Raw genomic sequence first — 72,089 nt, forward strand, 5'->3', positions numbered from 1 at the left:
ATCCCAGATTATAAGTTTTGTTTCTCTAAACAATTCTGCTTGTAATGATTACTTGCTAAATCCACAAATTGAATTTTCCAATACATCCAACGGAATGGAAAATGTTGAATGAACAGTACGACCTCCTACCAATAACAATGATGCAATTCCAGACGAAGCCACAGTAATAACAATATGTCCAAGGCTGCGACATTTTAATGCAATCGCATTGTACAAAAACGTTTTCCCTGTTCCAGCACCTCCTTTCAAAAAGAAAATAGTTCCTTTATTTTCAAAGACTGAGGAAGTGATTGCATCATAAGCTGTTCGTTGATCATTGTTGAGGCGATCAATAATAATTTCTGCATCTGCCTGTTGTGCCTCATTATGCAGTTGTTGATGTTTGAATATCAACCTGTTACCAACTACTGCACTTTAATTTGTAGAAGGTTGTGGCATTGGCGGGAAGTCAATTAAAATTTTTCCTGATTCTTGGAGCATTTGATTCAAAAGATATAGACCATAGTCTTCAATTTGAGCCTCAGTTGGTTCAGAAATGGCAAACAATGTTCGAATCTTATGTGCAAGATCATCACATATATGCATTGAAAATTGATTCCATAACACATATGGTTGCAGTGGAGAGCACTGAGTAAGAATAAGAGTAAGCAATCTCCTTAATTGATAACCAGTTTTCATAACTGCTGCCTCTTTAAGGCATTGTATCCATTCTTCATCATCTTCTAAAAGTCCTCTAGCAACACATGCTAATTTAAACGTATCATGCAAAACATTGTTGACCGTGCGTAAACATTGAAATGATTTTGGTCCTTTGACAACAGTTAATAGCAAATGCAAATAAAATCTCTCACCACAATTAGGGCTAGCAAAGTACATTCTACCAATTGCATAGCTCTGCTGCCTTGGTTTCCATCTCTTTTCTGAATTAAGCCAAACAAAATGTTGTGGAAATTCTTGGTAAGTGAATGGACATTCATCTTCCATAGAAGCGTAACATGCAAAAAAAACCAGTAAGAGTTGACATTTGTTGGCCAGCTCTAGAAACAATTGCTTCTAATGATTTATCAGGATTAAAAAGAACGCGGTGCATTCCAGGTAAATGAAGTGCTAAGCGTACAACTGTTGGTATCTCTGCATGCAATGGATAACCAAATATTCGCCAAGCAGCTTCTGGAGGTCCAATATACCTCGCATCAAGATATTGTTGGATCTCATTTATCAATCCCAACACCATCGTTGTACGATCATAACCCTTATAAATGTACTTGTGTATACACTTGACACATCGCATTCCGGCACAAACTTCCACATTTATGTGACAGTTGAAACGTTTAGAAAGATATGCATTGTATGGTACGATGTCTCTGTTATCAACTTCTTTCCCCCTCACAATATGAGCTTGACCATTATTGCGACGACGATAGATAGGATATTCATCTTGATCCATAGTAGTTGTTTCTGCGAACGCTCGAGGGTATCTCTTAGTGCATTTACCATTTTCCATACATGGTGCTTGTGGATTTCGAGCACCACATGGTCCATGTACCATACAACACTTGATAGTTTCAAAAAGCGTAGGTTCATCTTTTGGATCTGGAAATTCTGCACAAACCAATTTGTCTACTTGAGCACATGTCCGAATTTTGTCTGGACCCTTAAGAAATAGAAGCGCATGCATATGAGGAAGGCCTCACTTTTGGAATTCAATTGTAAAACATGCGCAACTTTATTACCAAACACTCGGTTTGTTTCTATCTCCTTCATCAAGCACTTTCTCTTTAACTCAAAAACACGGGCAATTAAATTAGGACGATCAATAGGCTTTTGGTGCGGTAATAATGCCGAAGTAATTTCTGGCCAATTAGGATTTGCAGTCATGGTGAGAAAAATGTCTGGATGTTGGTTGTATCGTGTGATAGCCATTGAGTCTTGAAAGATTTCAAACATGTGCCTAGGACCTCCAGGAAATGAAGATGGCAAAATAAACCTTTAACCAATTTGATTGGGTTGAAGGTCATTTGGATCAATATCTGTCAAATCTTGGTAAAGTTCAGCACGGATCTTCCCTTGATTAAGCTTGTAGTAAGTCAACCTATTTTGTTCAGTTGCAGCCCAAGCATCAACCAAAAACTCTTGGAACAATTTTCCAACTCTCAAAATTATTGAATACTCTGTGGGTCATTCAAACAAACGATAATTATAAAAATCCATTTGAGTAAGCCGATCAGTTGAAGGCCGATCACATTCAACATCCCACAGTTTCATCTCAGGTTCCCACCCAAGCTCACCATGTGCAAATAATAAAACATAATGTAATGGCAAATATGTTGGGTAACATTCATTGATTTGCATTAGCTCATTATTTCCATGTAGATGTAAGATAACATCTCTCATTCCACTAACCTTGGTTCCATCACCTGGTATTACAACTGCAATCTCATCTATAGTTGGTAGGTTATACCGTCGTCGATCTGTCGATGAACTATAGTGGAGATGAGCAGGCAAATTTCGTCCTATCAAGGCTAATTGATTCAAAATTGCATGAGCCTGGCGAAATTTATCAACGAATGCATTAACCTGTAATAAACTATCTTGAATAGTTTTTAGAACATCTCTTCTTAATTGAGGATTTCTACGATTGTGAACTTCTAAAGCTGAACTAGGGTCATAAATGTACAATTGCGCATAAGCTGCATCTTGCCCTGATTGTGGTAGTAGTGATCCTGTTCGATGTCGCAATTCCCCATGGATAGTGAATGATGTAGGGCCTCTTTCAGTAAGTACTCTTGGATCTAATGTAGCACCAAGACTTGTAAAAGTATTGGTTGCATTGTACACTCGAGTATAACGTCGAAACGATTTTGATTTATCATCATTCCTATCATATAATGCTTAAAGAAGTGAAGGGGGTGTAATAAGCAGAGGAAGCTTAACCTTCCCTTTTGAACAACATGTTCCGAATAGAGGACGGTTTGGAGATGATTTTACTAATTTTTCATCCATCTAATGTAATACTGAACAGAAAGGGCATAATACATCCATCTTGCCAAGAGAATGACAACATGAATTTATATGTGCTCGAGTACCAACCATTGGACTCATAGGCATATCCTCTAATTCCTCATTAGTACATAGATCCTCTTGAAGGGAAGGAGTTGTAAGAGTAGGCCTACAAATATTGGTAGGTTGTAAATTAAAATAGAATGGTAATAGTAAGAGTATATATTTGAAGAATTAAACACAGTCTTTTACCAATTCCTTTGTGGAGCTAAAGATGTGCTTGGTATTGAGAACGAACATGTGGAAGGATGTGCAACCATTGTTCGTTTTCGCGCCGACTGAGTATCCTCAGTTGCCTTTGTTCCTAGTTCCAAGCAAGCACGACTACGACGACACGGTATTAAAGAAGTTTGTCTCGGTTGAATACATTCTCTTAATTTTTCCCGTTCTCATCGTGCACGTTGGGCCAATGTAGCTTTTGATATAACATTGTTATTGTGTGCCTAAAATGTGAACATTATATCATTGATACCTAAAATACAAATATTATCGTATACTATTTTATTTCTTTTTCTTCCTGCCTTGTAATAGTTTTAAGAATATTTTTATATTTTTACATTTCTTCCTTTTCCATTTTGCTTCATTTTCCCTCTTCATGCCATGTGATATAACAATTTGTTTTTTAATAATTGTTTTCTCTTTCTTCTTGCCTCATGATGATTTTAAGAAAATTAAAAATATTTTCTATGCCTATGTTCCTCTGTTCCTTTGCTTAGATGTTATAAAGTTTTTCTTGGAGTTGATAAATGTTACAATTATTTTTAGGAAATGTAAAAAAGAGCTAAAAATACTTTGTTTGAGTGTACAGAAAACAAAGAGCACACAAAAAAAATTGACAACACAGTTTACATTTTTAAAAATATACATGATCAATGTTCACTTAAACAATATGATTTGCTTTGTTTTACTCGATAAATATTTTTTTAAAGATGTTGAATATATACCATTGGACATGTGTTTTCCTTTCCTTTGTCAAAAGAAGTTGCCTTTTCTTTTCCTTTACACATTGCCTTGCCCTTTTCCTTTTCCTTTGCCTACCAAAACAAATAAAATTTATTCAGAATACGAAAAAGAACATGTATTTATAGAATTTATTAAGATTACGAAAAAAGAATATGTTGAACTTGATATTTATACTTACCTTAGAATTGCGGATAATATTAAGATTGCACTCATCACGAATAACAACACCGATATTCCTAGTCTCATGGAGGAATGGGCTTGCATGGGTAGGCCTACAAATATTTGTTGTGTACAAAATAAAATTTATAAAATAAAATCTTAACAATAAGAATATGTATTTGTAGAAATAAATATAATGTTTTATCAATTCCTTTGTGAAGCTAAAGATGTGCTTGGCGAAGTAAGATGTGTAAACATTACTCCTTTCTGAGCCGGTGGAGTATTAGTTGTACTTGGTGGAATCAATTCTCTTGATCTCTCTTGTTCACGTCGTGAATGTTGTCCCAATTGATATGAAAAGCTTGCCTTATCATTTCTTTCGCATTCTCGCCATGCACGTTGAGCCAATGCAGCTTTCGATATAACATTATTGTTATGTGCCTAAAACATGAAGATTAATTTCATAAGATGCCTAAAATATGAATATTATCATCTATTGTTTTATACTTTTCTCTTCATTTTTCATTTCTATTAATTTACTTTATCTTAATTCCCTTTCCTTCTAATATTTTGTAAAAAAATTGAAAACTTTTTCATTCTGTATCCCTCCTCCCCTCATTCCTTTTTTGTTCTATTCCTTTTTTCTTCTCTTGTAGATGTTAATGTCAATAGCAAAAAGCCAAAAAGAATAATAATAATTTAAAACAAATATAATGTTTTTGTACAAATGCTATTTTAGCATGCTTCAAAAAAAACATTTCACAAATTTATATGAAACTGTTTACTATAAGAACAGTATACGTCACTGTGCAAGTAGTATGTCAATTTTACATTTAAAAAAATAAAAATAAATAATCAAGGTTCATGGTCCAAAATAAATATTTCAAAAAAAGAACTTTAAATGGAAATGTTGAAGAGCCATACTACTGAACATGTATTTTCCTTTCCCTGCTCGAAATGGTGGTCTTTTCGTTTTTCTTCAACAATGCCTTGGCAATTTCCTTTTCTTTTGCCTACAAAAAATAAAGAAAATTTTTAAAGAATAAAGAAAATATATATATGTAGAAAGTTTTTAAAATATATATAAATAAGAATATACCGTGTATACGGTGTTTTGAATAAAAAAAATCTATATAATTAAATTGGGCCTACCTCTCGAACACGGATGACATTAAGGTCACGCTCATCACGGATAACAACATTAACATTTCTTTCTTGAAGAAATTGGACCTAAAAATACAAAAGAATTAGAGGTAAAAAAAAATAAAAAAATTATACATGTAAGAAAATGAGTAAAAGGAGCCAGTATTACAGTTCGACGTAGGTCTCCATCCATCTGTAAATTATAAGAAAAGAGCATTTTGTTATAAGGAATTAGATAAAAAATTATGAAAAGAAAAGAAAATTGAATTTTGCTTATAAGAAAAATGTTTTTTTTTTCAAATAAATAAAAAAGAAAACAACTTACGTGACCAAAAATAGTAATGTTGTCCATAATCAGCGGTTGAAGGTCAATGGTGTCTCAACCTGAAAGTGCCTGATTATGTAAATTTGACAAAGATAACTATATGAAGGCAAAATGAGGTTTAATAATTGCCATAAAGAAAAATTAGTCGCTACAAAATTAACAACCTCCTAACATATTATAGTTAACAACCTAGTTTAAGAAGTTCGTTTGTGCATGAATATTACAGATGGAGAAATTGACCTACTATAGGATAGAAGAAAAATTATAATTTTTTTTATGTTTTCAATATACATTAAAAAGGATAGAAGAAAAATTAAATACTCTCATAGAAATCTTCATAATTTTTCTCTATTGGCCAAAATGTAGAACTATTGCAATACATGATTTTGTGGTTGATTCTATATAGTAACTTTGCACTGACAAAGGTTAATTCTTATGGATTGTATTGCCCATTTTTCCTACTAACAACTAAGTAAATTATAAAAAAATATAAATTATACTAATGAATAAAATTTTAGCAAAACTTAATTACAGAAATTTAATTACTAAATTTGCATTTTAAAATGTGAAAACAAAAAAAGTAAAAAAACTACAATAAAAATTTATAAAAGGGCTCACCACACTGTAACTGGAAAATTACAAATACCTTTTGTATTATCTATATAATTGCAAATGCCTTTTTCAAAAAAGTATACTACACAGTATCTTATTTACTCCAAGGAGTAATACTCTTATAAAATTATTAAAACAAATTTTTAAAATAAGTTTAAGTTTTTTTAGAAGTCTTTTTTTTGTTTGAAAAATTCCAAAAATAAAATTTGACTCTTTTTAAAGAGAGAGAAGCCTAAACATTTTAAAATAGCAGTTGTAGACGTCCCCGAACGCCCCGGGAGGGATGAGTCCCCCGTTCCGTTCGATATTGGGCTCACTACAGTTCGGACTCTCAAATTGTCACGCTTCTAAGTCTGAACCAAAGAGTCCAAATCCGGCAAATCGTTTTGAGAAAACAGATTTTTGAAAGAAGTGCCAAACATGGACTGCTTTGCCAGATACAGAGTCGCCACCTAAATATTCTATTTTGGGGAAATTTAGGAAACCCTGACTCGTTTGCCTAAGGCCACGTGTCCGTCATTACCAAAGTTGCCTCGGCTCGGGAACTTGGGTACGATTGGGGAAGGTCACTTCGTGAGCACCCCCGCTCGCCCGATCAAAGATCGGCCTCTACTAACCATGATATCTAGTTTTGAAAACTTTATGCGTTCTTATTCTGGTTATTAGCCTAGATTACTATGTGATGCGCACAGCATACAAGTATAGACTGGGTCGCCTGAATTGGAACAAAACATTTCATGTTCGTTTGTTTGAAAATGGTTTGATGGTGCTACCCGCAAGTAGGCTAAAACGTGGATTTGCCACCCTTAAGTGGGCTTAGAAAACATGATTTTGCCACTATCTAGTGGGCTTAAAACACACATTTGATGAATTGTTCCAATCCAAATGTAACAACCCTCACCTTACTCTTGCCATACTTGCATACATTCTTGCATGGTCTTGCTGCTTATGTTAATTTAAAGGTTTTGTCTTGGCTTGATTTGCTTAAGTTGCTTGCACGATTTTGTTCCTTGCTTAGTGCGTGTGCGTAGCCGAGATCATCTTGAGCTTAGTCCGCCTTTGACCCTTGTACTTAGAACCATCTTGAGGTCTTGTTCAACCCCATCTTCACCTCGGGCATTCTTTGCCGAGATGTTCCGCACTTGAACCTTGTCCGCAGGCAGGTATGGCCTAGGCCGAGATGTGGCGCACCCCGGCCAAGGTGTGGCACAGCTTAGTCAAGTGTCGTCCTCCCTAGCCGATATTTTTCTATCCTGTTGCTGGATCCTTGTTTAGAGCCGATGTCATCTCTTTGCCGATGTGTCTTGCCCGAGCTTGCTGCATACGATTTGTCAGAGACTTGTCTTGTCTATCAATCACCTTTTTGGAGCTGAACCAACCCGATAATGCCACGTGTCCGAACTGTTTGTTAAGGCAGCCGACAGACCTTGAAACAAATCATTTCTTGTCTCAAATCTTTGTTTTAGAGAGAGAAGCTCTAGAAAGGAGGAAGAAGAGTTCTTGAGTGAGAGTTGTCTTCCAAGCTTGATCTTTGTGGCTTGAACCGTTAGATCCGAGTTTTGAGGTTAGAATCTTGATCTCCTTTGATTGTTCTTACTGAATACCTAGCTGCATTGCATGATCGGTTTTGTTTTGCATGTCATGCATCGTTTTGAAGTTGGTTTTAGAAAGAGAAAATGGTTTTTCATGTGTTCTTGAACAAAGTCTCATTTTGATCATAGAGTTTGGAACGAAAACCATGTTTTTGTGTTTGTTCTTGCATGACCTTCTTGAATGGGTACTTAGGTCCATATTTTGAACTCTTGGCATGAAAACTCAGATTTTTGTAACAAGTTGTGAACTTGCATCCATCTTTCAAATGATCATGTTCTTCATATTCTTCAAAGGAAAACCCAGGTCTTTCCTGACTTTGTTTAACGGGACCTCGGCTTAGCCCTGGACGGTACCCAGTGTGTTTTCGAGAAAACGGGAGCAGTGGTTAAGCTCCCAGCTTGTTTTGTTTTGTCTTTGACTTAGATCTGGCATGAATGCCGAGATCATTTGCATGTGTATAGAGCTTACTTTGAGAATGTGACTTGCCATGTGATTGTAGGTCCTTGATATTTGCTTTGAGTCTACACCTGAAGAACTAGGTGAGTGGTATTATTGATAAAGCTATGTTATACTTGTTTGATAAATCTTGTTGCCTTGTTTGACAAAGTATTTTTTTAGCATGAATAAATAGCTCTTGTTTTGATGTGCCAAGTATACTCCTTGTTTTGATGCCATCTTTGGAAAGGATACGGTCCTTGTTAAATCGGGCTACGGGCCTAATTAACACAAGTCCCTTGTGCTGGAGGACTCTAAACTTTCGCAGTACTAAGTATAAAAGGACACGGTCCTTGTTAAATCGGGCTACGAGCCTAATTAACACAAGTCCCTTGTACTGGAGGACTCTAAACTTTCGCGGTACTAAGTGCACAAGTCCCTTGTATTGGAGGACTCTAAACTTTCGCAATACTCTTAACCAAACGATTACGAATCGTACAGCTTTTGATATTTGATGATGAATACGGTTCATCCCTTGTTTTGCCGATGTTATGATACTCGACTGATGAATACGGTTCATCCCTTGTTTCGCCAATGTTTTGATATTTGATGATGAATACGGTTCATCCCTTGTTTTGCCGATGTTATGATACTCGACTGATGAATACGGTTCATCCCTTGTTTCGCCAATGTTTTGATATTTGATGATGAATACGGTTCATCCCTTGTTTTGCCGATGTTATGATACTCGACTGATGAATACGGTTCATCCCTTGTTTCGCCAATGTTTTGATATTTGATGATGAATACGGTTCATCCCTTGTTTTGCCGATGTTATGATACTTGACTGATGAATACGGTTCATCCCTTGTTTCGCCAATGTTTGATATTTGATGATGAATACGGTTCATCCCTTGTTCCGCCGATGTTATGATACTTGACTGATGAATACGGTTCATCCCTTGTTTCGCCAATGTTTTGATATTTGATGATGAATACGGTTCATCCCTTGTTTCGCCGATGTTATGATACTTGTATGATGGATACGGTTCATCCCTTGTTTCGCCTATGTCAGTAAACACCTTTGGGTACTTGTAATATTTGATCGATGAATACGGTTCATCCCTTGCCTTGCTAAGTTTGATGTGTTTCGTTTTGAAGGACTCCGGCTATATTCATGCAAAACCTTTATCTTTAGCACCATTCACTGAGTTTTGTACTCACCCCTCTATATATATGTAGGTGATGAGCAGGACGGCGGCGACGCCTAGATCGTTTGGATGCTTGTTTTGGATTCGTGCTTTGTCGGCTTTACTTTTGTATTTACGTCGGCGATGCCCTGTTTTGCATGTCGGCAAATCTTGAAAATCATGCTTCTTGACTTGTATTAGCTGCATTTTGTATAGGTCGGCTCGAGAAGCCTTTTGATCAAGATGTAACATGTATCTTTTTACCTTGTTGTATTTAAGTTGTAAAGTTAATTGGAATGTTTGGCATTGCTTTGACCTACGCACAGCTCTTATGGACCACTTGCATTTGATTTATTGCTTCCGCATTTGTGAGCCCCCTATATTCATACTCTGATTGTGTTAAGTTTTGAAAAGTTGGCCTTCGGTAATGACGGATTACTGGCCATCACGGCACCAAACTACTAGGGGCGGTTTGGGGTCGTGACAGAATGGTATCAGAGCACAAGTTCCTCGGTATACGCTGTTCACACACTTTGAGTCCTAAAGAGCATAGGATTTCCCTTGGAAAGATGTTAGAGTTGCATCATGGTATTTGTTATTTGAACGAAATGTGCATTGTCTTGATGTGTTTATTTGTTGCTTGCCTATGTGGTTATTTGCTTAATTGTTTTAAAGTCATACCTTGCATACTCATAGCATCATGAGGAGAGGTAGACCACCGCTTGGCCGAGATCAGCCCGAAGACAGAATGGATAGATTGGAAAGGTTAGTTGAAGGTTTGGCCCGCGAGCTGAGGCAAACCAGACAGCAGTTTGCTAGTGCTACGACGACTCAGGCCGAGCAGACCAACGGCCGAAATGTAGCTCCACCTCCACCCCCTCCAGTGCCGCAGGTTCCCCCGCAACCAGCCTTGTATGGGGATGGGACGATAGCTTTGATTAGGGAATTCAAGAAAATGAGACCACCAAGGTTCTCCGGGGGTATAGAGCCGATGAAGGCTGAAGCATGGGTGTTGGAAATGGAAAAGTTATTCGAGATCTTCCCTAGCACCGACGCACAGAAAGTGACGTTGGCAGCATTCACATTGGATGAGGACGCCCGCAGGTGGTGGATGACGGTTAGAGGGAGCAATCCAGATTTGACTTGGACCCGATTCTTAGAGTTGTTTTACAAGAAACATTTTCCCCTAAGTGTTCGAAACCGCAAGGCTACCGAGTTTCATACTCTGACGCAAGGCAACAAAACAGTGGCAGAATATGACCGCGCTTTTACTGAATTAGTAAGGTTTGTACCTCACATGACCAACGATGAATATATGAAGGCCAGGAAGTTTGAGTGTGGGTTTCGTGGACCGATTCAAGACCGGGTGAGTTTACTCGATATGCCGACTTATGCCGAAGTATTGGATAAAGCCATTCACGCCGAAGCTAATTTGAACCGATACCAGAGCTCGGGAGAAAACCAGCGAAAGAGGCAGAACTATGACAATCGCCGAGGACAGCTGAACACCAAGAAGAGAACGAACATGGACAGTACTGGTAACCTAAGGCAGGAAGGGAGTGTTAAACCGACGTGTTCGGATTGTGGGAAACAGCATTTCGGGATCTGCCGACGAACGTCTGGAGCCTGTTATGAATGTGGCGAGATGGGCCATTATGGGAGGGATTGCCCCAAAACAAAGACTGATAACAAGAAGAAAAGTGAGAATACCTCGGGTTCCGTTCAGAAGGGAAATGCTGGGAAAGGACAGATGAGACAGGGCAGAGTGTTTGCATTAGTACCAGGAGACACTCAGAATGCTGAGGCAGTGGTGTCAGGTATTTTACTAATTTGCTCCCAAGATGCCTATGTATTGATTGATTCGGGTTCTACTCATTCGTTTATATCTGCTAAGTTTGCCGAGAAAATTAATAGAGAACTAGAGCCCCTTGATTATGTGTTATCTGTGTCTACTCCGTCTGGGAGATCTATGATTGTTGCATCCATTTACAGAGCATGTGTTGTTGTGATTGAGAATGTTGAATTGCTAGTAGATTTAATGCCTCTAGACCTAGCTCATTTTGATATTATACTGGGAATGGACTGGTTAGTTGCGAACGATGCATCTATTAATTGCGTTTCAAAAAGTGTCACACTGAGACCCCCAAACCTAGCCGAGGTTACTTTCCAGGGTAAAGGGGTAGTGCCCCCACCATACTTGATTTCGTCCATTAAGGCCTGTAAGTTAATTCAGAAAGGGTGTCGAGGTTACTTGTGTAGTATACTGAGTGATCAGAATGGAAATGTTAACTTAGCCGACATCCCGATTGTTAGTGATTTCCCTGACGTCTTTCCGGATGAATTGCCTGGCCACTTGATCGATAGAGAAATAGAGTTTACGGTCGATATTATATCGGGAACGCAGCCGATCTCCAAACCACCTTATAGAATGGCCCCCGCTGAACTTAGAGAATTGAAACTGCAATTGCAAGAGTTGTTAGATAAGGGATTTATTAGGCCGAGCACTTCACCATGGGGAGCACCTGTTTTATTTGTTAGGAAGAAGGATGGCACACTCCGTCTTTGTATTGATTATAGAGAACTCAATAAAGTCACCATTAAGAACAAGTACCCGTTACCTAGAATTGATGATTTGCTTGATCAGTTACAAGGAGCACGAGTCTTTTCTAAGATCGACCTTCGGTCTGGTTACCATCAGCTTAAAGTTAAAGCCGAAGATGTTGAGAAGACTGCTTTTCGAACAAGATATGGCCACTACGAGTTTTTAGTAATGCCTTTTGGAGTGACCAATGCCCCTGCTGCATTTATGGATTTAATGAACCGAATCTTCAAACCATATTTAGATGAATTTGTAGTTGTTTTCATTGATGATATATTGATCTATTCCAAGAGTAATGTTGAACATGAAAACCATTTGAGACTTGCCTTACAGATTTTGAGAGAACGGAAATTGTATGCGAAGTTTAACAAGTGTGAGTTTTGGCTTTCTACCATCTCATTTTTGGGTCATGTGATTAATGAAGAAGGTATTGCAGTAGATCCTAGCAAAGTTGAAGCCGTAGTAAATTGGCCGAGGCCGACTAATGTGTCCGAGATTCGTAGTTTTCTGGGTTTGGCAGGTTATTACAGAAAGTTTGTGAAAGATTTCTCCAGGATTGCAATTCCATTGACGCAACTGACTAAGAAGGGAACACTGTATGAATGGACTAAAGATCGGGAGTCAGCCTTCCAGGAACTGAAGATGAGGTTAATTACAGCACCAGTACTAGTACTACCATCAGGTAACGAAGAGTTTCACGTCTATAGTGATGCATCACATAAGGGTTTGGGTTGTGTATTAATGCAAAAGGGTAAAGTTATAGCTTATGCATCTCGTCAGTTGAAACCTCATGAGAAAAACTATCCTACCCATGACTTAGAATTGGCGGCCGTAGTATTTGCTTTAAAGATTTGGCGTCACTATTTGTATGGAGCTACTTGTCAGGTTTTTACAGATCATAAGAGTTTAAAGTATCTATTCACTCAGAAAGAATTGAATGTGAGACAGAGACGGTGGCTTGAGTTGTTGAAAGACTACGATATGCAGATTCAATATCACCCCGGGAAAGCCAACAGTGTAGCCGACGCTTTGAGCAGGAAGTCAGATGGAAATTTGGCGTGTTTAACCGTGATGTCAGCAGAGCCGACTATCGTTAATGAAGTAAAGACAAGACAGATGGAGGATAACTTCCTCAAGAAAATAGCCGAGGAGATTCACACGAAGCCGAGACCAGGGTACACCATCGAAGACAGAGTACTCAGGTTTGAGGGAAGATTATGCGTGGCCGGCATTCCAGAGCTGAAGAAAAAGATTTTGCAGGAAGCTCATGGTTCCAAGTTTGCTGTCCATCCAGGGAACACCAAAATGTATCAAGATGTGAAGCAGACCTTCTGGTGGCCAAATATGAAGAGAGAAATAGCCGAATTCGTGTCCCAGTGTTTACATTGTCAGCAAGTGAAAGCCGAACATCAAAGACCAGCAGGACTTCTTCAACCTTTGCCGATTCCTGAGTGGAAATGGGAGCACATCTCCATGGATTTTGTGATCGGGTTGCCGAAGACACCAAAGGGTATGGATTCAATTTGGGTTGTTGTGGATAGGTTAACTAAGTCAGCACACTTTCTACCCGTTAAGACTACCTTCAACGCCAATCAACTTGCCTTGCTATATGTGAACGAGATTGTCAGACTTCATGGAGTGCCGATGTCAATTGTTTCAGACCGAGATCCTAAATTTGTTTCTAGATTTTGGCAGAGTCTACAGAGGGCTTTTGGAGCCGAGCTGAGATTTAGTACAGCCTTTCATCCCCAGACAGATGGGCAGACTGAGAGGACAATTCAGACGCTTGAAGATATGCTTAGACTTTGTGTATTGGAACTCCAAGGAAGTTGGGGAACACATCTACCCTTAGTGGAATTCGCTTACAATAACAGTTATCAAGCTAGCATTGGCATGGCGCCGTATGAAGCCTTGTACGGAAGGAAATGTAGATCGCCGACATGTTGGACCGAAGTCGGAGACAGAGCCCTGCTTGGTCCCGAATTGATTCAAATGACAACAGAGAAGATTAAACTTATCCAACAGAGGATTAGGGCTGCCCAAAGCCGACAAAAGAGCTACGCCGACCAGAGAAGGAATGAGTTAGAGTTCGAAGTTGGGAATCACGTATTCCTGAAAATCTCACCGATGAAAGGAGTTTCCAGATTTGGAAGGAAAGGTAAGTTAGCACCTCGCTATATTGGGCCATTTGAAATTCTTGAGAGAATTAATCCTGTTGCCTACAGACTTGCTTTGCCGCCAGATTTGAGCCAAGTCCACAATGTGTTTCATGTTTCGATGTTGAGGAAGTACATCCGAGATCCACTACATGTAATTGATCATTCCGAGATCACAGTTAATGAAGATTTGGGCTACGAGGAGAAGCCAATGAGGATTGTTGACCGACAAGTGAGGCAATTGAGGAACAGATCGATACCAATGGTAAAGGTCGAATGGAAGGAACATTATGGCACAGAAGCCACGTGGGAAAAGGAAGAGGATGTGAGAATCCGCTATCCAGAGCTGTTCATAGAGCAAGGTAATCTAAGTTTGGGGACCAAACTTCTTTAAGGGGGGTAGGATGTAACAACCCTCACCTTACGCTTGCCATACTTGCATACATTCTTGCATGGTCTTGCTGCTTATGTTAATTTAAAGGTTTTGTCTTGGCTTGATTTGCTTAAGTTGCTTGCACGATTTTGTTCCTTGCTTAGTGCGTGTGCGTAGCCGAGATCATATTGAGCTTAGTCCGCCTTTGACCCTTGTACTTAGAACCATCTTGAGGTCTTGTTCAACCCCATCTTCACCTCGGGCATTCTTTGCCGAGATGTTCCGCACTTGAACCTTGTCCGCAGGCAGGTATGGCCTAGGCCGAGATGTGGCGCACCCCGGCCAAGGTGTGGCACAGCTTAGTCAAGTGTCGTCCTCCCTAGCCGATGTTTTTCTATCCTGTTGCTGGATCCTTGTTTAGAGCCGATGTCATCTCTTTGCCGATGTGTCTTGCCCGAGCTTGCTGCATACGATTTGTCAGAGACTTGTCTTGTCTATCAATCACCTTTTTGGAGCTGAACCAACCCGATAATGCCACGTGTCCGAACTGTTTGTTAAGGCAGCCGACAGACCTTGAAACAAATCATTTCTTGTCTCAAATCTTTGTTTTAGAGAGAGAAGCTCTAGAAAGGAGGAAGAAGAGTTCTTGAGTGAGAGTTGTCTTCCAAGCTTGATCTTTGTGGCTTGAACCGTTAGATCCGAGTTTTGAGGTTAGAATCTTGATCTCCTTTGATTGTTCTTACTGAATACCTAGCTGCATTGCATGATCGGTTTTGTTTTGCATGTCATGCATCGTTTTGAAGTTGGTTTTAGAAAGAGAAAATGGTTTTTCATGTGTTCTTGAACAAAGTCTCATTTTGATCATAGAGTTTGGAACGAAAACCATGTTTTTGTGTTTGTTCTTGCATGACCTTCTTGAATGGGTACTTAGGTCCATATTTTGAACTCTTGGCATGAAAACTCAGATTTTTGTAACAAGTTGTGAACTTGCATCCATCTTTCAAATGATCATGTTCTTCATATTCTTCAAAGGAAAACCCAGGTCTTTCCTGACTTTGTTTAACGGGACCTCGGCTTAGCCCTGGACGGTACCCAGTGTGTTTTCGAGAAAACGGGAGCAGTGGTTAAGCTCCCAGCTTGTTTTGTTTTGTCTTTGACTTAGATCTGGCATGAATGCCGAGATCATTTGCATGTGTATAGAGCTTACTTTGAGAATGTGACTTGCCATGTGATTGTAGGTCCTTGATATTTGCTTTGAGTCTACACCTGAAGAACTAGGTGAGTGGTATTATTGATAAAGCTATGTTATACTTGTTTGATAAATCTTGTTGCCTTGTTTGACAAAGTATTTTGTTAGCATGAATAAATAGCTCTTGTTTTGATGTGCCAAGTATACTCCTTGTTTTGATGCCATCTTTGGAAAGGATACGGTCCTTGTTAAATCGGGCTACGGGCCTAATTAACACAAGCCCCTTGTGCTGGAGGACTCTAAACTTTCGCAGTACTAAGTATAAAAGGACACGGTCCTTGTTAAATCGGGCTACGGGCCTAAGTAACACAAGTCCCTTGTACTGGAGGACTCTAAACTTTCGCGGTACTAAGTGCACAAGTCCCTTGTATTGGAGGACTCTAAACTTTCGCAATACTCTTGACCAAACGATTACGGATCGTACAGCTTTTGATATTTGATGATGAATACGGTTCATCCCTTGTTTTGCCGATGTTATGATACTCGACTGATGAATACGGTTCATCCCTTGTTTCGCCAATGTTTTGATATTTGATGATGAATACGGTTCATCCCTTGTTTTGCCGATGTTATGATACTCGACTGATGAATACGGTTCATCCCTTGTTTCGCCAATGTTTTGATATTTGATGATGAATACGGTTCATCCCTTGTTTTGCCGATGTTATGATACTCGACTGATGAATACGGTTCATCCCTTGTTTCGCCAATGTTTTGATATTTGATGATGAATACGGTTCATCCCTTGTTTTGCCGATGTTATGATACTCGACTGATGAATACGGTTCATCCCTTGTTTCGCCAATGTTTTGATATTTGATGATGAATACGGTTCATCCCTTGTTCCGCCGATGTTATGATACTTGACTGATGAATACGGTTCATCCCTTGTTTCGCCAATGTTTTGATATTTGATGATGAATACGGTTCATCCCTTGTTTCGCCGATGTTATGATACTTGTATGATGGATACGGTTCATCCCTTGTTTCGCCTATGTCAGTAAACACCTTTGGGTACTTGTAATATTTGATCGATGAATACGGTTCATCCCTTGCCTTGCTAAGTTTGATGTGTTTCGTTTTGAAGGACTCCGGCTATATTCATGCAAAACCTTTATCTTTAGCACCATTCACTGAGTTTTGTACTCAACCCTCTATATATATGTAGGTGATGAGCAGGACGGCGGCGACGCCTAGATCGTTTGGATGCTTGTTTTGGATTCGTGCTTTGTCGGCTTTACTTTTGTATTTACGTCGGCGATGCCCTGTTTTGCATGTCGGCAAATCTTGAAAATCATGCTTCTTGACTTGTATTAGCTGCATTTTGTATAGGTCGGCTCGAGAAGCCTTTTGATCAAGATGTAACATGTATCTTTTTACCTTGTTGTATTTAAGTTGTAAAGTTAATTGGAATGTTTGGCATTGCTTTGAACTACGCACAGCTCTTATGGACCACTTGCATTTGATTTATTGCTTCCGCATTTGTGAGCCCCCTATATTCATACTCTGATTGTGTTAAGTTTTGAAAAGTTGGCCTTCGGTAATGACGGATTACTGGCCATCACGGCACCAAACTACTAGGGGCGGTTTGGGGTCGTGACACCAAATAACCCAACCTTCACCCACAGGCATTCCGGCAGTTATATCATATAAGCACATAGCCTCATGGTAAGCATGCTATTCATGGCAGTCACTCACACGCATGCAAGGATGCTAAAGCATAAAACTTACCGAGTACTCCAAGCCAAAACAGAAGCTAGGTTAGAAATCCATGCATGATCCTAACTATACAGAAATGCCTAATGCAACACATGCAAAAATGCAACTATAGAAGGCTCGGCTATTCTAAACATGGCATATGAAATGCTACAGCTAGCATGTATTCAACTTGGAATTGAAAATTCAATGCAGTTAGTATGATGCGCCGAGCCCGGTGCATGCAAGGCAGATGAATGAATGCAAACATGCTATCATACTGTATACTAATTGAAACATGCCCTAATCTAACCATCATAAGCGGGTAAATAAAAGGGAGAAAGACGTGGGGTTGGAAGACATACATCACACACATGCACACTTATTACAATTGTGCCCTCGCTCGGAGGGTCCGAATAAAATAATATACAGTCCCAAATAAATAGTACAGTCCAAATAATTACAAAATCCTAATTAATTAACAAATTAAACTAGGTAAGCTGTAAACTAGCATGCAAGCTAGGGACTGCTTCGATGCTGCTTCGAATGATGAATGATGCATGTCCGGGTTGCTTTGTGCAGAAATCCACTGCGATGCCCCAATTAGCCTCTGTTTGCCATTTTTCTTGGAATGCGTGCCAAGCTCCGGAAGGCTGCTGACTCTTGATTTGCTGTAACAGAGAGCAAGAAAGGGGCATGGCAAAGTATTTTCACATATGTATGCATGACTACCCTTTAGGGAGTGTAGTCTTCGATCCTCGTGCCACCAATCACGTATCTCGATGCATGATGGCCGGAGAGTCGAATTGCACGACTCAATATGAAATGAATGCACATATAAACACAACAAGACCTAAACTCCATCATGGATAATCCAGAGTGTCGGTGACTGGGAATTGAGACACGTTCCATCACTTGAAGTACGAAACGTCCCTCGTTTCCCGTGCTCGGGCTAACTCCTATCCCAAACACAATGCGATATGCATGACATGCATGAATGCAACTAATATACAACCTAGCATGCACAATGCTATGAGATGGCATACATGATGCACGAGGTAACATGTCATACACAATGCTCTAACATACAACCTAGCATACGCAATGCTATGAAATGAAATGGCATACACAATGCACAATGGACTTACACCAACATGAGTGGACCTCAGCCACACTCACATAGGAGGCCAATGCTATGAAAATGAGACACTCGAAATGCGTGCACACATGCACGCAAACCGAGGACCGACCCTAAGGCGCAAATGCCACTCTAACAAGACATGGCAAGGCATGGAATATGACATATAAGCATGCAAGTTTCAGCACTGAAATGCGATGCAAAGTGATCCCGAAACATGGAAACATGGCTTCCGATGCATGGAATGGGACCTGAAACATGAATTTAGGCACATGGAATGACCTATGGCTATGCAAAGTATGCATTATTTGAACATGAAGTGTGAAGACAGAATCAAGACAGTCCCAAAACAAGCATATTTACAGTTTTAAGCAAGGCCAAACAATGGACACAAATAGGACTAAACTAACATGCAAAAATGGCCCCGTAAGAGAGGTAATGAAGCAAGTAGCAGCTTCTGGCCCTAAATGGCCAAGAGCCCTTCAGTAAAGTTTAAGAGGGGCTCAAAATGAAGCACTTTACAGTTTAAAACAAGCCACGGATCTAAACACAAACAGGCCTAAAACATTGTGCAAGAAATGGGCCAAAAAGGAGACAAAGAAGCAAGTGATGGTTGCTGGCCTCAAACAGAGGAGGGCCCTTCAACAAATTTGAAGAGAGGCCAAAAACATGGTATTTTACAGTTAGTGACCAAACCTAAAACAGTGCACATGCAAGCTTAAAATACTATGCAAAATAAGGCCTAAAAAGAGGTTTAAACACAAAGAGTAAAAAGGGAGCTTCAAACAGAAAAAGTCCCTTGATCAAACATGAAGAGGAGATCAAAATAAGGCTATTTACAGTTTGGACCAGAGCCCAAAAATGCAAGCACAAGGGGCTAACAAAACATGCAAAAATAAGGTCAAAAGAGGGATAAAGAGGCAAGTGACAAAAGGAAGCCTCAAACAATGAAGAGCCCTTCAACAATGTTGAAGAAGGGCTCAAAATAAGCCACTTTACAGTTTATAACCAAGCTCAAAACAGTTTAAAAATAGGCCTAAAATACTATGCAAGAAATAGGCATACAAGAGAGGTAAAGAAGCAAGTGTAAAAAGGAAGCCTCAAACAGGGAGAGGCCCTTAAAAAACATGAAAAGGAGCTCAAAATAATGCTATTTTCAGTTAGGGTCGGAGCCCAAATATGCAAGCAAGAGGAGCTAATATATTGAGCAAAAATAGGCAAGAAAGAGGGAGAAGGAGACTTACCCTTGTAGCCTATGTCTTCAACAACTCTTGGACCAAGTTTGGGAGCCCTTGACCTCTGGAAATGGCCTTGAAGCTGCTGGAATGGATTGTGGATTGGTTGGCTTGGAGATGGTGTAGAAATGGTGTAGAAATGATGTAGGACTTGAGGGGTTTTGAGGGTTGGAGTGTAGAGAGAGAGAGATATAATGCAAGAGCCTTAAGGAAAAACTTTCTAACCTCTGAAATGCAGCTGGAGCTTCTGGTTTTGTAGACAAAGGAGTGGAAAAATGGGGGGGGGGGGAAATGGGGGGGAAAAACAATTCAAATTTCCCCCCAAAAGGTTGACCCTCGGGCATAGGACCTAGGAGAAAACAAATTGCACATCTAGAACACACTTGGGGAGGGGGTCATGGCCGGCCAGCTCAAAAGGGAAAAAAAGTTCATCCAACTAGGTAAGTGGCCGGCCTGCTACATTTTCTGGCCGGCCTGCTACTTTTCAGAACAAAAAAAAGGTTCTACCGAAAAGAAAGGTGGCCGGCCGGTGATTGGGAAGTCCAATGGTGGCCATTCAAGTGTCCAAATTGAAGCCCCGGAAGTTATCTTTCCAATGGCGCAAAATTTGAATTAAAATTCCTCTTGTGGAAAAAGTTATGTTAGTTTCCGTGAAGCCGCGCAGATTCGGTCCTACCCGGATCCATGCCAAACTTCTCCCAACCTTGTTTTCTTCTCTCCTCTCCTCTTTTCTTCAACTCCAAACCCCTAAACAAGGTGATTTGAAATATTTTTCAAAAGAGTTCATCTCTCCTTCATTCATTTCCACTTTGTCCTCGCTCAGTTTACCGAAAAGCGCGACATTTAACAAAATGCGAGCGTCGGGACATCATAGAAACTTTATTTAAAAAACGTTTTTGAAAGAGAGGGTTTCAAGGTCTAAAATCTTTTGATCAAGATTGTTTTGTTCCAAAAAAGGGGTATGAAGTTGAGATTTGACTCTCTCTCCTTGCCGAAGAAATTGAACCTTTGCCCTGCACATCTTTCAAAACCATCAGTCGCGTCCAAGTCTTAAAGGCGGTCAAAAATGGGGTGTCTACAGTAGTTCAATAAAAAACCAAATTAAAAACAATTCACTAAAAGCAAAAAAAAAAAAAAGGTTATCAAATAAAAAGGGTTAACTTTTTAATGTTCCCTTTTCCTTTCAATCAACAAATTCCCTTCAAATCCTAAATCCAAATACAGCCTAAGAGAGATGGAAAAAAAAAAAAAAAAAAGACCTATCATATTACAAAATTAAATTGTAACAAAAACTTTGTAAAAATTTGGAAAAAAAAAAAAAAAGAATCGTTATTCAGACCCAGAAGTTAGACTTATTTTATAGGTCCAGTGACATGTTAAGAAGAGGACTGGTTGATAATTAAATAATATCTAATTATCAACCAATCATCTTTTTAACACATCATTGGGTCTATAAAATAGGTATAAAAAATGAACTTGTATATCATTATTAAAAAAAAAAAGACATAAGTATTCACATAATTCATCAGACATTCCAAAAAAAAAAAGTATTCCCTAGAAATTGAACAGCTATATACCAGATACATAACTATACACACTATATTAGACTTCTTTCTAAACCAAACATTAAAAGCTTAATGTGTAATCTAATTATTGAAAATTCGAAAACCAAACATGAAAATTCTAGGGCATTAAAGAAATCTAAGAGAGTTCATTCGTTAATCCAGAACATTCATTAACCCACTGCAATTCGAAAAAGAAAGCAAGGAACTAATAAAGAATTGCAAGGGAGAGACTTCCTAACGTGAGTATCTGCTTGAGAAGCAAAATTACAGGAATCAGAGATAGAAGGATAAGAAGAAAAACATAATTAGTAAGAGCACTCCTCAACACTAAAAATGTACACGAATATATTTTCATATTTGACGAATAAGAATAATGATCGTTAATGATTAATGAAAACCTCAACCCATTTGATTAAGATGAAATAAAAATGATTGTTGACACGAAATATAACTGTAAGAAGGCAGAATGAGGTTTAATAATTGCCATAAAAAACAATTAATTGACACAGAATTACCTACTTTAAAAAGTGTTTTTTTTAAAAAAAAAATTCCAAAATTAATATTTAAAAAGCTAAATTTTTAGAGAGAGAGAGAAGCGTAAACATTTTAAAATAGCAGTTCAATTAAAAAATTCAAATTAAAAACAGTTCACTAAAAGCAAAAAAAAAAAGGGTCATCAAATAAAAAAGAGTTAACTTTTTAATGTTTCATTTTCCTTTCAATCAACAAATTCCCTTCAAATCCTAAATCCAAATACAACCTAAGCGAGATGGAAAAAAAGAAAAAAGAAAAAGAAAGACCTATCATATTACAAAATTAAACTGTAACAAAATCTTTGTAATAAAAAATAAATAAATAAATAATAGTTATTCAGGTCCAAAAGTTAGACCTACTTTAATGAATCAAGAATCAACCAAAAGTTATTCAGGCCCAAAAGTTAGACCTATTTTAATAAATAAAGAATAGTTATTCAGGCCCAGTGATATGTCAAGAATCAATCAATCATCTTCTTGACACATCACTGGGTCTATAAAGTGGGTATAAAAAATGAACTTGTATATCATTATTAAACAAAAAAAGAGACATAAGCATTCACATAATTCATCATACATTTCAACTATTTAAAAAAAAAAACATAAGTATTCTCTAGAAATTTAACAGTTATATACCACGATACATAACTATACACACTATATTAGACTTCTTTCTAAACCAAACATTATTTTCATCGCGCCTTCAGGCACGGGCATACCCTAGTACACACTATATTAGACTTCTTTCTAAACCAAACATTAAAAGCTTAATGCTTAATCTAATTATTGAAAATTCCAAGACCAGACATGAAAATTCGAAAGTATTAAAGAAACCTGAGAGAGTTCATTCATTAATTCAGAACATTCATTAACCCACTGCAATTCGAAAAAGAAAGCGAGGAACTAATAAAGAATTGCAAGGGAGAGACTTCCTAACCTGAGTATCTACTTGAGAAACAAAATTAAGGAAATCTAAGATAGAAGGATAAAAAGAAAAACACAATTAGTAAGAGCACTCCTTAACACAAAAAGTGTACATGAATCTATTTTCATGTTTGACGAATAAGAATATGACCATTGATGATTAATGAGAACCTCAACCCATTTGATTAAGATGAAATAAAAATAATTGCTGACATGAAATATAATTGTTAGAATGCAGAATGAGGTTTAGTAATTGCCATAAAGAAAAATTAATCGACACTGAATTAACAACCTCATAACATATTTTAGTTAACAACCTATTTTAAGAAGTTCATCATTGCATGAATATCACAGATGGGGAAATTGAACTACTACAGGATAGAAGATAAATTATAATTTTTTAATGTCTTTAATATACATTAAAAAGCATAGAAGAAAAATTAAATATTGTCACAGAAATCTTCATAATTTTTCTCTATTGGCCAAAATGTAGAACTATTGCAATAAATGATTTTGTAGTTGATTCTATATAGTAATTTTGCATTGACAACAGTTAAATTCTTATGGATTGTATTACCCACTTTTCGTACTAACAACTAATATATACTACACAAAAAAAGGCAAAATAAAATTTTAACAAAACTTCAATATAGAAATTTAATTACAAATTTTGCATTTTAAAATGTGAAAAAAGAAGAAGAGTAAAAGGCTACAATAAAAATTTATAAAAAGTCTCACCACACTGTAACTGGATAAGTATAAATATATTTTGCCTTATCTATACAATTACAAATGCCTTTTTCAATACTCATAAAAATTATACTACACAGTAGCTTATTTACTCCAATGAGTTACACGACACAGTAGCTTATTTAATCACAAATATATTTACTTCACCCATTTTTCCATATTGTCCATTCAAAAGTTATATTTATTTATTTTTAATTATATGTTTTATAAGCAGTGAAATAGTGAAGAAAGTTAAAACTTTCAATTTCCTTTTCCTTGTTTTTCTTAGATACCAAACAACAATGCATAAGATTCAAACTTCCTTTTCCTCTCTCTCTTTCAACAATCAACAACCAAACTAAGAGAGAGAGAGAGAGAGAGAGAGAGAGAGAATCCAAAAAAAAATAAAGTGGGCATGAAAAATGATCTTGTATGTCATTATTAAAAAAAGAAGAAGTAAGTATTCACATAATTCATCATACATTCCTATTATTTAAATAAAAAAAAAGACACATAAGTATTCTCTGGAAATTGAACAGCTATATACCAAGATACATAACTATACACACTATATTAGATTTTTTTTTTTTTAAACCAAACATTAAAAGCTTAATGTTTAATATAATTATTGGAAATTCCAAGACCAAACACGAAAATTCCAAAGCATTAAAGAAATCTGAGAGAGTTCATTAATTAACCTACTACAATTCAAGAAAGAAAGTATGGAACTAATAAAGAATTGCAAGGGAAAGACCTCCCAACCTAAGTATCTGCTTGAGAATCAAAACTAAAGAAATATGAGACAAAAGGGTAAAAAAAAAAAAAAAACAATTAGTAAGAGCACTCCTCAACACTAAAAATGTATACAAATCTATTTTTATGTTTGATGAGTAAGAATATGACCATTGATGATTAATGAGAACCTCAACCCATTTGATTAAGATGAAATAAAAATGATTGTTGACATGAAATATAACTGTAAGAAAGCTGAATGAGATTTAGTAATTGTCATAAAGAAAAATTAATTGACACAGAATGAACAACCTTATAACATATTTTAGTTAACAACCTACTTTAAGAAGTTCGTATGTGCATGAATATCACAGATGGAGAAATTGAACTACTACAGGATTGAAGGCAAATTATAATTTTTTTATGTCTTCAATATACATTAAAAATGATAGAAGAAAATTTGAATACTATCATAGAAATCTTCATCATTTTTCTCTATTGGCCAAAATATAGAACTATTGCAATACATGATTTTGCAGTTAATTCTATATAGTAATTTTGCATTGACAACAGTTAAATTCTTATGGATTGTATTGCCCACTTTTTGTACTAACAACTAATGTATACCACACCAAAAACAAAAAAAAAAAGTAAATTATAAAAAAATATAAATTATACTACTTATGAATAAAATTTTAGCAAAACTTCAATATAGAAATTTAATTACTAATTTTGCATTTTAAAATGTGAAAAAAAATAAGTAAAAAACTACAATAAAAATTTATAAAAAGTTACAAAAATATCTTTTGTCTTATCTATATAATTACAAATGCCTTTTTCAATACTCATAAAAATTATGCTACACAGTAGCTTATTTACTCCCATGAGTACTACACAGTAGCTTATTTAATCAAAAATATCTTTCATTAACCAATTTTTCCATACTTTCCATTCAAAAGTTCTATTTATTTATTTATTTATTTTTAATTATATGTTTTATAAGCAATGAAACGGTGAAGAAAGTTAAAACTTTCAATTTCCTTTTCCTTTTCCTTCCTTTTTCTCACATACCAAACAACAATGCATAAGATTCAAACTTCATTTTCCTCTTTCTCTCAACAATCAACTGCCAAACTTAAGAGAGAGAGAGAGAGAGAGAGAGAGAGAGAGAGAGAGAGAGAGTCTAAAAAAACAGATATCGAAGTACTAACCAGAGCGTCAAGAAACAATCTGCAAGTAAGAACAAAACACAATAAAAAATCAAACAAAAAATTGAAAAGAGCAAAAATAAAAAAATCACAAAAATAAAAAATTCTGACAACCCATATTTGGTGAGTAAAAATATGACTATTGATAATTAAATAAAGTCTCAACCCCTTTAACTAAGATGAAATAAAAATGATTCTTAATTTGAAATCCATTTTTCCTTAACCCCCATTTGATAGAGAGAGAAAAGTGGGCGTTGAAACCCAATCGATTATTAAACAAAAAAACACAATACAGAATTTCATTTTGTATTTTGAGACATTTGATAAAAATTGTAAAATGTTCAACATTTTTGTTTTTGCTATTAAAGCTCATCCTCAACAGCAGCATTTAATAGATTATAGGAATTATTATCACCAAAAACAGGGTGCAAAATAAAATGGGCTTTGGATAATGCAACAAAATAAAACAGGGTGCAAACAGCCCTATAATCCATCATATTTTTAACCCATTTCAATATTTACAAAAATAGAAAGACACCCTATAATGTTTCAATTTCAGTGTGGTCCGAATATAATTGTCATTGGTAGGGTTTAATGAGATTTTTTGTAACGCCCTCAAAATAATAACATTAACGCATTAATATAGACATGCATCGATATACAAAGCTTCACATTCTTCTATTCATCAAAGTACTTCATTACAAAAGTATTACATGTTAACAACAAAACCAAATGCCCTACGGGCTTACAACTTTCCAAGTTAACACTTGGTTACAAAAGAGAGTACTAACTCAATTACATATTAAGCCCTTGGCTTGAATCTACATGTAATACATCAAAAGAAATAAGACAACAAAAGTGTGTCCGCCTTTAGCCTCCCAAGCTAAGTCCTTGGAGGTGGCATGCTACCTGTACCTGAAAATGATATTCCCATATAGGGTGAGCCACAGCCCAGTAGAAATACACTAAACCAAATATGAACCATGACTAAAAGATTAGTAGTTGATAGATGGCCAACACTGATACTTTCTCTTATCACACTTTACGGTTTCATGACATACAAGTCCATATTACAATTTATTTTCCAATTCCTTTAAATTCTCAATTTACAACCATGGCTCAGAACCTGGCCAAACAACTCACATGAGGCAATAACTCATATCAAGCACTTTCCCATTTCGAAATAGATAAGCATACTAGCTATATCACACATCAACAGATAAGCATACAAGCTATATCATCACTTCCACAGATATGCATAAAAGCACTATCACACTTCCAATGACAAGCATATGAGCTCTGTCAACACATTATTAGACAAGCATATGAGCTCTATCTATGGAGTCCATCCCCTATCTCCTCCCAACAACATCCGGTTTAGAGATCCATCCCCTATCTTCCCCTAAACCGTGGAGTACATCCCCTATCTCCTCCAACACAACACAATGCATATAAACAATAATTATACACATCATCACACAATACATAAATTTAATGTATTCTTTCAACCGTCATGCTCAATGACCCATTCCAGTGATTAGTTTCAGTTTGCCTAATCATCATGCATTGTCTACAACAATCAAGACTATCCTCCACCGATAGCCCAAAGCAGTTATTTCTATACAGAAAATAAATGCAACAATGGATATATAATCAACATTTCAACTAGGTGAGCGATAAATAATCCAACTACACCCTTTCATCCCATACCTTTCCAAGTCAATTCCTCATTTCTCATAATCAATTGTGCAAATTAATTAACCAATGTAATTAGGGCATTTTCCATAATTAACATTCAACCCTTAGGTTCCATTTTCATTAATGTTTTAACATTAATTTCACTTTTCCATGCCAAACATGCATCTAGGTTTTTATATTGCTAAAACCCCAACTTTTGTAAAAATTACACCAAGGCCCCCAAACTTTCACAAAATCACCAAACCAAACCCAACATCTCAAAATACTAAAATTTAAAGACAAAGCTCGTAAAGAGGAGTAGGATATCCCTACCTCGAAGTTAGAGCTCGGATGGAGAAGAGACCAAAACCAAAGTGCTCCAAAGATCAAGATTCTCGGATCAAAATGACGCCCTCGACAATCAACACAACTTTTACAAAGACCGAAGAGAAGGAGGACACTCTAACTAGATCAAACCCTAGAGAGAAGGGAGTTTCTAGAGAGAGAGGCTCTCAAAAAAAATGGTTTTAGAAAAAGTAGGAGAGAGAAAGAAAAGCAAAAAGTGATTTAAAATCACCCAACGGATAACTCATATACGTATAACCCGCTCGAGCGGAGAACACAACGCTCGAGCGTCAAGAACAAAAATCTGAACACGCTCGAGCGCAATAAGTCCCGCTCGAGCGCCAAGACACAAGAATAAAGCACTTCTGCTCGAGCGCGAAAACCAGTTCGCTCGAGTGTAGATTTCCACCTCTCAGAACTTATACCCAAAAAGTACTACCCGCTCGAGCGCCACCAAACCCGCTCGAGCTCCACCGCTCGAGCGTAAACAAACCCGCTCGAGCGTAAAAATCACATCTGCAGAAGTTTTTCAGGAACACGAAATACTGGAGGTGTGCAATCCCCGCTTGAGCGCAAGAAGACCCGCTCGAGCGAATCGCCTAAAAACTGGACAACAAGGAATTGAAACTAAGGCCTAACCAACCTGTAACAACCCTGCTCAAAACATCCTAAAACTCAATCAAGGGGAATTAAAGGACATCAACAAGATAGATACCACTACTAACTTCACGGAACCGAGTCCAGAACACAACAGAACAGTAAAGGGACAACCGGGATCGCTATATTTTTGCTTCAAAATTTTCTTTTAAAGAGAGTCTCAACCCATAAGATGAAATAAAAATGATTCTGCACATGAAATCCATTTTTCCTTAACCCCCATTTGATAGAGAGAAGTGGGTGTTGACACCCAATTGATTATTAAAGAAAAAAAACACAATACAGAATTTTATTTTGTATTTTGAGACATTTGAGACATTTGATAAAATTTTAAAAATTCTGACAAACTGTCATTTTTTCAACTCATATTTGGTGAGTAAAAATATGACTATTGATAATTATGACAATTGATAATTGTAGAGAGTCTCAACCCATTTAACTAAGATGAAATAAAAATGATTCTTAATTTGAAATCCATTTTTACTTAACCCCCATTTGATAGAGAGAGAGAAGTGGGTGTTGAAACCCATTGATTGTTACAGAAAAAAACACAATACAGAATTTCAATATTTCGGTTCCCTAGACCCCTTTGTATACTATGGCCCATGTGGCTGTTTAATATTGCAATCCCTAGGACTCCAAAGCATTCTGGTAATTTTGAATTTTATTGGACAAACATTCATTTATTTTAATCTAATTCTTGACCTCAAATAAGTCTAAAAGTCACTAAACCATACTAATAATATTTCTATAATTTATATGAAAGAAGTTCTCTTCTTTCTAAAACATTTTGAAGTATTTAAATAGAACGCAAGAGTGTGAGTCTTTGTGTAGTGTACTCACCTTCATCGTGATATAGTATACTCACCTTCAAAAATAAAAAGACGTTCAAGTCTCACCCCTTACTTATCTAATTTTTATTTTTTCTAAATAGAAAAATGAGGGACATGTGGCATAAATAGAAGGCTTGGATACCAAGTCCTGCCTTCACTTAGTATAGATAAATTCACCTTTCATACCACAAAAAACCAAAATACATAATTTTTATAAATCATCTAATTAGACATCATCACAATAATTTTAAATTTTTCTTTAAAAAAAATTTAAAAAAAAACACCACTTGGACATCCACTATATCATTTGTAGTGGATTGCAATGTTAAACTGCCAATTTTAGACATTTGAGAAAAAAACACAATACAAAATAGGTGGAAACAATCAATAACATAGTTCATGAAGGAACCATGTAATATGTGGAAACCATATAATGCATGCAAGGACCTAAGAAACAATAATTAACATTTGATTATCTATAAATTTGGCAATTCACATACTCTCAGATGAGTCTCAGATATTTGCTTTGAAGAGAGCCAAAGTTAGTGGCTGAAGAGAACCAAGTTTGTGTTTGCACCATAGTTCATGAAGGAACCGTGTAATATGTGGAAACCATATAATCTGATAGAAAAGGAAAACAGCCCTATAATGTTAATGTTAATGTTAATGTTAAAGGAAAACAGCCCTATAATGTAATATATGAAAACAACCATATAATCTGATAGAAAAGGAAAACAGCCCTAGACAATGAATTAAGAAAAGGAAAACAGCCCTATAATGCAAACAGAATGCTAATGTTAATGTTTCAATCCCAAAATAGAAACCCATGTGATCAGCACCCATTTACTCATAGAAATCTTATTCAATACTTTTCTGAAACCCACCAATATGAAACCCACCAATATGAACCTAAAATCGAAACTGAAATATAAACCCATTTCAAAATACAAAACCAAAATACAATTTTATAGAAATCAAAACCAAAAATCAAAATAGAAAACCCATCATAATCATAGGTTAGTTGATAAAACCCATCAATGAAATAGAAATATATAAACCTATCATACAAAATTTTCAACCCATCATATATAATCGAAACATGGGAAAATGGAACCGAAATAGAAACTCATATAAAATTTTGGAGATTGAAAGAGCAGAGAAGAAAAATTGCTGGAGCAGTCCGAATGAACAATTCGAAATAGAAAATCCATCAATGAAAATCCATTTCGAAATCAAAATCCATTTCTAAGAACCCATCAATGAAATCAAAATCCATCAATATTTACAGAAATAGAAACCCATTTCATAGGTTAGAAGAGTGAAAGAGCAGAGAAGAAAAATGGAGATTGCTAAGAAGAGAGAGAGAGCTTTTGCTGGAGATTGCTAAAACCAGTGAGAAAAATGGAGAGTTGAATCTAAAACAAACAAATCAGAAGAGAGCTTTTGCTTCAGTACTTTGGGAAAGAGAGACAAAGTGAAGAGACACATCTTGGAGGGAAAAAGCCAAAACAAACAAATCAAAATTTTTTGCTTTAGAATTTTGATAATATAATCTCAACCCTCAGAATTTTTTGCAGAGACAGAGTAAGTAAATTTTTTGCTTCAGAATTGTTTTTTTTTTTTTTGCTTCAGAAAAAAACAAACTGAAGGTAAAAAAAATTTGAGCCATTGTTTAGCAGAAGAGAGAAGATGGGATGATAAAAAAAAAAAAACAGAGGAGAGAAGAGTGCCTTACCTGGTGATGGTGGAGAAGACAGCTTTCGATTGAGCTGTGTTCTTCCTTCTTCAAAGCTTTGTGGAGAGGAGAGCTTTCTTCAGAGCTTTCGATTGATACATATGATGCAAAGAGTGCCTTACCTGGTAAGTGTAGTGGGTTGGTGAGAGTTGATAGGTAAACAAATCTGAGCCATTGAATTTTAGTCATTGATGAATCTAGATCATTGAAACTCTTTTCAATCTCAGCCATTGTTTTTAAATTGAACAAATCTAAACCATTAAAGATAGTTTGTGAGAGAGATATTTTTACAAATAAATCTGAGCCATTGCTTTCCAAATTAGATAGATCTGAACCATTAATTTGAGAGACATTTTCAAATGAACCCTTCCATTGTTATATAGATTTTCAAAAACCGTTCTGTCTTATTATATAAATTTTTTTATTTTTTAATTAATCTTTTACCAATTGATTTTTTTTTTATAGTTTTTTTGAAGGAAAAAAAAAATTGTCATGGCCCTATTTAGGAAGAGGGTTGGAAGCTAAAATAGTTAATAAAGACAATAAGTTAAAATAGCAAATAAGACAAACTATCACATTCAAACGATACCAATTGAAAATACCATATAAATGAAAAATGGGAAAAGCAATTGCAAAATTAGTGAAGTGCAAGTGAGTTAATTCTAAAAGGTTATGCTCTATGCCCTAACTTGCTATCCAATAAGATGATGAAAATGAAAACTAGATGTTGATGTAGGTGTCCTCATTCTCACACCTCCAAAATCCATAATTCTCATCCTAAGGTGTCCTAATAAATGATAACAAAAAACTCTTCCAAAATAGAAAAATCAGAGAAATATAAGTAGATCCTAAAGAATCATACTCGTTGATATTTCATATTTTGTCTAGTTCCTCATATGACTTACATGGCCTTATTTCTTGGGAATGGAACTGTTAGGTTCGACGAGATTCACTCTCAACATATTGAGATGATCAGAATCGTTTATTATTTTGTAAGATTTATTGAGTAGATTATTTATACAATAAATCAAATTGATTGGACATAATAGCCACATATCTAATCACATCTTCAAAAATTAAAAGGTTTATTCACAAGATCACATTTATTATTTACTTTTTTAAAGATGTTTTTATTATGTGGCATTCGATATTCAATCAATCTATTTTTTCTACATGAATAATTTGTTTGACATGTCCTGCATTTTGAACAGTTCAGATCATCTTAATGGGTCCATTCAAACCCAAACAAAGTTCACACTAGAGGGCGCAACATGCATTCATTCAGTTGTTTCTCAATCATAGATAATGAATAATGATATACAAACAAAATATTTATACAAAATTTTGATAAAACATGATGGGGTTGTTTCTATGCGTTCCATTTCAAACCAAAACCCCACCATTATGACTCGTAATTTCTCAAATGTCACTGACACATCATTTTCACATCATTTTGGATGAGTATTTTGTACAAAATTTTGTTTGTAAATTATTTTCCATAGATAACATAATGTGGGTTTTTGGGAAGTGGGTTTTTATGTAGGTTTTTTTAGTTGTAGGATATTATTAGAAAAAAAAAAAAAAATTTGTGTTTGGGAAGATAGTTGGGTTTTTTTGTGGTTGGATGTGATGTTTGTGAGAGAAAAAGTGAAATGATTATGGGGTTTGATGTGATATTTTGTTTGGATTTGTTTTTTTTGTTTTTGGTTTTGTAGAACTTTTGTCTTGTAGTGAAAAAAAACAAAAACAAAAAAAACCTAAAAACTAAGTTCCCAAACACACTCAATAGATCCTGAAACTATAGCATATTCCTCAATTGGTAATCACAAACTCAATTTGAGGGCTTTCTTATAAATGCACATATTGTTTGTTCGTTTGTTTGTTTATTTGTTTTTTTTTTTTTTTGAAGGGTCACATGAAAACAAAAACAATTAGTGGATGCAATTGAATTTGGATAACGTGGCTCAATCCTCCAATTCCATGCACGCTATGTAAGCAACTCTAGCTCTCAACCTCTCTCCTTTTAATTATATTTCTTAAAAAATCTTAAGGGACAAACCTATATAATATAATTTGATAATATTAATGACAAACACTACTATATCTACAATAAGGTTTTTGGTTTTTCAAACTTGAGGGTGGGGGGAGGTTTGATGCATGGACACAAGATTTTTACTTTAGGGGCAGCAAATGATAATAAGGGGACGTGTATTAAATTTCTCAAAAAATCTTACAGACAAGACAAGCCTACGTAATTTGATAATATTAATGATGCATACTACTATAATAAAGTTACTTATTTATCAAGACTAAATGCAATAACAAGCCTAGTTTTTTAAGGAGTTACTATGGGATGCTCATTGAAAAGCTTGAGCTTGATCTATTTTTTGCAGTTGTAGGAGGGGTCCTAATTACATAATTGTCATAACAAAATGTGTTTTTTGTGCAGTTGAGAGACCTAGAGATGGAGAAAAGGGACCCAAGAACAGTCGTGGAGATTATACTGGGAGGTGGAGCCGGTATTCATCTTTTCCCTCTCACTAAAAGCAGTGCCAAGCCTACTGTAGGTCTTCTTTTTCAATCTCCCAACAACCTTTCCCCCCACTAACCCCAGCTGCATTCACAAAGGTCATTGTGCTTCATCTATATTCGTGCTTATTGCCTACTCATTATATCTCCTATTCTCTACTTTTAGGTCCCTATTGGAGGATCATACCATTTGATTGATGTGCCAATGAGCAATTGCATTAATAGGGGAATCAACAAAGTCTACATTCTCACTCAGTTCAATTCCGCATCGCTCAATAGGCATTTGACACACGCCTACTACAACCTTGGAGCTGGTGTCACTTTTGGAGATGGCTATGTCGAGGTATGTTATTTCTAGTCAACGTCACAATTTTATATAGAACATGTTGTATGATGATCTTTTGTAAGTTGATATGTGATTGATTGGTTAAATTGAAAATTGTTCTATTCTGTGACATGTGACAGGCTCTGGCAGCGACTCAAACTCCGGGTAAGGAGGGTAAAAGGTGATTCCAAGGTACAACTGACGCAGTGAGGCAGTTTCATTGGCTTTTTGAGGTACAGAGTAACACTTCTAGCTGCACTGGCTAAGTGTTTCTATTCCAGTTTCAATTGGAATATGATTTCCATCATGTAGGATGAAAGAAGCAAAGACATTGAAGATGTGGTCATTTTATCTGGAGATCACTTGTATAGAATGGACTATATGGACTTTGTTCAAGTAAGCCACTAAATTTTATTTTTCCTATACCAAGCTTTGTGATTTGACATTGTTCGTGCATTCAAACACTTATTTCTGACACGAAGACTTGAATTCTTCATTTCAGAATCATCGTCAAAGCGGTGTTGATATCAGTCTTTCTTGTCTGCTTATGGATTACAGGTTGGTTATTGTTTTCTCACAACTTGGCTTCCCAAGTGGTTTCAACTCTATAATTATATATTGACTCAATAAACATGATCCTGAGGCCTTTGAGGTTCAAAATGTTCTTCTTGGTTTTCATTTTAGCCGTGTTTCAGATTTTGGTTTGATGAAGATAGACAGCAAAGAAAAGGTCATGTCATTCAGCGAAAAGCCCAAAGGAGATGATTTGAAGGCAATGGTAATACTTGAATTTATGATAACTTCACAATATCAAATGATAATTCAAAGTTTTGTAGTATATACCCACTCAGCCTAAGGTTTTTGTTTGCTTTAGGCAGTAGATACAACAGTTTTGGAACTCTCGAGAGAAGAGGCCGAAAAGAAACCATACATTGCTTCCATGGGAGTGTATGTCTTCAAGAAGGAGATATTTCTAAACCTTTTAAGGAACCAAACAATTGAAGTTATCTCATGACACTACACTATTATGTCGCTACTATAAGATCTGCAAGGGTCAGATATATGCAAAACAATTTTAAAATATAAAAATAGAATGAAGAGAAAATAAAATTATACTAGCTTGGTTATGTTATCAATGAAATTAAAGCAAGCAATGTCAAAATTAAGGAAGTACTAAGAATTATGCATTCTTGTTGAGTCAGGTGGCGATTCCCGACTGCAAATGACTTCGGGCCAGAGATAATCCCTGCCTTAGCCAAAGAGTTCCTTATAAAGGTCAGCATCAAATCTTTTCTAACCGTTCTCTTTATGTAGACATTTTACATAGAATTTTTTTTTGTTTCCCCTGAAAATAATTAATCATTCTCTACAATTATGACATATAGTTTTTTATTTCTCGTGTATATGCATATTGGGCAACGAGCTAAACCATGTCTGGCATAGTGTTGCAGGCATATTTATTTAACGACTACTGGGAAGACATTGGCACAATTAGATCCTTTTTTGAAGCAAACCTTGCTCTTACTGCACATGTAAGTATCAGAAAACCCATATTTTACTTCGCATTGTTTGGTAGCAGGGAAAGAAAGTCCATGGAATCTAGTCTGTTTGATAAGTTCATTCAAAAGGCTAGTCTCTCTAGTATTTGTTTTATGACAGTTAATACTGACATTCTATCAGTAAACAAAAATGCTTTCAAAAAAAAAAAAAAAAAGTTCTATCATTTCCTTCTGCCTTTTCAGCCCCCGAGATTTAGTTTCTATGAAGCCAATGTATACATCAAGAAGAAATTTACCACCAGCAATGATTGACAATATCAAGGTTGGTAAATCTCAATGTTTTCAAGTTTAATTCTAGTATGCTCCCAGAACTTCAATTCTCATGGCAAAAGTTAAAATAGATCATATCTTTGTGCATAACAATAATGTTGGTTACATTCTGTTTGTCATTTGAGCAACCTATTGGCATTAGATTTTCTTTCAGGTCATCAAATCCCCTTAGTTCGCTCTCTTGCTGTTAATTTTTGCAGGCTGCTTATGGATTTGAAATGAAAGGATTGGACACTAATCGTTAAAAAAGCTAGCTCACATTTAGATTTGATAATTTAGATATATGATTCAAATTTGATTTTGAGCACTTTATCCTGATGAATTTGAAATAACAATGTAAAAGTAGTTATTTCAAATTCTTCATTCAAACGTCTCTAGGACAAACCATAAACTCAGACGTTTTGGGCAATATTTCTTGGTGATGCACCTAGACTCACCTGAAACACGTGGTTGGGAGGTGATTAAGTGTATCTAGAGTTTACTCTATAGGGATGAATTCGTTAGCAAAAAAATAAAAATATTTCAAATCCTTTATACTAAGGATTCTAATTGTACAAAAATCCTAAGAAGTTACTATTTGTTAACTCTAGTTTTCTCTTTAGTTTCTCAAGATAGCCATAATAGCCGACTCTCCTATACTTTTATAAAATTTAACCTCAAATCCCTTCTTTTGAAATCCATGTATACAAAACGGAGCCTTAATTACAATTCAAATAGAGTATGGCTTCATAAATTTAAGAACAATATATGGGCACTGTGGGGACATAATTTTTGAATACCGACACGTGGCAAGGTGACGCCGACGTATCAGCCGAGGTGCCCCGTGTCAGGGTCATGACGCCGAGGTGATCTCGAGTAAGTCGAGGTTATCTCCGAAGATATCAGAATCCGAGATAATCGGATAAAAGATAAGGGACAAAAGTCCTAGAATAAAGAGGAGACTTAGCCAAAATAAGGATAAAGCTCTTAGGGAGTTTATCTTTATCTCTGAAGGAGTCCAAAGTAAGTACTAAACAGGAATCCATAGAAGTCAGGCTTCTACTGGGATTAGGATTGAGGTAACTATAAAAGAGAGGCACCCCCGTGGGTCTAAGGTACGCAATTTTGTGCTTTGAGCATTGAGTTTAGCATTCTTGATTATCTTTGAGAGATATTGAGTACTGACTTGATCGTCGGAGTACCCCCGGGTGGTGAACCACCCTCGGAGTCTTCTCTTTCTGTTGCAGGTCAGCCAGGTGCCATCTATTCTGCCGGTGCTCTCCAGCTGGTTACTAAGCGGGCAGTGTGGTCAAAAAATCACCCACATAATTTGGCGCCTTCTGTGGGAACGAAAGTAGAATAGATGGCCAGTAACGGACAGAAGGAAAAGATTGGGGATGACACTCCTACTGGGAGTGGGAGACCTATTGACCTTGATGGCGAAGGAGAAAGGTCGAACGCAGAAACTCATGAAGAAAATCACGGAGCGAAAGACGTCGGCCAGACTAGCGACGCACCAAAGAAACCTGATCATAGTAGGTACTACAACGAAGACGACCTCTAGGTTTGGAAGGATAGGTGCCTATGGAGGGACGAAGAGGTAAAAGAGATGGCAAACAAATTGACAGACCTGCAGTCAGTCGTCAATTTCATAATGCAAAATAACGTCATGCAGCCACCATACTCGCTGCACGACACGTTGATTCCAGCGGCCAATACCCAGAAGGGAGGACAGAAAATAATCCCCGTAGCCCCTTAGCACAACGGAGATGAAAGATACTCTCACCGACCTTCTAGGGAGGATGGATGAAGAGAATCAAGAAGAGAAGGATCACGAAGGACGCATCGCACAAAGAAGGCAGACCCCAAAGGACATCGGCATGTTCAGGGGCAGGCACTGTGCTTCGACACAACTCATGGAGAAGGATCAAAAAGGGCTCACCACGAGGCCGAGAGTAGTATACCAAAAAGACTAAAGTCGAAAGATAGCCGAGCTCCTGGGCGGAGCAAAAAAGACTTAAGAGATTACCTCAAAAGGAAGCAACAGAATGCCTACGCCGAGGTAACCTCCCCAGATAAGCCGAGGACACCATTCTCGGTGGAATTAGACAGGTTTGAGGCGCCGAAGAGATTCAGTATGCCGAGGTTTCAAATATACAATGGTAAGTCAGACCCCAACTTCCACGTTGGACTCTATTTGAACTCAATGGCATTGTATTGTGGGAACGAGCCGTTGCTCTACAAAGTGTTCCCCTCATCCTTTGGGGAGATTGCATCAGATTGGTTCCACAAAACTACCAAAGGGAAGCGTGAAGACTTGGGAAGGCCTAGCCGAGATGTTTGTGGCCAGGTTTGTGACAAACAAGCTGCAGCCACTAAGGGTGGACGCATTGATGGTTCTGAAGATCAGCAAGGATGAAGGCCTTAGGGCCTATGCAAAAAGATACTATGAGGTATTCAATCGAATACCCGAATGTAATCAAGAGGTGGCAGCCGTATCTTTCAAGAACGGCTTGAAAGACAACTGTCCACTACGAAAGTCTTTGGCAAAGACATTGCCAAAAAGTATGGAGGAGCTTATGGCGAGAATCGAGAAGTACGCCAGAGCCGAAGAAGACACGTCGGGAACCAAGGAGATAAAACAAGAGAAAGGACAAGGCTCGCCGAAGCGAGGCTGAGGTAACAATGGAACGAATAGGCAAGAGGCAGAACTGAGGGCCACACAAGCAGTAACAACTGTGTTCTGAATCCCAATTCCCAAAGTCCTGGATGAAATTCGGAACCAACTCTATTTCAAAACGCCAGAAAGGACTCTAGGAGAGTTCATGAGAAGAAACATTGGCAGGCATTGTGCCTACCATAATGAAGATGGGCATACAACTTAGGGTTGTAGAGCCCTGAAAACATATTTGGAAGATCTGGTGAGATAAGGACATCTGAGGGACCTTGTCGATGAGACCAGGACAAGGGAAGAACGGGCAAGATTGCCTCAGGCACCAACAGCCCCACCTCTCCCAGCACAACAGCCGCAGGCAGGAGGACCTCGGATAATCAACGTAATCCACTCGAAGGTCAACGAAAATGAAATCCAAGGAGAGACCCAGAAAGTAAAGCACCTGCAACATGTCTACCAAGTTGTGGAGAAAAGACATTGGGCAGAAGAATGCCAAGGACCAATGATAACCTTTACTGAAGCTGACCTAGAGATGGTCCAGCATCCGCATAATGATGCCTTGGTAGTATCCCTCCAGGTTGGGGAGTGCCAAGTGAAACGCATCCTGATTGATCAAGGCAGCTCCTGCGACATCATGTACGTCCGATGTTACAAAGAGCTCGGCCTTCACCCAGATGATATGGAACAATCCAATGGCCCAATTGTTGGGTTCAATGGAACGCCGACATGGCCTCTGGGAACAGTAAGTTTAGAGGTACAGGCAGGCACCAGGAAGATCAAGACAGAATTCACTATCATCGACACACCCTCTCCTTACAACATCATCTTGGGAAGACCATGGTTGCATGCAATGGGGGCAGTTCCCTCAACATTGCATCAACTATTGCGATTCTCAACAGAGCATGGGATAGAGGAAGTCAGAGGCAATCAGCTGCAGGCGAAGAATTGCTCCATGGCAGCAATGAAATCTACCTGCAGCATACGAGAACCAGAGAAGGCAGAAATTGAAGATGAGGACATGGAAGTCCTAGAAGACGTCGGCAAGGAGCCAGCCGAGAAGAGCGAAAAGGCACTGAAGAAAATCCTTGTCCAGGATGGGAATGAAGAACGCTTCTTTCTTCTCGGCTTGGGCTTAGCCGAAGAAGAGGAAAAAGAGTTGAAAACCTTTTTGAGAACAAATATTGAGGTGTTCGCTTGGACACCTTACGAAATGCCTGGCATTGATCCCGAGGTCACTTGCCACAAACTGAATGTTGACAGGTCGGCCGAACCTGTAATTCAGCGAGCCAGAAGACCGACGTTGATGCACGTCGAAGCTGTAGAGGAAGAAGTAGACAGACTTCTGGAGGCCAGGGCCATTAGAGAAGTACACTACTCGACATGGCTATCCAATACAGTGGTGGTAAAAAAGAAGAACAGTAAATGGAGGGTCTGCGTGGACTTCACCAGCCTCAACAAAGCCTGTCCCAAAGACATCTTTCCTCTACCAAAGATTGACCAGCTAGTAGATGGCACTTCATGGCATGGAAGAATGAGCTTCCTAGATGCCTACAGGGGGTACCACCAGATAGCCATGTACCCCCCAGACGAAGAGAAGACAACGTTCATCACCCTAAAAGGCCTGTACTGTTACAGAGTAATGCCTTTCGGGTTAAAAAGCGCAGGAGCAACTTACCAAAGGCTGGTAACCAAAATGTTCAAACACTTGATTGGCCGAACAGTAGAAGTCTACATCGACGACATGGTCGTTAAGACCAAGGAGCCTGAGGGTCATCTTGCCGATCTAAAAACAGTCTTTGAAATCCTTAAAACATATCGGCTCTGACTCAACGCATCGAAGTGTGCATTTGGAGTTGGATCTGGTAAGGTTTTAGGATACCTGGTGACTAGAAAGGGCATTGAGGTCAGCCCAGATCAAATCAAGGCCATCCTAGAGTTGAAGAGCCCGACGTCGGCAAAACAGGTGCAGATGTTAACTGGAAGGGCCGCAGCCCTAAATAGATTCATCAGCAGAAGCTCAGATAAGTGCAGACCTTTCTTCAACTTGGTGAAGAAAGCCACAGACTTCTTATGGAAAGAAGAATGCGAAGCCGCTTTGGCCGACCTGAAGAAGTACTTGACCATAGCCCCAGTTCTTTCAAATCCAGAACCAGGGGAGGAACTGTTTCTGTACTTAGCCATTTCAGAACATGCAATAAGTGCAGTACTAATCCGAGAAGAAAAAGGGGTGCAAAGGGCTGTTTACTACGTAAGCAAAACCCTAGCCGATGCAGAAACGAGGTATCTACCCTTAGAGAAATTGACACTAGCTTTAGTGATGGCTTCAAAGAAATTGAACCATTACTTCCAGGCCCATAAAATTGTGGTGCTAACAGAGCACCCCTTGAAGTCCTTCTACAACAAGGAGACCTGACAGGAAGAATAGCCAGATGGGCAGTCACCCTAGGCCAGTATGACTTGGAGTACAGGCCAAGGACATCAATCAAAGGCCAGGTTCTGGCAGACTTCGTGGCCGAGTTCACACCAGAATCCATCGAACATCGGGCACCGTTGAGCTAGGATGAGCGATATCCAACCAAGCAAGGAAAAGCCCAGGCAAAGGCAAAAGCAAAAGAACAAAAGAAAGAAGAAAAAACTCAGACCCTACAGCATTTACATCGGCGACTCCTTTCGACTGTTCGTTGATGGAAGTTCAAACCGACAAGCAGCGGGGGCATGAGTAGTATTGATATCCCCAGATGGGCAGGTACTAGAACATTCAATTCGTTTGGGGTTCAAGGCCTCAAACAATGAAGCAGAGTATGAAGCACTCATTGCAGGACTGAAGTTGGCAGCAACAGTGCAAGCAGATGAGGTAATAGTTTTTTGTGATTCACAACTAATAGTTAACCAGACAACAGGCGAGTTTGCAGCCCGAGATGAACGAATGTCGGCCTACGCAAAGGAAGTTATCAAGCTGTCAGTCTTGTTTCAGAACTGCCGACTACTTCAAGTAAGCCGAGATGATAACAGTCACGCCGATGCGTTGGCCAACCTAGCTAGTACAGTACAACTTGGAAAAGCAAGGACAATAATGATTGATTACCTGTCGGGCCCGAGCATTGAACCAGTAACCACAGAGCATGAAGCAATGTGCGTAGACATGGGACCAAGCTGGATGGACGCAATTGTTGCGTTCCTAAAGGAAGGAAAGCTACCAGATGACCGCAAGGAGGCACACAAGATCAGATTGATGTCAGCAAGATTTAGTCTGACAGCAGAAGGACATCTCTACAAAAGGTCCTTCACTGGACCCCTTTTAAGGTGCGTACACCCTTTGCAGGTTGAAGATTTTCTATATGAAATCCACGAAGGAATTTGTGGAAGCCATACTGGGGGCAGATCACTAGTTCACAGGGCCACTACCCAGGGGTATTGGTGGCCTTACATGCAAAAAGATGCAGAAGCCTACGTGAAGAAATGTGAACAATGCCAAAGGTTTGCACCCTTGATACACCAGCCAGCTGCTGACCTGAACCCTGTATCCAGTCCTTGGCCATTTGCCTAATGGGGCATGGATCTCGTTGGACAATTTTTCCAAGCAACTGGACAAAGAAAGTACTTGCTGGTAGCAACAGAATACTTCACAAAATGGATAGAAACAGAACCTCTTGCCAAGATTCAAGATGTGGATGTCAAGAACTTCATATGGAGAAACATCATCACCAGATTTGGAATTCTGAGAGCCATTGTTGCAGACAATGGAACTCAATTTGACAACAAGCTAATCAAGAACTTCTGTGCAAAGTTCAAGATCAAGAACTACTTTTCAACCCCAAGCTTTCCACAAAGCAATGGACAAGTGGAAGCATCCAACAAAGTAATTTTGGAAGGAATAAAGAAGAGGCTGCAGGCAGCAAAAGGCAAGTGGGTAGACGAATTGCCCAATGTACTCTGGGCATATCGGACTACGCCGAGAAGATCAACAGGAGAATCCCCCTTCGCCATGGCTTATGGCACAGAAGCAGTCATCCCGCTGGAGATCGACATCCCAGGAATCAAAACCCAGGGAGTAGAAAATAGGACTAATGATGTACTCTAAGCCCGAGATCTGGATCTTTTAGAAGAAAGAAGAGAGAAAGCTGCAATCCAGCATGCAGCATACCAGCAGCAACTTGCAAAAACTTATAACAAGAAAGTCAATCCAAGAGAGTTTCAAGTCGGCGACCTAATCCTGAGGAAAGTCGTCGGAAATAAGAAGGATCCCATAGAGGGCAAATGTCACGCCCCCAAACCGCCCCTAGTAGTTTGGTGCCGTGATGGCCAGTAATCCGAGATTACCGAAGGCCGACTTACAAAATCACACACAATCAGAGTATAAAATATGGGGCTTACAAGTGCGGAAGTAATATATATACATATACAGAATCTAAATAGTCCATGAGAGCCGTGCTTAAGTCCAATGAAATGACATACATTTTTACAAGGTCTTACAACTTAGATACAATAAGGAAATGAGATACAAAATACATCTTGACCAAAAGGCTTCTCAAGCCGACATATACAAGTACACATGAAATATAGACTAAGAAGCATAATCTTTAAGATGGTGCAAAATGCTAATCCAAAACACGTCGGCAATGCACCCAAAAACACATCGGCTACACGTCTAGGCCTCATTGCCTTCTTGCTCATCACCTACATATATATAGAGAGGGTGAGCTTGGATACTCAGTGAATGATATTAGAAATAAAGGTTTTGCATGATTGATATCCAAGATTTCTTTCAAAACAATACATAGCATACTTTACAATCAAGGGGGAAATCAAGTTCATTGCCGGCCTTTCAAGTTCTTTGGATGTTATTACATCTACTTAATACAAGGGGGTGATGACAATTCCAAGACAAGAGTGCAGTTGCATTATAGTCCCCTGCAGCTAAGGACTTTCAAGACAAGAGTGCAGTTGCATTATAGTCCCCTGCAGCTAAGGACTTTCAAGACAAGAGTGCAGTTGCATTATAGTCCCCTGCAACTAAGGACTTTCAAGACAAGAGTGCAGTTGCATTATAGTCCCCTGCAACTAAGGACTTTCAAGACAAGAGTGCAGTTGCATTATAGTCCCCTGCAACTAAGGACTTTCAAGACAAGAGTGCAATTGCATTATAGTCCCCTGCAACTAAGGACTTTCAAGAAATGTCATCAAAACAAGATAGTGTTTAATATACAAGTAGGGATAGTCATTCATGCTAGAACAAGTACTTTTCAAAACAAGGCAAGACGAGATTTATGAAAGCAAGTGTAACATAGCTTTATTAAAAATACCACTCACATAGTTTCTTCAAACGTCGGGGTCGAGACAAGCCCAAGTCCTACAAACACATGGCAAAGCCTATTGAATGCACCTTCAACAGTTTCGTATGTACACAATTGATTTCGGAAAACATGCTGGGCACCAACCAGGTCTAGGCCGAGGTTCCACACCTCCTCGCCGAGGTGTGTTCCCGAGGGCCACATGCAAGGAAAAGAGGTCGGGAAACTCTGGGTTTCCCTCTGCTGATGAACATGAAGAACATGAGTGTGAAAACATGAAAAATATGGATGTTCAATCATAATCTATCATCACAAATCTGGGATTTTCGTGCTATGAGTTTGAAAACATGGACCTGGGTACCCGTACTTGGAATTCTTGCGGAAATAAACACAAAAACATGATTCTTTATGCAAGCTTTCGGATCAAAACAAGACTTTCTTGAAGAACACATGGATGTCATTTTCTCTTTCTAAAATCGAACTTCAAAACGATGCATGGCTTACAAATCATGTCCGATCATGCAATGCAATAACATGAACATAGAGAACATCATGAGTGGATCAAGAATCTAACCTTAGAACACAGATCTAACGGTTCGATCTCTAGGAATCAAGTTTGAAGATCTACTTCCTCACTCTAAAACTCCTTCTTCCTCCTAGAGTTTCTCTCTCTACAAGGCAAGGTTATGATACCAAATGATAGTTTTCTTTACCCGGTTCTGGGGTTAACCCTCTGCTGAGACACATGGCGGCGACTGGTTGGGTTTTCCCTGAAAAGGTGGCTGACAGACCAGACAAAGCATGGTGGAAGGGTGTTCAACAAGTAAAGCGGTATGGGCTCTCTGACGAGGCAATGACATCGGCTAATAACAAGGCGTATTTAACAAGCTACATGGAATGGCACTCCGGCAATGGGTGACATCGGCTAACAAAAGGACTTCGGCAACTAAGGTGACAATGACCCCGGCTAGGAAGGACAACACTAGACTAAGCTGTGCCACATCTTGGCCTAGATGCGCCACACCTCGGCCTAGGTCGTACCACTCCAGGACGAGATCGCTTGGGTGCAAGGTAACATCTAGGCTAATGTGTCAAGGCGAGAACGGAGGTCAACAAGGGGTTCCAAGATACTACTACTAGACTAAGGATGACCTCGGCTTGGAATAACATCGGCTAGCATAACTCATGCAAGGCGTGACCTAAGTTTCACATCAAGGAAGGAACAAGACAAGCATACTACACTTAGACAAATCACAAGGCTTCAAAACAAGGCATGGATCACATCCGCTCAAGCGAAACAAGTCACAAACATACACATGCAAGCTTAACAAGTCATAATCATACCGATGCTCATGAACATGATGAGGACATAAAATGTGGGTTCCTACAGTCTACCCTCCTTAAAGAAGTTTGGTCCCCAAACTTAAGTTACCTTGTCCTACGAATAACTCCGGGTAACGGATTTTTATCTCCTCTTCCTTTTCCCATGTGGCCTCCTCGCCATAATGCTTCTCCCATTCGATTTTCACCACTGATATCGACTTGTTTCTCAACTGTCTCACTTGTCTGTCGATAATTTTCATCGGCTTCTCTTCGTAGCCCAAGTCTTCATTAACTACAACCCCGGAGTAATCTATTACATGCAGTGGGTCTCGGATATATTTTCTCAGCATTGAAACATGGAACACGCTGTGGACTTGGCTCAATTCTGGCGGCAAAGCGAGTCTGTAAGCAACGGTGATAACTTTCTCAAGAATTTCAAACGGCCCAATATATCGGGGTGCGAGTTTACCCTTCTTCCCAAATCTCGAAACTCCTGTCATCGACGAGACCTTCAAAAATACATGATCCCCAATTTCAAATTCTAACTCCCTCCTTCTTTGGTCGGCATAACTCTTCTGTCGACTCTGTGCAGTTTTAATCCTCTGCTGAATGAGTTTGATCTTTTCAGTTGTCATCTGAACCAACTCGGGGCCAATTTGAGCTTTGTCTCCTACTTCAGTCCAACATATCGGCGATCTGCACTCCCTTCCATACAAAGCTTCATACGGCGCCATGCCTATGCTGGCTTGATAACTGTTGTTGTACGCGAACTCTACTAATGGCAAATGCGATTCCCAACTTCCCTAGAAATCCAACACGCACAGTCTGAGCATGTCTTCGAGTGTCTGAATCATTCTTTCTGTCTGCCCGTCGGTCTGGGGGTGAAAGGTTGTGCTAAATCTCAACTCTGTTCCCAAGGCTCCTTGTAGACTCTGCCAAAATCTAGAAACGAACTTCGGATCTCGGTCTGACACAATGGACATCGGCACACCATGAAGCCTAACGATCTCATTCATGTACAATTCGGCAAGTCGGTCGGCATTGAATGTAGTCTTGACAGGCAAAAAGTGAGCTGACTTAGTAAACCTGTCGACTATAACCCAAATGGAATCCATACCTCTTTGCGTCCTCGGCAAACCCACTACGAAATCCATGGAGATGTGCTCCCATTTCCACTCAGGAATTGACAAGGGTTGAAGAAGTCCTGCCGGTCTCTGGTGTTCTGCCTTCACTCGCTGACAACACAGACACTGAAATACAAACTCGGCTATCTCTCTTTTCATGTTTGGCCACCAAAAGGTCCGCTTTACGTCCTGATACATCTTGGTGCTCCCTGGATGAATGGCAAACTTGGAACTATGGGCCTCTTGCAAAATCTTCCTTTTCAACTCTGGTACGTCGGCTACACACAATCTCCCTTCAAACTTAAGCACTTGATTCTCCATGGTGTATCCCGGCCTCGGCTTGGTGACGAATTCGTCAATTACTTTCCTGAGGAATCTGTCCTCCCTCTGTCTGGTCTTCGCTTCCTCAATAATGGTCGGTTCCACCGAAACCACTGTCAGGCACGTCAAACTTCCAATTAACTTTCTACTCAATGCGTCGGCTACGAAATTTGCCTTACCTGGGTGATACTGAATCTGCATGTCATAATCCTTCAGTAGCTCGAGCCATCTTCTCTGCCTCATATTTAACTCTTTCTGAGTGAACAAGTACTTCAGACTCTTGTGGTCTGTGAAAACTTGGCAAGATGTTCCATACAAGTAATGACGCCATATCTTCAAAGCAAAAACCACGGCAGCTAGCTCCAGATCATGGGTAGGATAATTCTTTTCATTGGGCTTCAACTGACGAGACGCGTACGCTATGACTTTACCTTCTTGCATTAACACGCAACCCAAACCTTTATGTGAAGCATCACTGTAAATCTGAAATTCCTCATTAGCCGATGGTAGTACCAGAACTGGTGCTGTAACTAACCTCGTCTTCAGCTCCTGGAAGGCTGATTCTCTTTCATTGGTCCATTCATAAGCTGCTCCCTTCTTAGTTAGTTGTGTCAAAGGCACTGCAATCCTCGAGAAATCCTTCACGAACTTTCTGTAATAACCTGCCAAACCCAGAAAACTACGAACCTCGGACACGTTGGTCGGCGTCGGCCAATTCACAATGGCTTCAATCTTACTGGGGTCAACTGATATACCGTCTTCATTAATCACATGCCCTAGAAATGAAATGCTGGAAAGCCAAAACTCGCATTTACTTAACTTGGCGTACAACTTCTTATCTCTCAAGGTCTGCAGGGCAAGTCTCAGATGATTCTCGTGCTCGCTCGTACTCCCGGAATAGATCAATATGTCGTCGATAAAAATAATGACAAACTCATCTAGGTACGGTTTAAAGACTCTGTTCATCAAGTCCATGAATGCTGCTGGGGCATTGGTTACTCCGAAAGGCATTACCAAAAATTCGTAGTGGCCATATCTTGTCCGAAAAGCAGTTTTCTCGATGTCCTCGGCTTTAACCTTCAACTGGTGGTAGCCTGACCTAAGGTCAATCTTGGAAAAGACTCGTGCTCCTCGTAGTTGATCAAGCAAATCATCGATTCTAGGCAATGGGTACTTGTTCTTAATGGTCACCTTATTAAGTTCTCCGTAGTCAATGCAAAGACGAAGTGTGCCATCCTTTTTCTTAACAAATAGAACGGGTGCTCCCCACGGTGAAGTGCTCGGCCTAACAAATCCTTTGTCCAACAATTCTTGTAATTGCGATTTCAGTTCTCTAAGTTCGGCTGGGGCCAATCTGTAGGGTGTTTTGGAGATGGGTTGTGTTCCTGACAGGATGTCCACGGTAAACTCTATTTCCCTATCGATAAGGTGGCCAGGCAACTCATTCGGAAAGACATCGGGGAATTCCTCAACAACGGGTATGTCGGCTAACTCAACATTTCCATTCAAATCACTTAGTATACTGCATAAATAACCCTTACATCCTTTTTGGATCAACTTGTAGGCCTTCATGGATGAGATTAAGTAAGGTGGGGGTACTACTCCTTTACCTTGGAAAATGACCTCAGCTTGACTTGGGGTCTTCAATGCGACGCTCTTAGTACCACAATTAATGGATGCATGGTTCACTACTAACCAATCCATTCCCAATATGACATCGAAATGGGTCATGCTTAATGGCATTAAATCAACTAACAACTCTACACTCTCAATCATAACAATACACGCCCTATAAATGGATGTAACAATCATATTTCTCCCAGATGGAGTAGACACAGATAATACGTAATCAAGGGGTTCTAATTCTCTACTCAACTTCTCGGCGAATATAGTGGACACAAATGAATGCGTAGAACCCGAATCAATCAATACGTATGCATCTTGAGAACAAATTGGAAGGGTACCTGACACTACCGCCTCGGCATTCTAGGCGTCTCCGGGTACCAATGCAAAAACTCTGCCTTGCCTTGCCTGTATTCTGCCGACGTTGTTGTCTTGTGCAGAGCCCGAGGTGCTTCCATTCCTCTTTCCATTGTCAGTCCCTGCCTTCGGGCAGTCCTTCACACGATGACCTATCTCGCCGCACTCATAGCAAGCTCCTGTTGCCCAACGACAAACCCCGAAATGTAGCTTTCCATAACTCGCGCACACCGGCTTGGCGTTACCTTCCTGATTTGAGTTGCTGGAACTGTCTGTGCTCATTCTCTTCTTGGCATTGAACGGAACTCGGCGATTATCATAATTTTGTCTCTTCCTCTGACCCTCACCTGAACTCTGGTATCGGTTTAAATTAGCTTCAGCCAGGATGGCCTTGTCCAGTACTCCAGCGTATGTCGGCATATTGAGCATATTGACCCTATCTTGTATCGGTCCACGTAACCCACTTTCGAACTTTCTCGCCTTTCGGTATTCGTCGTCAACCATATGAGGCGCATATCTCGCCAGTTCAGTAAAGGCACGATCGTATTCTGCGACTGTCTTGTTCCCTTGCATCAGATTCTGAAACTCCGTGGTTTTTCGGTCTCGGACGCTGAGGGGGAAATGCTTGTTGTAGAACAACTCCAAAAATTTTGCCCAAGTCAAACCCGGATTGCTTTCTCGGACCATCATCCACCACCTACGAGCATCGTCGTCTAACGTGAATGCTGCCAAAGATACCTTCTGGGCGTCTGTACTGGGGAAGATCTCAAACAACTTCTCCATCTCTAAAACCCATGCCTCGGCTTTCATTGGTTCTATACCTCCTTGAAATCTCGGCGGTTTCATTTTCTTGAACTCTCTGATTAGGGTTATCGTGTCGTTCCCATACAAAGCCTGTTGTAAAGGCACTTGTGGCACTGGAGGGGGTGGAGCTGTATAACGGCCATTCGTCTGCTCAGCCTGCGTGGAAGTCGTACCAGTATCCTGTGGCCTAGGTTGTCTCTGCTCACGAACCAAGCCTTCGACTAACCTTTCCAATCTCTCCAATCTATCTTCTGAGCGATCTCGGCCAACTGGAGGTCTACCTCTTCTCATGATCCTAGGAGGATGCAAGATGAGACTTTAAAAATAACTGGACAGATAACACGTATACAAGTAACAAATGTCTATGCCGAAATGATGCACACGTAGTCAAGTAGCAAGCAATATGATGCAATCCTAACATCATTCTAAGGAAAATCCTATGCTCTTTAGGACTCAAGGTGGGTGATTAACGTACTATAAGGATCTTGTGCTCTGATACCATTCTGTCACGCCCCCAAACCGCCCCTAGTAGTTTGGTGCCGTGATGGCCAGTAATCCGAGATTACCGAAGGCCGACTTACAAAATCACACACAATCAGAGTATAAAATATGGGGCTTACAAGTGCGGAAGTAATATATATACATATACAGAATCTAAATAGTCCATGAGAGCCGTGCTTAAGTCCAATGAAATGACATACATTTTTACAAGGTCTTACAACTTAGATACAATAAGGAAATGAGATACAAAATACATCTTGACCAAAAGGCTTCTCAAGCCGACATATACAAGTACACATGAAATATAGACTAAGAAGCATAATCTTTAAGATGGTACAAAATGCTAATCCAAAACACGTCGGCAATGCACCCAAAAACACATCGGCTACACATCTAGGCCTCATTGCCTTCTTGCTCATCACCTACATATATATAGAGAGGGTGAGCTTGGATACTCAGTGAATGATATTAGAAATAAAGGTTTTGCATGATTGATATCCAAGATTTCTTTCAAAACAATACATAGCATACTTTACAATCAAGGGGGAAATCAAGTTCATTGCCGGCCTTTCAAGTTCTTTGGATGTTATTACATCTACTTAATACAAGGGGGTGATGACAATTCCAAGACAAGAGTGCAGTTGCATTATAGTCCCCTGCAGCTAAGGACTTTCAAGACAAGAGTGCAGTTGCATTATAGTCCCCTGCAGCTAAGGACTTTCAAGACAAGAGTGCAGTTGCATTATAGTCCCCTGCAACTAAGGACTTTCAAGACAAGAGTGCAGTTGCATTATAGTCCCCTGCAACTAAGGACTTTCAAGACAAGAGTGCAGTTGCATTATAGTCCCCTGCAACTAAGGACTTTCAAGAAATGTCATCAAAACAAGATAGTGTTTAATATACAAGTAGGGATAGTCATTCATGCTAGAACAAGTACTTTTCAAAACAAGGCAAGACGAGATTTATGAAAGCAAGTGTAACATAGCTTTATTAAAAATACCACTCACATAGTTTCTTCAAACGTCGGGGTCGAGACAAGCCCAAGTCCTACAAACACATGGCAAAGCCTATTGAATGCACCTTCAACAGTTTCGTATGTACACAATTGATTTCGGAAAACATGCTGGGCACCAACCAGGTCTAGGCCGAGGTTCCACACCTCCTCGCCGAGGTGTGTTCCCGAGGGCCACATGCAAGGAAAAGAGGTCGGGAAACTCTGGGTTTCCCTCTGCTGATGAACATGAAGAACATGAGTGTGAAAACATGAAAAATATGGATGTTCAATCATAATCTGTCATCACAAATCTGGGATTTTCGTGCTATGAGTTTGAAAACATGGACCTAGGTACCCGTACTTGGAATTCTTGCGGAAATAAACACAAAAACATGATTCTTTATGCAAGCTTTCGGATCAAAACAAGACTTTCTTGAAGAACACATGGATGTCATTTTCTCTTTCTAAAATCGAACTTTAAAACGATGCATGGCTTACAAATCATGTCCGATCATGCAATGCAATAACATGAACATAGAGAACATCATGAGTGGATCAAGAATCTAACCTTAGAACACAGATCTAACGGTTCGATCTCTAGGAATCAAGCTTGAAGATCTACTTCCTCACTCTAAAACTCCTTCTTCCTCCTAGAGTTTCTCTCTCTACAAGGCAAGGTTATGATACCAAATGATAGTTTTCTTTACCCGGTTCTGGGGTTAACCCTCTGCTGAGACACGTGGCGGCGACTGGTTGGGTTTTCCCTGAAAAGGTGGCTGACAGACCAGACAAAGCATGGTGGAAGGGTGTTCAACAAGTAAAGCGGTATGGGCTCTCTGACGAGGCAATGACATCAGCTAATAACAAGGCGTATTTAACAAGCTACACGGAATGGCACTCCGGCAATGGGTGACATCGGCTAACAAAAGGACTTCGGCAACTAAGGTGACAATGACCCCGGCTAGGAAGGACAACACTAGACTAAGCTGTGCCACATCTTGGCCTAGATGCGCCACACCTCGGCCTAGGTCGTACCACTCCAGGATGAGATCGCTTGGGTGCAAGGTAACATCTCGACTAATGTGTCAAGGCGAGAACGGAGGTCAACAAGGGGTTCCAAGATACTACTACTAGACTAAGGATGACCTCGGCTTGGAATAACATCGGCTAGCATAACTCATGCAAGGCGTGACCTAAGTTTCACATCAAGGAAGGAACAAGACAAGCATACTACACTTAGACAAATCACAAGGCTTCAAAACAAGGCATGGATCACATCCGCTCAAGCGAAACAAGTCACAAACATACACATGCAAGCTTAACAAGTCATAATCATACCGATGCTCATGAACATGATGAGGACATAAAATGTGGGTTCCTACAGCAAACATGGCCCAAACTGGGAAGGATCCTACAGAATCATCTCGGTACTGGGTAATGGGGCATATTGACTTGAGGATAATGAGGGCAAAGAGTTGCCAAGACCTTGGAACACTTGTAATTTGAAATTTTTCTATCATTAGAATTTCTTTGTTCCTTTGCCATTTGCTGAAGTAAATAAATAAATATTCAGTTCTCTTTTCAAGATACTTGACATTGTCTCTAAAATACATGCATAATGAGAACTCAAGTAGAACTCAGGTTCACATTAGGGGGCAGAGAGAAGAAGAATATGTTTAACACTTGTTGAAATTTGTGGACAATTTACAAGTTATGTTAAACCGAAATCATTGCTTAACACTTATTGAAATTTGTGGACAATTTACAAGTTAAGTTAAGCCAAAATCATTGTTTAACCTTGTTGAAATTTGTGAACAATTTACAAGTTATGTTAAACCGAAATCATTGTTTAACACTTGTTGAAATTTGTGGACAATTTACAAGTTAAGTTAAACCGAAATCATTGCTTAACACTTGTTGAAATTTGTGGACAATTTACAAGTTATGTTAAACCGAAATCATTGTTTAACACTTGTTGAAATTTGTGGACAATTTACAAGTTATGTTAAACCGAAATCATTGCTTAACACTTGTTGAAATTTGTGGACAATTTACAAGTTAAGTTAAGCCAAAATCATTGTTTAACACTTAAATTTGTGGACAATTTACAAGTTAAGTTAAGCCGAAATCATTCCTTAACACTTGTTGAAATTTGTGGACAATTTACAAGTTATGTTAAGCCGAAATCATTGCTTAACACTTGTTGAAATTTGTGGACAATTTACAAGTTAAGTTAAGCCGAAATCATTGTTTAACACTTGTTGAAATTTGTGGACAATTTACAAGTTATGTTAAACCGAAATCATTGCTTAACACTTGTTGAAATTTGTAGACAATTTACAAGTTAAGTTAAGCCGAAATCATTGTTTAACACTTGTTGAAATTTGTGGACAATTTATAAGTTATGTTAAACCGAAATCATTGCTTAACACTTGTTGAAATTCTGTGTGAATTTACAAGTTGAAATTAAGCCGAAGTCATTGTTTAAACACTTGTTGAAATTTGTGGACAATTTACAAGTTGAGTTAAACCAGTATGATATTCAACACTTGTTAAAAGTCTACAAGTTAAGATTAAAACCAAGAAGTTCGTCTACCCGAGGTGTGTCACCCCGAGAAGATTGTACAAAGAAGAAAAAGTATGTGAAAGACATGTAGAATATTCTAAGTATAGAATCATGCAGAAGCAAGGAAGAGAAGGCAAGAGTGCAAGAAAGTTTATTAGCATTCACCAAGAAAAGGGCACATCGGCCATACAAAAAGCTTACATTGTTCCAAAAGATAAAGAAAAAACAAAATACAAGTAAGCAAAAGAAAAACATGAGGCTAAGACTCCTCTCCACCAACTGGTTGAATTTGAAGATCAGATGATTGTTGAGAAAACATCTCAGCAGCCTTATCCGCCGCAACCTCGGCGTCAATTTCTGTAAGAGTGTCATCAAGGCTCTTATCAGCAAGGGTGGCATCGGCTGATTCCTTCTCATAAGCAACGTCTTTGGGAACCTCATCGCCTTCTTCATCCTGAGTCAAGTCTAGGACTTGCTCATTCTGAAGAGGGGACTTGGCCCCATCAGCATCCTTGGATTTCCTTACCAAAGCCTCATCCTCTTCCTCATCACCATCCTCAGACTCAAATTCGCCGACGTCTTGACTTGGAGATTGAGCTGGAGGGAATGGAAGAGGAATGGCATCAGTTTTCCTCAATGGTGAGTCCTCTGGGACATTGAGTTTCTTTAGAAGGGACATCTAACCAAGGGTGAAACCCTTGTTGCATGCCTCATTCACCTGTTGTTCGTAGGCATCTGTGACGTCGGCCATGCCTTGGGCATACGCCTTCTCGTCGGCGTCTTTTATTTCGGCTTCTTTGGTGGCCAGTGCCTCCTGAAGCTCCTTTTCGGCTTGGACCATTTTTCCTCGGCTTCTCTCTTCTGAGACTCAGCCACTTTCTTGATAGCCTCAGCAGCCTCAGCCTTCTCTTCGGCATTGGTCTGAGCTTTGATTGCGGCCTCAGCTTGGTCTTTCAGCTTCTTCATTTTTGACTGTAAGCCTTTGTTGGTTTTTTGAAGAGAAGAGAACTCCTTCTTCATATCGACTAGCTTCTGTTGATTTTCGAAAGATTGAACAGAAAAAGAGTGGGCATGCTGGATGGCCTAAAGAAAACACAAGGTAAAAGTTATTTCAAAAATTTCTAAGTATGAAAAGAAAAGGAAAAGTGTCAGATGAATGACACTTACTTGAACAGAGCGTTGAAGCATCAACGCATAGTTTTCGTATTCGCTCAACTCGGCATTTCACTCCAGATCGCCTGGTAACAGCAGAGCAGTGCTGAGCGCAACGCCGACATTAATATTCTCAGCACTATCATTTGCCATGACTGGCTTATCCTCCAAAGTAATTTCGGGGGCCCAAGGGGCAACAGGCTTCTTAGACCCCGAAGTTGTAGCAGAGGATGACTTTGGCTTCTTTGATTTTGGCGATTCGGATGGTTGGGCTTCAGAGCGCCCCATCCCAGCAGAAGGTTGAGACTTGTCACTCTCAGCCAACTTGGAGATTGGCAGAGCATCCTTAGACTCAACCTAAGTTACCTTAACCTTGGGTTGAGCCTTCTTTATTCTTTTCGGCTTCGGTGGAGGAAGGGTTCGTACTGGTTGATCATCAACGGATGACGGAATGCTGGCCAGAAGATCTTTTGTAACCAGTTTTTGACGACCCATCTCGGCGTAAGAAACTGATCGGCGTCGACGGCGGCGTTGGGATATTGGAACCAAGTATGGAGCTGAAGTTGACGGTTGCTCGGCTGGATCAGAGGTTGACCCCTGATCTGGCCAAGATGTGGATGCGGTCTGTGGAGTTGTGGCAGAAGGTGGAGAGAGGCTTTTCTTCTTCCTCTTAGGGACGTCAGGCAAGGCTGACTTATAAGTTGGGATAAAGTTGAGGAGTAGAGACGCCTTTCGTTTGTGAATTGGCAAGTTCAGAAGTTTTTTCAAATCCTTGCTGGGATAGAAAGATTGGCGAAAATTCTTTAGAGGCTGAGGAAGAACTCTGCAAAGATAAAAACAGCACAGACATTAGAACAAGAATGTTGAAAACTTTATGCAAGAAAATAAAAACAAACTTATGAAGGGTGGCCCTTACCAGCTCCTTCCCCCAAAACAGTTCGGCTTAAAGGATAAAGATGGAGGTCGTCGTTTGGCTGAAACTCCCAATTGCCCGAGACAATGAAGTAATCGTCTCCAGCTCCCTTGTTGGAGTCTGGGAGGTCAGCTACGACTTTATATTCGGTGGATCTCGGCTTAAGGTAATAGACATAGTCCGTGTCTTTTCTAAGACGACACATAGTATAACAGTATTGGAAATCGGCAAGTGTAATCCTGGCATTCTCTTGTTTAACTAAAGCTATGGTACCAGTAATAACCCGGTAAGAATTGATGGCGAGTTGCATTGGGTTCAACTTATAGAAGTGAAGGATTTGACGGAAAAAATGGTCAAGTGGAAACCGAAGTCCACACTCAATAAAGGCAACTACAGGGAAGGGCATGGAGTGATCAGTAGGCATGATGGAGTCATCATCCCCAGCCAACCTCAGATTGACATCGGCTGGGATTTCAAACTCTTGCCTAAAAAAGTCTAGCTTAGAAGGGGTGTCTACCCGATGTTTCCACATACCCATGATATCGAGATAACTAAAGGTATTGGATTTCAGAAAGAAGATGTATCAAAAAAGGGTTATTGGGACCTCGACAAAAACCTAGGTTTGAGCTGGTACAGAAATTTGTTAGGGATGTTTTAGTTTTGCCCTAAATTATGGGTTCTACAGACAAATCCCAAACCTAAAACTATGGAGATGAAGATCAAGGACACAGATCTAGAAAAGACACAGAAAACAGAAAGCAAGAACGAAGTTTCAGAATCAAGAACAGAGATGGTCTATCAAGAGCATAAAGAATATAAGAAATATAGGGCCAAGATCAGTGGCAAAAATACAGGAAAGTGGTGAAACAGTGCGTGTGTTCAAGATATGGGCAAGGGCCAAATCATAGAATAAACACATTCAAATTCACAAAATTGGATATTCGAATAAAGCAGTACTAACAACAATTCCAGAAAAATAATCAAGAACTGAAATAAGAAGGAACAATTGCTTACCAGAAAAAATAAAGCCGGTGTAAGAATCGCCGAAGTCAGACGATGGTTACAGAAGTAACAGGACAGCGGAAGCTTCACCAGAAGGAAGAATGAAGGCCGTTGCAGAGCTTAAGGTCTGGAACAATGGAAGAAATGAGAAAAGCTAGAGAGAGAGAGTTTTTCAGAAACAAGAATAAGGTGAAAGGGAAAATTCGAAGAGATGTTTTGGTAAAAATGGAAACGGCGGCAAAAAGTAATCAATACGCCTGGAAGAATGTATGCGTCAGACGGCGCACGTGAGAGAGAGACGGCTTACAGGCACGTCACAGGTACAAACCAGTAAGAAATAAACGCGTGGTTAAAAACGGTTAAATTATGGTGTATGACAACTCATACGCGTGAAAAGGGTTCTTGAAGTTCTTGTTCTTCAACAAAGACATGTCAGCCAATATAATGATCTCGGCTGAGATAATGAAAACCGACGTATTGAAAAAACGGAGTGATATAGGTTCCATCACCTCAGGATGCCGAGATAATAGAACCTAGAGGGCAGTTGTGGGGACATAATTTTTGAATACCGACACGTGGCAAGGTGACGCCGACGTGTCAGCCGAGGTGCCTTGTGTCAGGGTCATGACACCGAGGTGATCTTGGGTAAGCTAAGGTTATCTTTGAAGATATCGGAATCCGAGATAATCGGATAAAAGATAAGGGACAAGAGTCCTAGAATAAAGAGGAGACTTAGCCAAGATAAGGATAAAGCTCTTAGGGAGTTTATCTTTATCTCTGAAGGAGTCCAAAGTAAGTACTAAACAGGAATCCATAGAAGTCAGGCTTCTACTGGGATTAGGATTGAGGTAACTATAAAAGAGAGGCACCCCCGTGGGTCTAAGGTACGCAATTTTGTGCTTTGAGCATTGAGTTTAGCATTCTTGATTATCTTTGAGAGATATTGAGTACTGACTTGATCGTCGGAGTACCCCCAGGTGGCGAACCACCCTCGGAGTCTTCTCTTTCTGTTGCAGGTCAGCCAGGTGCCATCTATTCTGCCGGTGCTCTCTAGCTGGTTACTAAGCGGGCAGTGTGGTCAGAAAATCACCCACACAGGCATTATTCAACAAATTCCATTGGAGTTCTCACCTCCAAAATATGAAATATGATGCAAATTGAACTTTATCTAGCTCAATAACATTTTGTGCATTTGATCTAAGATCTCTTTGGCTTGCAGATTCTTTCTCTTTTTGATTTTGATTCTTTAACTCATTTTTTTTTTCTATTCGATGGTATAACCCCTTTTTGCTTTCTATTATTTTTTTTTTATATTTTCACTAACATTTCGTTTAAATTAAAAAATTTCAGAAGTAAATTGCTTGGTATAAACCATGATTTACTTTTATATGCATTATAAAGTAGTACAAATTCTCAGAAGAACCAAAGTTTTAGATTCGATATACAACGAATGAGTATTTCTTCATTCATTTCCATCCAATCAAAAAACATTTTTTTGACTTGGAGTTGAGTGTATCTCAATTTTGTTTGTTTGTTTTGTTTGTTTGTTTTTTTCTTTTTAATTAAATTGTCAGTGTTCGTTATCCTCGGCATAGGGATAGCTACATTCTGTAATCTTCCTTGCACTTTTAAATTTCCTTGGACTTGTGAAGGGATATCTCAGTATATAGTGTTCTGCTTTTAGATATGCCACCATTTTTTTCATGAAAACTAAATATTTTTTTCTTTTAATATTTTGTTGCAGATTGTTGATTCAATCATATCTCATGGCAGTTTCTTAACTAATTTTGCTTTATAGAGCATAGTGTTCTTGGGATCCGTTCCCAGATAAACTCCAATGCACAGTTAAAGGTCTGTTCATAATTCATAGATAACTATATTCGTGACCTCATAATTGCAGAATTACATAACAATTTATACTAGCAGATTTTATGTAGAATATAGAAACTTCCTCATTTTATCTTATGAAATGGATTTAATTTCTTTATTTCAGTGCAAATATCATTTCATCATTTAAGTATGGTTAATATCTTCTCTGTTGCACGATCATATTTCATTAAATTCTTTAAAATGAGTTCGAACATGATGATGATGCAGGACACGGTGATGCTTGGTGCACACAACTATGAACAAGTATATAGTGTTCTGCTTTTAGATATGCCACCATTTTTTTCATGAAAACTAAATATTTTTTTCTTTTAATATTTTGTTGCAGATTGTTGATTCAATCATATCTCATGGCAGTTTCTTAACTAATTTTGCTTTATAGAGCATAGTGTTCTTGGGATCCGTTCCCGGATAAACTCCAATGCACAGTTAAAGGTTTGTTCATAATTCATAGATAACTATATTCTTGACCTCATAATTGCAGAATTACATAACAATTTATACTAGCAGATTTTATGTAGAATATAGAAACTTCCTCATTTTATCTTATGAAATGGATTTAATTTCTTTATTTCAGTGCAAATATCATTTCATCATTTAAGTATGGTTAATATCTTCTCTGTTGCACGATCATATTTCATTAAATTCTTTAAAATGAGTTTGAACATGATGATGATGCAGGACACGGTGATGCTTGGTGCACACAACTATGAAACTTGTACGGGGAGCAAATATTTCGGCGTGCCCGTATTCCTTTCTTCCGAGCTCCGTCGATATCCGATCACCTGCGAGCAAATAACGATGAGCTACCCGGCGGTGTGTGGCCGGAAAAACCCTCCGACGGTCAAGTTAGCACACACCTTAGAGGGAATAGAGAGAAGGGAGAGAGTGTTTGAATGTAAGAAATCCTTACAGATATGTTCGTGTGTTGCGTATGGGGGGCGCAGGCATGCTTTTATACCTTCTGAGCCCCATATCCACTCCCAGTCATCTCCTGACACGTGGCTCAGCTATCCCATCTGTCAGCATAAACCATGCCCTTCACCACCTAACCTCAACTGCCTGACTTTGCAGCTGGAGCTCGGCAGCCGAGCTGCTCTTCCTCGGCCATGTCATGCTTCGTACTCATGCGCCTAGCCGGACAAACACGTGGATGACCGGGCTAGGCGGCATCTCGGCAAAGCCTAGCCCGGGCACCTCCTTTGGTTGGCCTTCCTGCCGGTCAGTCAACTATCTCGGCTGACCGCGCCTTTCCGGGCGCCGGTCTCTCAGCCTGTCTGGCTTCGACCATCCTCGGACCGAGCATCCTGATTTGACCGGTCACTTCCTGGCCGAGCAATTTCTGTACGGTCCGGGGTGGCACACACTCGGTCCATACTCTGCCCGGTCCAAGTTTTGGCAGCCCTTCTCTGGGCGAACAGTGGATCATCTCGGCCCAATGCACTGCTGGGCTCTCAACCTGATCGGTCGATATCTCGACCCAACTCCAGATCATAAATCACCCTCTCAATTGCCCCTTAATTCCTTCCGCGAAAGCGTGACTGGGATAACTCACTTCGACCGAGATAACATTTCTCCGGTCGTCAAGTCGTCAAGCCTTCACCGAGCTAATCTGCTATCCTTCCCGGTTATGTTCCTCGGCTTACAGCCTTTTCATCGAAAGTAGCTCGGCTGGCTCTTCGTCTCTTCATCCCGTCGCTTCAATCCTGACGTAGCCATAAATGGGGACACGTGGCGAGCTCCCATTGGTCATCGAGAAGCCAACCCGCCGTTCTTGTCGGATTTTGAATTTTGGCGGCCTTTCACTCTTTACATACGCACGGCCTCCCTACGCCATTCCTTCCTACTGCCTTTCTACTATCTGACGATCCAGAGCTCAAGCCCTCTCCTCTATCTCGACTGCCATTTCTCACTCTTGGAAGAACAGCCCCCATCCTCCAAAGGTAAGGTTTTCGATCCCCCTAGTTGCTATTTTCTTTCATATTACACACATTAGGGTACAAAAACATAGCTATTAGGGCATAAGTCGTAGAATCCGCATTAAACCTTACACTGTTCTTGGTGTTCTTCGTCTTCCTGAAGAACACTGAAGAACTGGGGTGAACCGGGCTCTGGGCCTTCTTTTGATCCAAAAAACCGACCAAACCGGGCAAACAACATGTTTGTTTCAACCAAAGCGAAAACTGAGATATCAAAAGGACTCGGCCGTACAACCGGGCTAACATCTGGTCCGCTTGGGCGACCGGGCTCCTTAGATAAACAACCGAGGTGGTTTGGCACTCTTAATGACCGAGGTAAAAACCAGCACCTTTCGCGCGACCGCGCTGACGCTTAACACTTGCCATCCTTTTCCTGCAGAGTCCAAGGGGACCACTGTCATTCCTGAGGCTCTCAGGACCGGGCAACATCCAATACACGAGCCAAACCCCTCAGCCGGGATACCCTAAGCCGGCCAAAAATGGGGAAATTCCGCTTCCTAGTGGATACTCCGGCTGCGCTGGCTACGTTCAGGGAGGAGTACGGCGTCCCGGCCGATGTCCACCTGCAGCTCGCAGAAGAGGAGACCACACCTTGGGGTAGGGAGGAGTGCCCCTTCACCGTGCTATCCATCGTTGAAGGGGGTCTTCGTTTCCCGCTCAACCCTCTCATAACCGAGTTCCTCCGCCGCACCGGGCTGGCACCCACACAGGTGTCCACCAACACTTATAGAATAATCAACGGCGTTCACGAATTGAACCAACGGCTAGGCACCAACTTAGGCCTAGCCGAGATATTGAGGCAATACACAATGGGCCACACCGGTGACGGCCTAGCTTACTACTTGAAAATAAGACCGGGCAAGGAAAAAATCATAACCGGCACCCCGGATAAAGACATGCATGACGACGATTTTTTCTAGGTGTCCGGCAACTACGAAACAGCCGAGGTACCGGGCTGGCCTATAAACAAAAACTTCGGTTCTTCATGTAAGCAACTCACCTTGCTCGGTTGGTCTAACTCTTTACTCTGCATCTAACCGGTTTTCCTGTCTCCTTTGCAGCAATCCAAGCCTTACAAGCCAACTATCAATTCCCAAACGTTGAGGCGATTCGGGCCGTGCTCAGGTACCGTCACCGAGATTGCAACGAACTGCTCGGCTACACCCCGACTTACAGATATTCCGCTCCGCGCCGGAGCAGAGTAACTGACTTCCTCAGAGCTCCTTCGACACCTCCAGATCCAACCCTACCCGACGTCCCGCTAATCCGGTTGACCGAGGAGCAAGAGATGGCAAAGCGCAGCAGAATCAAAAACCTTCTAACCGCTACCTCAGCCGAGATACCGAGCGTTGTAACCCAGTCGCCAGCCGCCGGCCAATCCAGCAGCGCGGTGGTCGCCCTTGCTTCCCCAGCTCCAGTTGCCGGGCAATCTGCCAGAGAAGCGCGCCGGGCTGGAAAAAGACCAAGGGCAGATCCCTCCGCCGAGCTCGTCGCCGAGCTGACAACCGAACATCCAGCCGAAACTCCTGCTCCTGTGCCTGCTTGGCGTCCTCAGCTGAAGCACCGGGGACAGGACATCCCGGCGACGGCTTCGATCAAGGCTGACAAAGAACATTTGCTCGCCTTCGATCTCTCCAAAGCATTTCTCCTACCGGGCGACGTGGTCGGCAGCGACCACGTCCCTGACACCCGGCTGGTGAAATCCTCAGTCAAGTCCATGGCCAGGGTAAGTCGGCGTTCTTCCGAAAATTTCACTAAGTGTTTGTTCGGTTTTCTTTCTGCTCGGTCTCCTTTCTGATCAACTTGTTTTTTGTGCAGGCCATTCAAAAACAACACTTGGTTTTGGAGCGCATCCACCGGCTTAGGCAGAAAGCCAACGACACTGCTAGCCAGGTTGAAAGCCTTCAAGCCGAGCTCGGCCGGGCTAAAGCTTCTCTCGAGATGGCCAACAATGATAACAACAGACTGCTCGGCCAGCTGGATGCAGCCGAGAAAAAACGAGATGAGCTCCAAGCCGAGGTGGACGCTCTGAAGAAGTCGAAGAAGAAGGCTTGCCGGGCTGCAAACACCGCTGGCTTCAACGAGGCCGAGGAGAGCTACAAAAAGCAGGTCTTTGCAACCCAACACATCTACTTTAAGGCCGGTTGGAAGTCCGCCTGCGAACACCTCGGCCAAAGTTCTGACACCGACGTCTTTGCCAACCCTCCTCCAGCTTCTCTACCGGTCTACCTTGTGCCATATGCAAACGATGTTTTCAGCGCTTTACAGGCTGAGGCCGAGGAGGGACTTGAAGATGGGGACGGGGAGACAGATTCTGAGGAAGAAGAGGCCGAGGTGCCTGAGCAGCCCGGCAACGATGAGCCCGGCGCCCAAGAAGCAAGCCATGCTATTGACCTTGATGCTGATGTTGCCGAGGATGCGTTCACCAACCTTTCCCCTTAGTTTAGGTTTCTTTTTCCTTGTTTTAGTATTTTTGCTTCCAACTCTCTTGATGTAACCGGGCTCTGTCCCCTCCGTTTGTAATGAATTTCTTATCAATGAAAATTCATATTTTTGCAAGTGTATGCATGGTTGTAATCAGTTCTGTCTTCAGCAAAACATCTCAGTATAACTCATTGAACCGGAATACATAACACGGTCTAAGCACTTCAGCAGAACAAGACAAATTCATGAACCGCAGTAGCCACTTCGGTTGTAACTAAGTCGAACAAATCAACACTTCCAACCGGGGTACATCGTCTCGGTTGGGAATCCAAAGTTGGACAAAACGCCAACTCTTCCAACCGGAGTACACCATCTCGGTTGGGAATCCTAAGTTGGACAACACACCAACTCTGCCAACCGGAGTACACCATCTCGGTTGGGAATCCTAAGTTGGACAACACACCAACTCTTCCAACCGGAGTACACCATCTCGGTTGGGAATCCTAAGTCGGACAAAACACCAACTCTTCCAACCGGAGTACACCATCTCGGTTGGGAATCCTAAGTCGGACAAAACACCAACTCTTCCAACCGGAGTACACCATCTCGGTCCGTAACATAAAAATAATAATCCAAGTGCTAATGCAAAATGACTTCTATAATTTGACAAAAAGAATTACATTCTGCTTTGCAAGCCAAAAAATTGCTTTACAAAAAGAGGAAAGTAAAAAGCTTAAAAATAATACAATTTCAAGTTGGCCACATTCCATGGCCGGGGTATGGCTCTTCCCTCTAGATCCTCCAAGTGGTAAGCCCCCTTGCCAGCCAGACCAGTGATCTTGTAGGGTCCTTCCCAATTTGCCCCTAGTTTGCCTTCTCCTGGCACCAGGGTGTTGCCCATAATCTTCCTCAAAACCCAATCCCCAACTTTGAACGGTCTGGGGTGCACTGTCTTGTTATCCTTCTTGGAGAGCTCTTGTTGGTAGGCGGCCACATGGATGAGGGCTTTCTCCTCGCTCTCTTCCGCTAGGTCCAGCTCCAAGGCAATAGCCTCGGCATTTAGCTCGGGATCAAAACTCTCGGTTCTGAGGGTAGGTATTTCAACTTCCAAGGGTATGACCGCCTCCATGCCGTAAGCCAAAGCAAATGGAGTTTCCCCGGTTGAACGTCGCGGGGTTGTCCGGTATGCCCAGAGTACACTGGGCAATTCCTCAGCCCACTTTCCCTTGGCCTTTTCCAGCCGTTTCTTCAACCCATCCAGGATAGTCTTGTTCGACGCTTCAGCTTGACCATTGGACTGCGGGTAGGCCGGGGTGGAGTTGTAGAATTCTATCTTCAGATCTTCACAAAATCCTCTGAATAGGCGACCGTCAAACTGGGTGCCGTTGTCAAAGATCAAAATCTTGGGGACGCCAAACCGCGTGACAACGTTCTGCCAGACAAATCGCTTCACGTCTTTTTCTTTGATGGTTGCCAAGGGCTCAGCTTCAACCCACTTTGTGAAGTAATCTGTGGCTGCGATGAAGAATTTCCGGTTGCCCGGTGCTGTTGGCAATGGTCCCACTATATCTAGCCCCCACATGGCGAAAGGCCAAGGACTGGTGAGGGGAAGAAGTTCCCTGGCAGGCTGGTGGATCTGATGGGCGAATTTCTGGCATTTGTCGCACCTGCGGACATATTTTTGCGCGTCGGCCTGCATGCACGGCCACCAGTACCCCTGCGAAATAGCTCGCTAGGCCAAGGACCTGCCCCCGATGTGGCTGCCACAAATGCCTTCATGAATTTCAAACAAGAAGGCCTCCACACTGTTCGGGTGCACGCACTTGAGATACGGACCGGTGAAGGACTTCTTATACAACGCGCCTGATGGAGAGAGCCAAAACCGCTCTGACTTCACCCGGATTTTGTGTGCTTCTTTCTTGTCCGCTGGAAGAGTCCGGTCTCTGAGGAACAAGATCAAGGGGTCCATCCATGAAGGACCTAGCTCGACGCAGAGTACATCCGTCTGCCCGGCGTTTTCAATGCTTGGCCGCGGAAGAAAGTCAATCAACAGGGGGTTTGGAGACGTGCTATCTACCATGGAAGCGAGGCCGGCGAGTTCATCAGCCCGGCTGTTTTCTTCCCGGCCAATCCGCTGGACTCTGATTGCCTCAAACTGCTTGATATGGTCCCTGACCAGAGCTTGGTACTTCGCCATCCTGTCGTCCTTCGCTTCATAAATCCCTGAAACTTGGTTAACCACAAGCTGGGAATCACTATATACCAGAAGCTCGGCAGCCTTCATTTGAATTGCGCTCTTGAGCCCAGCAAGAAGCGCCTCGTACTCAGCCTCGTTGTTAGACGCCGGGAAGCCGAGTGTGATAGAATGCTCAATGGTTAGGCCGTCCGGGGATATAAGAACGATACCTAGGCCGGCACCATGACGGTTGGACGCTCCATCAACAAAAAGCTTCCACATATCCCCCACAAAAAGCTTCCAGCAGTCAGATGGGTCCTGAGAGTTGCGAAGGGCAATGGGATCACAACTGCTCGGCTGTGCGGTGTCAAGTTTGGTGTTGACCGGTTCAAATTCAGTGCCCCTTGGTGATTCGACACCGGACTCAGCAAGTTGGTCCGTAATGCCCAAGTCCGTAGGCGAATCACCAGGTTGCGGTGTGAAGCCGGCCGCAGGTTCTGAGCTGCCTGGAACCATTCCTCCCCCCCTTGAGGATTCGACACCGGACTCAACAAGTTGGTTCAGAATGCCCAAGTCCGTAGGTGAATCATCAAGTTCTGAGCTGTGTGGAACCATTCCTTCCCCCCTTGGTGATGCGGTACCGGACAGAGTGGATGGGTTGGTGATACACAACTCCGTCATCGCAGCACCGGGAGGTATTACCGTGCAAACTGAGGGAATTTCGATGGTGCGCGCTAACTCCGCGGTGCGACCTTCTGCAGCTGGTAGTTCCTCGGTTGGCATTGTGGGCGTCTCATCATCTGCCTCGGCAATGTCGACCGGGCATACCGGATGAGTGCCAGGTGAGAACTCGGCAACAAAATCGGCCAAGGTTTGGGCTTTGATTGCGGTGCGCGGCTGGAACTTCACATCGAACTGTCCCAACTCGACCACCCATTTTAATATTGGGCAAATTACATATACACCCCTCCAGGTTTGACAAAATTACAGATACCCCCCTGAGGTTTGAGAAATTACGAATTCCCCCCTGAATGCTATATTTGCATAAGAAATTAGGGGGTAATTTGTTATGAAATATAAACCTCAGGGGGTAAATTGTTATGAAAATACAAACCTCAGGGGGCGGGATGTAATTTCCGAAACCTCAGGGGGGTATCTGTAATTTAACCAAACCTGGAGGGGTGTATATGTAATTTGCCCTTTAATATTCGGCTTGAAAAGTCTGCGCGCTCAAACAAGGCCTTGAGGGGGAACTCGGTCAGTACGACGATGGTATGGGCGTGAAAATAATGTGCCAATTTCCTCGAAGCCATCATCAGTGCCAACGCAAGCTTTTCCAGCGGCAAGTACCTCGTCTCAGCCGGCAGCAAGGTCTTACTTACGTAAAAAATTGGGAGGTGCTTGATTCCTTCAGCCCGGACTAACACCGCACTTACTGCGTGCTGGGAGACGGCAAGGTAAAGGTAGAGTTCCTCACCGGGCTCTGGTGTAACCAACAGCGGCGGAGAAGACAAATAATCTTTGAGCTCGGCCAAAGCTCAGTCACACTCGTCATCCCATGAGAACTTTGACTTCAATGCTTGAAAGAAAGGGCGGCAGCGATCTGATGACCAGCTTATAAATCGATTAAGCGCGGCGGCCATCCCGGCCAGATGCTGCACGTCCTTAGCCGAGCTGGGTTGTTTCAATTCTTGCACGGCTCTGATCTGAGTAGGGTCTGTTTCGATGCCTCGGTTCGTGACTAAGAATCCCAAAAATTTCCCGGATCCCACGCCAAAGGCACACTTCGAGGCGTTCAAGCGCAGCTTGTGCTTCTTCAGAATGGCGAACATCTCGGCTAAGTCGGACAAATGGTGTGCCTCATGTCGGCTCTTTACCACCATATCATCGATGTAAGCCTCCATTGTCCGGCCGAGCAAAGGAGCGAACATTTTGGTCACCATCCTCTGAAAGGTTGCCCCGGCGTTTTTCAAACCAAAGGGCATAACTCGATAGCAGAAGAGTCCCCTTGGAGTCGTGAAAGAGGTGATCTCTTGGTCAGGCCCATGCATGGCAATCTGGTGATAGCCGCGGTACGCATCCAAGAAACTGAGCCGATTGTGTCCAGCCGTCAAATCCACTAGCTGGTCAATGCGCGACAAAGGGAAGCTGTCTTTCGGACAAGCTCGGTTGACTGTCTTGTAGTCGACACAAACTCGCCACTTTCCATTTTTCTTGGGCACCACTACCGTGTTGGAAATCCACCGAGGGTAGTGCACTTCCTGTATTGCTCGTGCCTCAAGCAAGTTCTTTACCTCCTCTGCTACTACCTCGGCGTGATGCAGCGCCGATCTCCTTGTTCGCTGGATGACTGGCTTTGCTCCAGGGAAGACATTGAGGTGATGGCAGATAAAGCTTGGGTCAAGACCAGGCATGTCGTAGGGCGACCATGCAAAGACTTCGATGTTCGCCATCAAAAACTCAATCATCTCGGTTCTCTCCATGGCCGAGAGACTTGAACCGAGCAAGAAGAATCTGTCCGGCTGCTCGGCATCAATCCGCACCTCAACCAATTCTTCAACAGCCTTGTCTTCTGCTTTGGTGCCAACATCATCTAAGACACTCCGGTCCTCCGGTCCCTCGATCATTTGAACGAATCCTTTGGCAGCCCGGCTCCCGTTGACCGCCACGAAGCACTGCTTGGACATGACCTGATCACCCCAAATCTCCTCGATTGCCCCCATAGCCGAGGGGAATCTCATCACCTGGTGGTAGGTCGATGCTACGGCTTGCATGGCGTGAAGCCATCCTCTTCCAAGGATAAGATTGTACGTTGAAGGCACTTGTAGCACCCAAAACTCCACTTGCTTGACCACGGATCCTGCTTTGACCGGCAGGATAATCTTTCCCAATGGCCACTCCGGCTGCGAGTTAAATCCAACCAGTGGCGAAGTGGCCGGAGCCAAGTCTGTCTCACGGAGTTTGAGCTGTTTGAACGCATCATAATACATGATCTCGACCGAGCTTCCCTGATCGATCAAGATCCGTCTAACATCAAATTCTTTGACGCGTAATGTTACTATAAGAGCATCGTTGTGCGGCGTCTGGATACGCTCTAAATCCCTTGAGGTGAAACTAATCACATCTTTCTCCTCTGTCTTCCCCCTTTTGATGGCAGGCTGTACTGACAAAACTTCCCTCATATGCTCTGCCTTCTTGATCATGCCCCGGAGTTCGCAAACGCGCTCCGGTTCCACGATGCCGTGGATGACATTAATAACTCCTTGTGGTGGTGCATCTCGGTCATCCTGTCCCCTGGGATCGACCGGAGCCTGATTTGGTTTCACGCCGCCATCAATGTAAAGGTCCAGATGCCCGGCCGCAACCAATTCTTCCAAATGTTGGCGCAAAGGCAAACAATCCTCAGTCCGGTGGCCCCTCTCCCGGTGAAACGTACAACGATACCGCGGATTGTACCCCTTTTGTCCATCGCCCAACTTAGCAGGAAACCGGACATACTCCTCGTCTCGGATTTCGCTAAGTATGCGATAGATTGGAATCTTGAAGACCGTGGTTATGCCAGTCCTTGCCTTCATTCTCCTGTTTGCGTCCTCAACGTCATCACGGGGGTAGTCATCCCGGTCATTCCGACGTCCTCTACCCCGGTTTTTACGATTTGAACCTCGGTCTGATTCCTCTGCTCGGTCATTTGAGCGGCTGGACTCTTGCCCAACTGCGTGCACTTTGCCTGCTGTCTTCTTGTCTGTTCCGACCGGAGTGGCCTTCACGGTGGAAGCTGACGCATCATCCTCTACTCGGATGTGCTCATTGATGCGCTGCATGAGCTGGCCCATGGAGGTCGGTTGGTGCATGGTAAGCGAGTCCCGCAGTCTATGTCCGACCGGGAGACCACGCTTATATTGCGTGATTGCAAGGTTGACCGGGCAATCCAGGATCTCGTTGAAGGTCTCCCAATACCTTGAATTGTATGCCTTCAGTGTGTCGCACGGTTCCATCTTGACACTCAGCAAGTGATCGACTTCCTTTGGCGTTTTTGTGTTAGTTTTGAAGCGCGTAACAAACGCTTCGGCCAACTGATGCCACCGTTGTATGCTCCCTTCCGGCAACCTCTCAAACCACTTTAAGCCCAGCTCACCTAAACTGGACGGGAAGATTAGGCACATAAGTCCGTCATTTCGCCTATGTCCGACCATGACCTGACGGAAGTGGCTCACATGCATATAAGGATCGGTTTTGCCGTCGTAGAGCGTGAACTTAGGCTGGTGGAAGCCTGCCGGAAGCGGTGTTGTTTCTATTTCCAGGGAAAATGGGGTGGCACTCAGCCTGGCCAGGTCTGTATCTTCAAATATTGGCACTGCTTGGCGGGGTGGAGGCATCCCGACCTCCTCACTGGCGTGAGCCCCGTAGAAAAGCCGCTGGAAAGCTGGTATTCTCTGAGCTTCGCGCCGGCGAGCCCGCTCCCTTAACACTGCCCGTAGGTCCTCTGACTGAGCAGAATAAGAGTACCTCGACGTCGTCGCCGGCCGTGAGGGTTTGTAGGTACTGCCTTGCGCGCTAGACTTTTCTGCATGCACGTCGGAATCACCAACCTGGTAACTCCTGGTGATGGAAATGGACTGAGTACGTCGCTGACTCTGATCGCCTGACCGGCGGGACGGGGTGCGCTCACTGTGGTCTCCCACTCCAGCTACACCTTTCCCTTTGACATGCCGCTTAAGATCCTCCATCTCCGCCGCCATCCGCCTGATGACAGCGTCTTGATCCTTTAGCTTGCTTTCCAGTCGCCTGGCGTGTGAGTCTCTCCGCCGGTGACCGTCTGGACTCCGTGAATGCCCATGACTCCTTCCGCGCTTATCCCGCGCGTCTCCTGACTGTCCTCCAGTGGGCGTCCCCAAGTCAACCATTGGATGGACGGCAGGAGGTCCCTCTCTCCTTCGGGTATACTCCGGGGTGGCTCCGTCGATGGCGGACAACGGGAACTCGTCGTTGTTCGCCATGGACGGCGATCAGATGAACCTGGAAGACAAGGTTTTGTCTGAGAACTTCCCACAGACGGCGCCAATTGTACGGGGAGCAAATATTTCGGCGTGCCCGTATTCCTTTCTTCCGAGCTCCGTCGATATCCGATCACCTGCGAGCAAATAACGATGAGCTACCCGGCGGTGTGTGGCCGGAAAAACCCTCCGACGGTCAAGTTAGCACACACCTTAGAGGGAATAGAGAGAAGGGAGAGAGTGTTTGAATGTAAGAAATCCTTACAGATATGTTCGTGTGTTGCGTATGGGGGGCGCAGGCATGCTTTTATACCTTCTGAGCCCCATATCCACTCCCAGTCATCTCCTGACACGTGGCTCAGCTATCCCATCTGTCAGCATAAACCATGCCCTTCACCACCTAACCTCAACTGCCTGACTTCGCAGCTGGAGCTCGGCAGCCGAGCTGCTCTTCCTCGGCCATGTCATGCTTCGTACTCATGCGCCTAGCCGGACAAACACATGGATGACCGGGCTAGGCGGCATCTCGGCAAAGCCTAGCCCGGGCACCTCCTTTGGTTGGCCTTCCTGCCGGTCAGTCAACTATCTCGGCTGACCGCGCCTTTCCGGGCGCCGGTCTCTCAGCCTGTCTGGCTTCGACCATCCTCGGACCGAGCATCCTGGTCTGACCGGTCACTTCCTGGCCGAGCAATTTCTGTACGGTCCGGGGTGGCACACACTCGGTCCATACTCTGCCCGGCCCAAGTTTTGGCAGCCCTTCTCTGGGCGAACAGTGGATCATCTCGGCCCAATGCACTGCTGGGCTCTCAACCTGATCGGTCGATATCTCGACCCAACTCCAGATCATAAATCACCCTTTCAAAACTGATGCTGAAATTGCAGCAATGTTAGCTGAGGGAAGAGTTCCGATTGGAATAGGAGAAAATACAAAAATCAAGTACAGATTACCAAGTTTGGCATGTACCCAAAAAGTCAAAAAGCCAAAAAATTACTCAAAATGTTAAAAAGTTATCACTATTCACCAAAAGTCAAAAAGTACGGTTGCACAACTCTCAATTCTAATTTTCCTCTACATACTAATTTGAACAATTTTTTAATATACATTTTTCCGTAAAAAGTCAAAAAGTTAACCCAAATAACCATATTTTTTTCCTCAACTTTTTAGTCCAAAAAGTCAAAAAGTGCACTTATTTATGACATCCTAAACAACCCGTAACTTAGACTTTTCCACTTCCATTATTTTCCTAGAAAATCATTTTCTACAACTTTTCCGGTCTCTGATGGCCATTTTTATGATCTTATGCAGAGACTGCATCATTGACAAGAATGCTAGAATCGGGAAGAATGTTGTTATTGCAAACTCAGAGGCATGTTTCTTCAAATAATTTGTTGTGGAAAATATAGGAAAGACTAATGATTTCAGGATAAAAATGGTGGTCCACGCCTTTGAAACTTTTCCTTTGGTTGTCAAGAAAATGAAGAAGAAGAAAAGAAAATTTCAGGATTCCACACACTCAGTTAAACTAATTTTGTGTTTTTGTTTTGTTTTTATATGAATTTGCAGGGCATATAAGAGGCTGATAGATTCTCGGAAGGGTTTTATATCCGTTCAGGTATTAGCATCATATTGAAAAACTCAACAATCAAAGATTGGGTTGTGATATGATGAGCATCATCATCATTTTCTCTTTGTTTGTAATTTTTTTTTTTTTTTTTGCTCGATTTAGAGTGGGAAATGAGGTTTAGTGAGATGCGTGCATTGTGTCTGACAATGGCACCAAAGTTGTAAACAACTTGAAATACTATCAACTATACTAATATGCATATATCCCTTCTTGTTTTGTATTAATGCAAATTGTCATTTTATACCCCCATGACAAATGTGATTCTATTTCTTGAAATCTTCGGATTTCATGAATTGAACATTCTTCAAAAATAGTATTCAGCGTGTTTGGTTTGTATTTTCTAGATTAAGTTTTTTGAAAATTAAATTTTTTATTTTTCGTATTTTTTTGTTTTTAGCAAATATTTTTAAAATTGTAAACATTTTTTTTAATTTTTTAGATGCACCTTACTTAGATGTATCTAAAAAGTAAAAAATTTGTGAAAAAATATTTTTAAAAATTATTAAATAAATAAAAATACAAAAAATGTACTGAATTTTCGTTTTTTTTTTTTTTTTGTATTTTTGGTATTTAGTGAATTTTTAAAAAGTTTTTTTCACAAATTTTTTACTTTCTGAGTATATTTATGTTAGGTATATCTAAAAATTAAAAAAAATATTAAAATATTAAAAAAATTTATTAAAAATAAAAAAAATGAAAAATAAGAAGGTAGAATTTTCTGAAAACTGTTTTTAGAAAAACGAAACCAAACAAGCTGATTGTTTGGGAAAATTTAAGATACACTTTTTGAAGAATAATTTTCATAATGCCCTGCCAAACGCATCTTTAGCACCA

The 72,089-nt window shown here is 40.9% G+C and overlaps 1 protein-coding gene and 3 long non-coding RNA genes across 4 annotated transcripts in view; 1 reads left to right on the forward strand and 3 right to left on the reverse strand.

Annotated features, from left to right (window-relative positions):
• LOC114302019 (uncharacterized) overlaps nt 1-1,923 on the reverse strand; it is a 5,198-nt gene extending 3,275 nt beyond the window's left edge. Inside the window, exons 1-4 of the mRNA XM_082880446.1 lie at nt 1,734-1,923; nt 1,009-1,602; nt 629-920; nt 130-394 (exon numbers count right to left, since the gene is read on the reverse strand). Coding sequence (XP_082736572.1) covers nt 130-394; nt 629-920; nt 1,009-1,602; nt 1,734-1,923 — 1,341 coding nt within the window. The remainder of the gene's footprint in view (nt 1-129; nt 395-628; nt 921-1,008; nt 1,603-1,733) is intronic.
• Nucleotides 1,924-5,019: 3,096 nt separating this feature from the next.
• LOC145794595 (uncharacterized) lies at nt 5,020-5,741 on the reverse strand. Its single transcript, XR_014334512.1, has 3 exons — nt 5,495-5,741; nt 5,335-5,412; nt 5,020-5,195 (listed from the first exon to the last, which is right to left on the reverse strand). It is a non-coding gene; the product is annotated as an uncharacterized LOC145794595 (long non-coding RNA).
• A 20,546-nt stretch (nt 5,742-26,287) lies between these two features.
• LOC114274470 (uncharacterized) lies at nt 26,288-30,982 on the reverse strand. Its single transcript, XR_003633417.2, has 3 exons — nt 30,864-30,982; nt 29,629-29,749; nt 26,288-26,531 (listed from the first exon to the last, which is right to left on the reverse strand). It is a non-coding gene; the product is annotated as an uncharacterized LOC114274470 (long non-coding RNA).
• Nucleotides 30,983-34,840: 3,858 nt separating this feature from the next.
• On the forward strand, nt 34,841-58,022 carry LOC145794968 (uncharacterized). The gene is made up of 4 exons (XR_014334987.1): nt 34,841-34,992; nt 35,169-35,249; nt 35,460-35,538; nt 57,915-58,022. It is a non-coding gene; the product is annotated as an uncharacterized LOC145794968 (long non-coding RNA).
• The last annotated feature ends 14,067 nt before the right edge of the window (nt 58,023-72,089 follow it).

The sequence above is a fragment of the Camellia sinensis genome, chromosome 7 (assembly GCF_055761805.1).
Source record: "Camellia sinensis isolate YWXY chromosome 7, ASM5576180v1, whole genome shotgun sequence".
Taxonomy (NCBI): Eukaryota; Viridiplantae; Streptophyta; class Magnoliopsida; order Ericales; family Theaceae; genus Camellia; species Camellia sinensis.